Genomic DNA, 70,387 nt, shown 5'->3' with positions numbered 1-70,387 from the left:
TATTTTTTTAAATCGGCAAATCGGTGGCCAAAAATACCGATTACCGATTGTTATGAAAACTTGAAATCGGCCCTAATTAATCGGCCATTCCAATTAATCGATCGACCTCTATAATCTATACTTCCAATAAATGTTATACCCCTTGATTATCAAGACAGGACTTGGAAATATATAACTATAGATTAGCCAAATTGTTTTGCCTGAGCATGACCCCAAAACTAAGGACTTATTAGCCACCCCTCCGCGTTGTTTATGAATTTGTTGTCATGGAGGATTGGGCTCATTGATTCGCGTTGAAAAAGAAATGCTGCACTCATGGAATGGCATGCTTTGAGCACCACTGAAAAGTGCTATTTACATGTGAAAAATGTATGCCATATGCTGCATTTGCTATAGGCCTATTGTTTACCTTTTTGTTGGTGACACGTTGATATCTTGATAATATGCAGCTGTTTAATGGGCAAATCCGCAGATGAAACAATAACTAAACGGAATTCCCGCCTCTGTTTTGGTAAAAAACGGAGGGATGGGCCTGTAGAAATGTAACCACTCTCAGATTAACATACAGAGCTATGGTTGCAAGGACTGACCATCCATGATATACAATTATTGTTATAACCATTTTATGAGGCTATACAGTGTTTGTTTACATTTACAATGTGTACAAATATTGCAATAAAACAAGCTTATATTTTGAGTTCTGACAGAGTGTGACAGTTGATCCAAACTCATGAGGTATTTATAAATTATATTCTTCAAGAATTTATAAATCCAAAAATGAATGTTGAAACTACAGATTGCCCCTTTAAGTCTATCAAAAGAGTGCACGTTTGAGCGTGTGTCCATTAGGCCTATGGGCAAAAAAAATGTATCAGCATGAATTAAATTGAGCAATAAAAGCCCCACTTTTATTCCATAGGCTTGGAGCCGCACTAAGCAGCTGTTGCAGGAGCGCATTTTTCACTGGCTGACCACTGGTTTCAAAAACAATGATTGATAGGCACCTTAAACTTGAATTATTGAATTCAACCCTTATTGGGTTCAAATACACATTTGGAGTTGTGAACAGCCATCCACAACAACCACAATCCGTAAGGCGCAAATAGCTAAATGAGAGAGCAGCAGTGTGATTCGCAATGCGCTATGTAGATATCAATGATACGTGATATCCGTATCACCGTAGACGACACCACTACTGTCATCCTTACCTCCAAGAGTTTATTGAAATTGGATAATCTTTGGATGCCGACAGCAGTCGCACCATTGGAAGACATAGCTGGGACTGTAGCCTACAAAAGCCTATTCCTGCTCTTTTCCTGCGATCCATAAAACACATTTGGTGTGTCATCATAGTGGTCTCTGACATGTGGTCAGACTCGCTCAGGTGGAACAAATCTAAACCAGCGCCTTTTTTCAATGCTGATTTGAATTTCATTGAGAAAACAGAGAAGTGTCAAAACCTTTTTCGCAAGCATCCTTTCTGAATTTTAAAGTAATTATCGAAGTAACCATCTAGTTTTTCAAAAGTATCTGTAATCTGATTACAATATTTTTGCTGGTAATGTAACGGATTACAGTTACCGTTTTTTTTGTAATCCTTTACATGTAATCCGTTACTCCCCAGTCCCCAACCCTGCGTATTGGCCAACATTTCTGTTCTGCCAAATGAACGAGTCGTGCGTTCAGAAGCGTTTTTGCGCATCACATAACCTATCACCTAAACATTAAGAGTGGAAGCCTTTTCTGTTCACATAGTTGAACTCGTTCTGGGATGGTGCTTTTATGGCGATGTAGGTGTGTATTTGGTAACCCATTGATGGAAAATAAACCCACCTTGACTTCAACCTTTTGTGCGAAAGTGTATGTTAATGGTATCTTACAGTTCGTTTTTCTGATGATTCCATCCAAAACATTGGCTCATCAAGGGATGTTTGATGACGATCGGCAATCTCCCACTGAAAAGTGCCCGTTGCCAAAAACCCGAGGGTGGATAGCCCTTTGATGTGCACAGGAATGCTATGTATTTGCCTTTCTAAAGTGTGTCATAAACCCTCGAAGTATTTTTTAAAAAGTATAGTATTTAAACAATGGTTTCACTTTCACATGTGACTCTAATTTAACCAATTACTGTACTTTATATAGATTATTATCGTAACAAATGCACATTTGTGGGCAAATATAGCCTGGGTCAATATAGCATGCATGAATTCACAATGGAAATACAATTCAATATAAAAAATGTTTTATTATTAGGCCTACTATCACAATTTTACAGATTTTCAACATATACTGCTAAAAAAAATAAAGGGAACACTTAAACAACACATCCTAGATCTGAATGAAAGAAATAATCTTATTAAATACTTTTTTCTTTACATAGTTGAATGTGCTGACAACAAAATCACACAAAAATAATCAATGGAAATCCAATTTATCAACCCATGGAGGTCTGGATTTGGAGTCACACTCAAAAGTAATGTGGAAAACCACACTACAGGCTGATCCAACTTTGATGTAATGTCCTTAAAACAAGTCAAAATGAGGCTCAGTAGTGTGTGTGGCCTCCACGTGCCTGTATGACTTCCCGACAACGCCTGGGCATGCTCCTGATGAGGTGGCGGATGGTCTCCTGAGGGATCTCCTCCCAGACCTGGACTAAAGCATCCGCCAACTCCTGGACAGTTTGTGGTGCAACGTGGCGTTGGTGGATGGAGCGAGACATGATGTCCCAGATGTGCTCAATTGGATTCAGGTCTGGGGAACGGGCGGGCCAGTCCATAGCATCAATGCCTTCCTCTTGCAGGAACTGCTGACACACTCCAGCCACATGAGGTCTAGCATTGTCTTGCATTAGGAGGAACCCAGGGCCAACCGCACCAGCATATGGTCTCACAAGGGGTCTGAGGATCTCATCTCAGTACCCAATGGCAGTCAGGCTACCTCTGGCGAGAACATGGAGGGCTGTGCAGCCCCCCAAAGAAATGCCACCCCACACCATGACTGACCCACTGCCAAACCGGTCATGCTGGAGGATGTTGCAGGCAGCAGAACGTTCTCCACGGCATCTCCAGACTCTGTCACGTCTGTCACGTGCTCAGTGTGAACCTGCTTTCATCTGTGAAGAGCACAGGGCGCCAGTGGCGAATTTGCCAATCTTGGTGTTTGGCATTTGCCAGAGAACGTCCTGCACGGTGTTGGGCTGGAGGCACAACCCCCACCTGTGGACGTCGGGCCCTCATACCACCCTCATGGAGTCTGTTTCTGACCGTTTGAGCAGACCCATGCACATTTGTGGCCTGCTGGAGGTCATTTTGCAGGGCTCTGGCAGTGCTCCTCCTTGCACAAAGGCGGAGGTAGCGGTCCTGCTGCTGGGTTGTTGCCCTCCTACGGCCTCCTCCACGTCTCCTGATGTACTGGCCTGTCTCCTGGTAGCGCCTCCATGCTCAGGACACTACGCTGACAGACACAGCAAACCTTCTTGCCACAGCTCGCATTGATGTGCCATCCTGGATGAGCTGCACTACCTGAGCCACTTGTGTGGGTTGTAGACTCCGTCTCATGCTACCACTAGAGTGAAAGCACCGCCAGCATTCAAAAGTGACCAAAACATCAGCCAGGAAGCATAGGAACTGAGAAGTGGTCTGTGGTCCCCACCTGCAGAACCACTCCTTTATTGGGGGTGTCTTGCTAATTGCCTATAATTTCCACCTGTTGTCTATTCCATTTGCACAACAGCATGTGAAATTTATTGTCAATCAGTGTTGCTTCCTAAGTGGACAGTTTGATTTCACAGAAGTGTGATTGACTTGGAGTTACATTGTGTTGTTTAAGTGTTCCCTTTATTTTTTTGAGCAGTGTATATATTTCCCCATGCTACGCTTAACAAGCAGTTCCGTCATTTCACCGCTTGGCACATGTGCGTACGCATGGTGATGGCTTGCCTTAAATGTTCGAACTCTCAAGCAAACGTCCATATTGATACATCTCACACTGCACAGAAATCATCCTTTGCAAGGTTTAAGCACAGATTTTAAATCTACGGTAGAGCTCGAACATTCAAGCCCCTGGTGAGCTGCCATAGAGTTACATTAGAAGTGCCCATCCAAGAAGGTTCAAGGGCATTGGCCACAGATAAAATGAAGTCAAATCACGTTATATCTACAGTAGCTTTGATTGGACTGATGTCAACATCATACTTTCAAAATCTTAGCTAGCAAGCATCATCATAAATCAAGTCGACAATCTACTGGCAAATCCTTTTGAACCCTTGTGTTGGGTTGTGTCAATTCGAATCTGGTATCAGAACAAAATAGTCAGCACAGAGTAACTTCTGATTTCTTTGTACTTTAATTAATGCAAACACTTGAATGGTAAATATGATGTTCGTATATACGGCTCACTGAAACACAACGCAGGGCAAACAGAGAACTGCTTGACCCATCCTTTGTTCTCCCTTATATACTCTGACAGAGATAGTTCCCGCTCACTGCTGGCCTGTCAAGAGGGAGGATGAGCATGGTTTAAACTTACTCATCCTATCGCTGGCGTGCAGGCTGGTCCCAGCCTCGTGACGCACTTCCTGTACACTCTGAGCCCGTTTTTGTATTTCAGTATCAAGTGGTTTCTTATGTGACTCTAGTTTGAGAAACAGCCTTCTGCATGACTCAACAGTTTTACCCCCTATTTAGCCACACAAGCATGTAGCTTAACAAAACAATAGAACATATTGATACATGTGCTGATGTATAAAGATAATTATTCCTCACACTTGTCATATGAAGAGAAATAATGAAGAGAAGTTATAGATAAAACGAATCGGTGCTCATCGGCCATTGGACATAAACATTACACAACAAGTTGGAAATCGCAAATTCAACAATGAGTGGTTTGGAAGGAATCAGTGGCTAACTGCGAGCATTGCAAAGTAATCACTAGCCTGCTATTCAGTGGAGTGGATGTGTGGTCCAAGTGTCTATTTAAGGGTCTCTTTTGCAAGCTTAAAAGGATAAGCTTTAAACATTGACCATGCTGTCAATCCAGCATGACTTCTGCCGTGCTCAAAACAACTGGAAACTCGGAACTGGGAAATCTCAGACTTCAGTGAGTACAAAACAACTGGGAACTCAGATTTTTTGTTGTTGCTCCAACTGGGAAAATACTAACGGTGATCCAACTCGGAATTGCATGTTGGGAACTCGGGCCTCTTTCTAGAGCTCCAATCTGAAGATCACTGATGTCATCATAATTCGACCTTGTTTTTTTCAAAGTTCCTAATTGTCTTGAAAGCACCATAAATCTATAGAATGCCAGACTTTGATGACAAAGTTTGATGACAAAATTTGACCATGAAGGACCGCTGTGCCATCTTCCTGTTCAAGTGAGCACAGCACAACAAGGTGAGTCCAAAAATGTCTTGTATGCTGCTGCATGAATTATGTAATATGCCAGGGAGATATGTATACTGCAGCTAAGAAAGTAATACTCAGTGTATGTTGTGTAGTAAGCTATTAGTAGCCCATGTGCCTCACCCTAATAATTTGGTCCCTTTTCCCCTCATAATTTAGCCAACTGTTCTGACTTGGTGGTGCACATGTAGCCTATAGCCTGTTTTAGAGAAATATAATATAATATTGTAAGAGCTTTCATTGTCTGCTTATATGCCCACTTTATTTATCCTATCATTCTGACTTGGTGTACAGGGAGAATACTGTAAGAACGGCCCATGTTCTGAATTCTGTCGCTGTACATTTCAAAAGTGCTGAACAACAGGTTATATTGACTACGTCTGTCCTAGCTCGCTCATTAATGTCTTAATCGAAATTACGGAGTGCCTCTTATCCGCTTGACGTCCCCTTATGCCATAATTTGTACATCTCAATTGTCAGTAGAAACCACATTTGTTTATGCAAGTCAGCCATATCAGCTATGTTTTTTTTAAAGGCAGTAAATGAGGCTGAATGAACTCTTTCGCTGCCAGACAAGGCTTCACTGATAGCCAGGTGTAGCAGTGGTAAGGTGTTGGGACTGATATTGGGACTCTGCTGTTGGAACAGCTTTATGTAGGCCCTAACAGTTTGTGAGCACCGCTTGTCACCGTTACAGTGCAATTAATGTATTGTTTAGTGTTGTGTTGTGTAGTGATTTTGCTGGCATGCATCAGAATTTTTTGGGGGGGGATTGCACCACCAAGATTTACATGCTAAGATCGCTACTGTGTATATTTATATTAGGTTCAGTATGAGCTGACAGCACTACTAATGCTGTGTTAGGTGAGGCTGTGAGAGGGGGCATGGCATGGAATTATGGTTCTGGCTAAGGGCTAATGGGTTCAATGGGCGGCCACAACTTTGTGCTGTCATTTTATCACAGTTGAAGGATTCAGAATGGGAGAGAAGGAGTTGGTGGCCGTCAGGCAGGCAGGCAGGCAGGGGGGCGCTGCAGGGCACAGTGAAAAATCACCTCCTGTCTCCCACCTGTCATGACTGGACTAGCGAGTCAGGGAGAGCGGGCAATGGTTGAAGTGAGAATGAGACAATTGTCTGGAACGGGCATTTTTCTGCACTTTCCCCTGTGTAACTGCCACACTCCACAGCATTAATCAGGGCTGGGAGTGACAGTGACAAGGAGCCAGCCAGCACAACTGCTGATCTGTCACTGCAGAGAGGCAAATGACGGCAGTGACTTTGAGTGGGCTGCAGGAAGGACAGACACAGTCCGACACCACCAGTGTACTGTTAAAGTCAAGAAGCAGTATTGGCTGGGTTCTGTTTCGGAGGATGTATGGCTCTCGACCTTCGCCTCCCCCGAGGCCGCACGGGAGTTGCAGCGATGGGACAAGACTGTAACTCCCAACTGAATACCACGAAATTGGGGGAAAAAAGGGGTAAAAACCCCAAAATTGTGTTTCTCAGCCTGGAATTCACATCAAGCAACATTCGCATTTGACCAAAATGTGGAGTACTTCAAATGTAGTTAGTTTCGTTTTTAAATATTTCAGTTTGAAATCTTAAATGAAATATTTCCACCCCTTTTGTTTGCCTTTGTTTTCCTCAGGAGTGATAATAAACAATAGCACTATCTGTCCTTGTCTGAGTATCATCGTTGTCTGGGAAAAGCCAGTGTCACTCATTTGTCTGCTCAAGTACCTAATCCTGTGGTGACAAATGTATTATTTTAAAACTGACAGGAACGGCCTGAGGGTGTCTTGTCTTTGGTCCAGTCTTTGTTTTTACTAGACTCACCCATCTGTCTGATATGTTCTGGTCAGAGGGTTTTGTAGTTAGCTTTTCCCAAGATTGTCCATAGTCGTGAACTCCTCATTGCTTAAGCATGCATGCTGTCACAAGGTACAAGGAGGCACATGACTGACTCACAGGTGTTTACCATCTTAATCCACATTAAACACTTGGCCAGGTATTTTCCCTGTGGCACTGTTGTGTCTGGCTTCTAACCTGAGGTGCGTTCAACAATGGAAATAGTTCGCTAAAGTTAGCTAACATATTCCATTTGTTTTGTGTTAGCCGCAACCGTTCGCTAACAGTCTGAGAAGATAGTGTGCGGCGAAAGTAAGTGTCTGTTTCGGCTCTAAACTGCAGCTAAAAATAATCAAGTGGCCATGTACTTTAGAAGTTCTACTATTTTTAGTAGGAATAGCTAAGTCGTTTTCAGTCTGAATATTGTCGCTAAAAAGCCACAGTAATCCTTACAAAAAGTAGCTGTTAGATGTTTGACTGTAACATTTTGGAATGTTCATTCAAATCATTCAACTGAAATTGTTACTCTGGCAACATGTTTGCTGTAACGTCTGCTTCCAACTCACACTCTCAAACACGTCGATCCCCTGAATGCAGCTCACTTTCCAGCTCACACTCTCAAACACCTAGATCCCCTGAACGCAGCTCACTCTCCAGATACCAATTACCTGAATTCTGATCACCTGTTCACACACCTGTATGTCATTATCACACACTATTTAGTTCAGTTCTTTGCACACAATCATTGTAAGGTATTGTTTGTTTTGTGACACACTTCTATTCTGAGCTTCATTGAGATTCATTTGCTGCAAACAGAAGCCTTGTTGATCTTGACTCTGGTGTTTTTTTTGTTGCAAAATATCAGCAGGTATGAGTGTTTCTTTCAATTCTAATGGCAGAGAAGCCGGTGTTTGGAGGATATAATGGCACGGGTGTTTGTTAGGCCTGAGACAAAGTTTTACCCAATCAGCATTTAGGATTAGACCCACCCGTTGTATAAAGCCTTACAGGTATGGGGGTTTCTGGGGAAACAGTAGTCTTGCGAGCCACCCTTCCAAATCTTGTGGTGTTATGAGTGAAGCCTGGGTGGGTGGGTGGCTGAGGATGGGGCAACAGCAAGGCTGCACTGTTAATGTGAGTGAAGCCAGGGTGGGTGGCCGAGGATAGGGCAACAGCAATGCAGAACTATAAAAATAAACCAACCGACCAGATTACTCATAATCACCACTGTAATATTGAGACCTCACCCTCCATATCTGTATCTAACACTACACAACATTTTCAGGATTCAGACTTATACATACTGTACATGTGTCTTCCAAGTAGAAGGTATAAATGATGTGACTGCCCTCTGGAGGACACTAACAGTAAAAACGAAATGGTCGATAAGGTTTTTGAACTAGAGATGATGTAAGTATCTAATATGCTTGTCAAGTCATGTTATGGAGACATATTTAATTACAGCTCGTATGTAAAAGGGCACACAAGTTCAGTTTAGGTCTGTCTGTCTCTGTCTGGAAAATACTGTGTTTCACATCCATAGGAAACGGGGGGAACTACAGTAGTAAGGGAGAATGGTCCTTGACTCTAGTAGACTAAAGCCCTTCACCTCTGTTCCTCCTCCTTTATCAGCTTCCTGATCTGTCTTGCTTTTACTGGAATCAGTTTGTTATGATCCTGACTACGACCTACTCTATACCTGCCCTTGATCATATCTCTCCTGCGGCCCGTTTCGTCTGTTTGCACACGTCAGGCATTCATTCACCAGTGAGTTTTCTTGCTTTGTGACAAGAGAAGGCATGCTGCCAATTGCTCATCTACTCACAAGCACTTAGAGGTCAGAGACTTTATGGCACAGGCCTTCCTGAATCAGGGATGTAAAGGACCGGTATAGCTGTACCATAAACAACTCCCTCTAACCCCCCTCCACACACATTGTTTTCATATTCTGGTGAGAATCCGAAACGGCGTCATTTGATTTTCTCAAAACAGCTTAATTCAAGGTCAATTACATTGCAAGGATGTCTACATGCATAATTATTTCATTAACCTAAAGGCAATGAGGTTGGCAATGCTAATTACAGGATGAGAAACAGAGTGGAACATTCAGTGTCTAGGAGAAGAGGGGGAGGGGGGGGTGTTGTAAAGGAGAGACGCAGGGGTAAGAAACCATGCAAATAATTCTCAATAAAGCCCAACTGTATAAACAATCATCTTATGTTAGAAATATTCCAGACAGTAACAAAGCCTGTATTCATTTAGTTTTAAGTATGGGCAATGCATAATGTTCAGAGCATGTTCAATTCTCTTTATTATTACATCATTATTTTTCAATTCTTACAAAAATACAAATTGCATAGGCACAATTCTGACTAAGAATTACTACAAGTTGCTTTTCTGAGGTTTGTGCTGCAGGGGAAGGAAGCACTAGGGTTCTCATTGAGAAAACAGTCATCTTTCTCATGTAAACATACAAAGCTCAGGTAAACAAAAATGTAGATGTATATTGTGTTTAGTCCCTCATGCTCTGTTTTAAGACTAACAACTCATACAGCTCATTCAGTAGCTATATTTAGCACATTATATTCTGCCTTACGAGCACATGATAAAATGTTAAAACACATTCCTTTCGCTTTTAGGGACTATTGGAGGTAAAACATATACTGTACTCTGCTGTAACATTTAATTTCATCAACACTTTTGTCAATCTGTTTAAACAAGTGTAAGACATTACTAAGAAATCCCCTTGCGAAGCCAAATAGCCAAAGCCATCATTGCAATCCCATGCATACAGTACATACATAGACATATACACGTCAGCTTCCCTCTGTTTGACATCATTGTTGACTTTAACGTTGGTGCCCTCCACTAGAGCTCATGTCTTGCGTTCATTCAGTCAGTACATGGTAAGGAACTGTTGGTAGCCAGCTGAGCCTTGCAGGTAACCCAGCTGCCATGTGAAGGGCACAGCAGGAGAGGAGTCTGAGAAGCTGTCAGTGTGGTTCGGGCGACAGGTGGCCTTCACTCCAAACGGGTATCCTGACCCCCCACTCCACTCGCTGCTGATGTGGTACGGGGGGCTGCTCAACTCCTCGTGAGGGTGCGAGGGCGTGTAGAACTGGGTCTCAGTGGGGGAGAAGTGAGCATAGGATGGGGATGGCAGGCACGAAGGGCTGTGGTGTCCTCGTCCTGGGGTGTCTGTGTAGAGCTGGAGCTCTGGAGGCAGAATGATGGGAGCCTTGTGGGCATCGTGATCCTGCAGGGACTGCTGGTGGTGTTGACTCCAATGCAACGGCTTATGCTGCAGACAGGTCTCCACCGGGGTCTGGAAGCCCTTCTCTCTCTCCCTATCCTTCCCCAGGACCAGCATGGCCTCCTCAATCCCAGCCGAGGGCTGCCCTCTGAGGCACTCTGTGTGGGTGCAGGGTGGATGTCCTCCTGGCAGGGCACTGGGGCTGGGGTGGGAGCGCAGGAAGACGGTCAGTGAAGAGATGTGGTTGATGGCACGTCTCAGAGTGGCGATCTTGGACAGTCGCTTGCCGTTGAGGTCATGTTTGAGCACCATGCGCAGTGCATTGAAAGACTGGTTGTAGTCCAGGATACGTTTTCGCTCGCGAACGTTGGCGGCCACACGGCGGGATTTGGAGCGGACAGGACGACTGCGTCTCTTCACATCAGGGCAGCTGCCGGCCGTGCTGCCCTTGCACTCTGAAGACTTCTTTGAGCCAGCCTCACTGTCCTCGCTGCCACTGTCCTTCTCCTCCTCATCTAAACCCAGCAGAATCCCCTCTTGCTCCTCCTCAGAGAACTCTGACTTGGTGAGAATAGCGTGGCTGCTCATGGCTGGTCTGGTGCCCACACTCCTCCTGTGTACTGTACTCTGAGAAGACAGGCTCATGTCTGTCACTGGTGCCTCTTTCTGCAGACACGGTAGATGTTTACCTTCCAAGCTGAGGTAAAACTAGTAAAACTCCTCTTGGCTGGTAGTTCCAAGCTCCGGTTCTATCCTACGTGACTCCAATGCAACGGCAGACAGTGCTAGTGTTCAGCCATACCACCTTTCCAAATATTTATCCTTCTACTGTCTCTTAGCTCCTTCCAGTGAGTCAGTTCATACCTGTGGATGGCTCTGACAGGTGAGAGGTGCTTTTAAAGACTTGTCTTTTTGTATGTGTCACATTGTAGGAAGGCTTGCCTAAAAGCAAAGTTGTATTATGTGTTTACGAGGGCCCTGGGGGCAAACAGGAGAAGGATCAGTCAACTGCTCAGACACTCACACCCCTTCCTCTCGCCAGCCTCCCCAGTCATGCAGGATCTGCTCTACTTCTGAGATGCATTATTAGCATTATCAGTGTCACAATGGAACATGAACATGTGATGATATCCAGCAGCATTACAACAATGTGAAAAAAAACATGGTATGTTGTTGGAGGGAAGACATTTGTGAAATGTCTGGAATATTTCAGTAGAAATGTTATCTCAAAAATAATGAGTACCCTAAAAATAATGGTGCTTAGAAGACATTGTGAAATTTCTGTAGGCAAATGTTTGAGTATGAATGTCCTGACAGATAGAAATGCTATCTTAAAAACAATGAGTCACTTTTTACATCTCAGGAATAGTTTTTTTTAGGACTGAGAAAGCATTGCAGTAGTTGTGATTCACTAAGTCTCGCACACACAGTAGTTGAAAGAGATTAACATAAACTTGCTCTGGAAATACATATTATACATATTATAAAATGCTATCAGGATGTTATAACACTATCATCAAATGGCAATGTTAGAAATCAACCTTACAAAGAACCTTACAAAGAATCACTTCATCAAAGTTCACTTATTTCGCACCCACACTATTTTATTGTCACAGTTAAAGTATAATATCGTGGGTGTTCAGCGAAAATAATGACTAATTGTGGTTTCACGCTTGACATGTAGTGACTTCATCAGGTAAGCTACATCAATAAACTCCTCTTTACACCTTATAGCTGAGAAAATTGAGCAAAAACACTTATCATCATATGTGACATGAACATCAGATATCTCTACGGCAACAATTAGCCACGTTCTATTGAGTGATTCTTACCTTGCCATGGCTAGACAAAGGTACAGTGTAATTTGGATGTCTAGCGTGAAACTGTCATAAATCAAGCTTGAGTGGCCAACAGGACTTGAACAGACAAGGGCCAAGACTTCAAAGCTGGGGGAAAAGAACACAAAATATTTAACAATTATCACCTGTAATCACTGTTGGCTCAAGTGCTGCTTGGCCTCTATTTGCTACCCTGTTTCCCCCTTCTTCCTCCACGGCCTACCCACCTCCTCCACATCCCCGTCCCCCAACCCTTCCTCTGTTAGAGGTGAAAGACAGTTTTGATGTGAGCAGAGGAACCATTTGTCTAAATTAATGAATTACGATACTGTAATAGGAAACTTTCATGGTTTGATTTAGTGGCAGCAGCAATCTTCTTCCTCTCACCAAGGTGCCACTTACCTCTTTACGACATTCTCTGACACTCTTGTGCTGATAGCTTATTTTGTACAATGTTTTGCTCTACATATCCCATACAAGTAGAAGAACATAATCAACAAATAAATCAATATCCCTGCAGATGACGTTTGTAAGCAATGAATTTGACACGTGTAGACCTTACAGTGAAATGCTTACTTACAGGCTCTAACCAATAGTGTAAAAAAGGTGTTAGGTGAACAATAGGTAAGTAAAGAAATAAAACAACAGTAAAAAGACAGGTTATATACAGTAGCAAGGCTATAAAAGTAGCGAGGCTACATACAGACACCGGTTAGTCAGGCTGATTGAGGTAGTATGTACATGTAGATATGGTTAAAGTGACTATGCATATATGATGAACAGAGAGTAGCAGTAGCGTAAAAGAGGGGTTGGCAGGTGGTGGGGGGCGGGACACAATGCAGATAGCCCGGTTAGCCAATGTGTTGGAGCACTGGTTGGCTGGCCCAATTGAGGTAGTATGTACATGAATGTATAGTTAAAGTGACTATGCATATATGATAAACAAAGAGTAGCAGCTGCGGAAAAAGAGGGGTTGGGGGGGCCCACAATGCAAATAGTCCGGGTAGCCATTTGATTACCTGTTCAGGAGTCTTATGGCTTGGGGGTAAAAACTGTTGAGAAGCCTTTTTGTCCTAGACTTGGCACTCCGGTACCGCTTACCATGTGGTAGTAGAGAAGACAGTCTATGGCTGGGGTCTTTGACAATTTTTAGAGCCTTCCTCTGACACCGCCTGGTGTGGAGGTCCTGGATGGGAGGCAGCTTAGCCCCAGTGATGTACTGGGCCGTACGCACTACCCTCTGTAGTGCCTTGCGGTCAGAGGCCGTCAGGATGCTCTCGATGTTGCAGCTGTAGAACCTTTTAAGGATCTCATGACCCATGACAAATCTTTTTAGTTTCCTGAGGGGGAATAGGCTTTGTCGTGCCCTCTTCACGACTGTCTTGGTGTGTTTGGACCATTCCAGTTTGTTGTTGATGTGGACACGAAGGAACTTTAAGCTCTCAACCTGCTCCACTACAGCCCCGTCGATGAGAATGGGGGCATGCTCGGTCCTCCTTTTACTGTAATCCACAATCATCTCCTTAGTCTTGGTTACATTGAGGGATAGGTTGTTATTCTGGCACCACCCGGCCAGGTCTCTGACCTCCTCCCTATAGGCTGTCTCATCGTTGTCGGTGATCAGGCCTACCACTGTTGTGTCGTCTGCAAACTTAATGATGGTGTTGGAGTCGTGCCTGGCCATGCAGTCATGGGTGAACAGGGAGTACAGGAGGGGACTGAGCACGCACCCCTGTGGAGCTCCAGTGTTGAGGATCAGCGTGGCAGATGTGTTGCTACCTACCCTTACCACCTGGGGGTGGCCCGTCAGGAAGTCCAGGATCCAGTTGCAGAGGGAGTTGTTTAGTCCCAGGATCCTTAGCTTAGTGATGAGCTTTGAAGGTACTATGGTGTTGAACGCTGAGCTGTAGTCAATGAATAGCATTCTCACATAAGTGTTCCTGTTGTGGATCTGTTTGGGCGGTATGAAAATTGGAGTGGGTCTAGGGTTTCTGGGATAATGGTGTTGATGTGAGCCATTACCAACCTTTCAAAGCATTTCATGGCTACGGACGTGAGTGCTATGGGTCTGTAGTCTTTAGGCACATTGCCTTTGTGTTCTTCGGCACAGGGACTATGGTGGTCTGCTTGAAACATGTTGGTATTACAGAGTCAATCAGGGGCATGTTGAAAATGTCAGTGAAGACACCTGCCAGTTGGTCAGCACATGACCAGAGCACACGTCTTGGTAATCTGTCTGGCCCCGCAGCCTTGTGTATGTTGACCTGTTTAAAGGTCTTACTCACGTCGGTTATGGACAGCGTGATCACACAGTCGTCCGGAACAGCTAATGCTCTCATGCATGCCTCAGTGTTGCTTGCCTCAAAGCGAGCATAGAAGGGATTTAGCTCATCTGGTAGGCTCGTGTCACTGGGAAGCTGTGCTTCCCTTTGTAGTCTGTAATAGTTTGTAAGCCCTGCCACATAAGACGAGCGTCGGAGCCGGTGTAGTAGGATTCAGTCTTAGCCCTGTATTGATGCTTTGTCTGTTTGATGGTTCGTCGCAGGGCATAGCAGGATTTCTTGTAAACTTCCGGGTTAGAGTCCCGCACCTTGAAAGCGGCAGCTCTACCCTTTAACTCAGTGCGAATTTTGCCTGTAATCCATGGCTTCTGGTTGGGGTATGTACGTACAGTCACTGTGGGGACGACGTCCTCGATGCACTTATTGATAAAGCCAGTGACTGATGTGGCGTACTACTCAATGCCATCGGAAGAATCCCGGAACATGTTCCAGTCTGTGATAGGAAAACAGTCCTGTAGTTTAGCATCTGCTTCATCTGACCATTTTTTTATAGACCGAGTCACTGGTGCTTCCTGCTTTCATTTTTGCTTGTAAGCTGGAATCAGGACGATAGAGTTGTGGTCGGCTTTACCAAATGGAGGGCAAGGGAGAGCTTTGTATGCGTCGCTGTGTGTGGAGTACAGGTGATCTATAATTTTTTTTCCCTCTGGTTGCACATTTAACATGTTGATACAAATTTGGTAGAACTGATTTAAGTTTCCCTGCATTAAAGTCTCCGGCCACTAGGAGCGCCGCCTCTGGGTGAGTGGTTTCCTGTTTGCTTATTTCCTTATACAACTGACTGAGTGTGGTCTTAGTGCCAGCATCTGTCTGTGGTGGTAAATAAACAGCAATGAAATGTATAGCTGAAAACTCTCTAGGCAAGTAGTCTGGCCTGCAATTTATCACAACATACTCTACTTCAGGTGAGCAAAATCTAGAGACTTCCTTAGATTTCGTGCCCCAGCTGTTGTTTACAAATATGCACAGACCTCCCCCCCCTCGTGTGCTGTTCTATCCTGCCGGTGCAGCATATATCCCGCTAGCTGAATATCCATACTGCTACTAACTGTGTTGTATGTCTGTTACTGTGTGTACTGTATGTGTCATACCTCTAATAATTTACTGCGGCATGTACAGTATAGGCACATAATTGACCCATACATGTAGAAGCAACACATGGCCATATCAGTCTCCATTCCTGGAGGAAGGAGTAACCTGATTTTTTTTTTTTTTATCTTAACATGATACCGCATGAGAAACAGATCACAAGACAAACCTCAAGCAATACACATACCTACAAAATGAAACATACCCATTACAATGTTTGTTTTTTAGGTTCAAACGCACTGGCAAATGATATATATCTCCTCTAAAAGAACATTGACCTTCTTTTTCTTTAACTTCCAAGGCACTGTCATTACACTGCTTGAGTGCATGCTTTCAAAAACATTTTAAAAAATGTAGATTTACAACGTCACTTGTTCTCTAAGGCTCTGTAGCTTCACCTGTCAGACTGGACTCTGCTGATCATATCAGCCCAAATGCTGCTGGGGGTCATCACTCTTATCACACACTCATTGAGAGGTCATTGAAGACATTGTTTCCTTCCTGCCTGGGTTTATAGCGCGCTGCTTAAAAAGTCAATTAGGCCTACGAGGTACAAGGTGCTTGTTTTGAGCCTTCCCAACAGTTAACTGCTTTGGCTTAAGTGGTGTAAATGGCTATGCACACTACAGGAGGTTGGTGGCACCTTAATTGGGGAGGACGGCCTCGTGGTAATGGCTGGAGCGGAATAAGTGGAATGGTATCAAATTTAATTTGATCCAATCCAGACATTATTATGAGCTGTCCTCCACTCAGCAGCTGATGCACTCATTTAGCGATAGAATTTCCAACGTTTAACCTTTAAGCTGCTGTCATAGGCGTAGCTTGACTTTTCAGTTTGGGGATGCTAATTTGGATCGATTTTGTAGAGGCCTACAATGTAGAATGCCTTGTTGGTCAAATAAACAATTTGAAAGAGAAATGTCCATGTCCAGGTTTGTGTCATGCAAAGGTGTTTTTACGTTTGTTTCCTGCACTGACATGGTGAGAGCGATGTCATTGCAACGCTAAAGTAAAAGGCAGAGAGTTATTGTTGGTGGGGGAAAAAGTTGTTTAGGAGAGAATTACAACATTGTCCTTCCTTTTCTTGTTCTGCAATTAGGACGTAATTTCTAGGTTTCTTAAACACAGATCTGCACACTCTGACATGGTGTTCGCTCTATAATTTGAAATTAGTTGTAAAAGCCATAACCTTTCCATGCTAATCATAGGTTGGGTTTTGGAAAAGGTGGGTGGGTCACAACCAGACAATTCCAGTCAGAGCTTTCCCTAAAGAACAGTGAAGAGTAACTATTTTGCCCATGTCTTCATATCTTCTATCAATTCATCCCCGTAACAATATGAGCTTCTGAGTCACCATGACTTCAATGTTAGACTATACCCTCTCACATTTATTTCCCTTGTCCCTTGGTTTGATTGCAGACACGGCTCCTCTCAAGATGGTCCTCTAAGATCTGAGGGGAGGGATAAAAACATATGAAACGTTCAAAAATCATCCTTGTAAATGAAACTATATATCTGCTGCATATATACCATATTAGCTTTTTTTATCAACATCATTTTCATCCATAATTTCTCCCTAACTTTTAATGTCATCAGCCATCACTAGTTTGATGTCATCTTAGCAGAATGATCCCAGGAGAATCTGAAGCATCTACTTGGTTAGCCACATCCTGGACTGACTGAGTTATTGGATGAGAGGGAGGATGTACGATAAAAGGGAGGATGTACGACCTGTACAGGTAGAGTGTCTGATGAACAAGTCGGCGATAATGCAATACTAGCTGAGGACTTTGATCCTGGGAACTGAAGCTCAGTGTTTTGGCAGGACTGGCTCTCTGGAGTCTGAGAGAACATAGGCATCTTGCAGTAGCCTAACCTTGTGAAGTAAGTTGTGGTGCTATTTCAAGCTTGTCTAATTATACTAATTCTACATTCTACATCTCTTGTCTCTTCTTAGTGTACAACAACAACTGTTTATAAAAAAAATTAAAACGTGAAGCTTGTGTAGCCATAGTGCCCTTGGCTTTGACCAAAGCTTGCCTTTTGACCGTTAAAAAGAGGTACCCTTGAGCAAGACACTTCACCTTGATTGTTCCACCTAAAATCATGGCATTATATATGCCATCTAAACCAATTGAGATTGCCAATTCAAGTGGACTCCAATCAAATTATGGTCAATCAAGTGTTTTATTTTTCACAAGGGGTTAGAATGAGCATTGTCAGCATAGTCACCGGAGCTGCTGCCCCAAGCCATCTTAAATTCTAAGCAAACTAGCAGACAGAGCCAGTGTTTAATGCTCTGCACCCACATCTCCATTCCCTCCTCCACCTGTGGGGTGTTCATTTGCTCCATCAGAAATTGGAAGCATCTAATTCCCTCCGTCAGCACGTCACACCCTTCATCTGTAATTACAGCACCAGGTAGTCCAGCACTGTCTTTGATTAATTTGTAGCGGAAAGGATTTGGGGCTAGCACAGCACAGTGTGCTGCGTCATAGCCTATTGTCCTACAGATGTAGGATCTTAATTTGAGCCAGTTTGCTACAGCAGGAAAATAATCCTGCGTCAATAGGACATTTTATTTTTTATGTGGATTATAATTAATGGAATTTTTTCAGGGGTTGATTCATTTTTCGTAAGGAGAAATCATGTTGGAAATTTCAAAGTGGAAATTACAATTTTCAGAAGCCTTTTTAAACCTCAAATACACTACATGTTTTAAATGTCCTGCTTTGCAGAAACGTTATCATCCAACAGGGTGATCAATTTAAGATCCTACATCTGTATAGTGCACAAACAGGCTTCCTAAGAGGCCTGAGATTTACAGCAGAGCTTGACAGATTTATGGTCCGAACACAAAAAGCTTTGACTGTAGTTTGGAACATCCCTTGGCCCAGTGTTTCTGACAGATGACAAGACACCAGCAATTATCTGTCGCCATGAATAAATCAAGAACTTTACTTCACACCCATCCACATAACTATTTTGAAAGGCAGGCCGGCATGAGCAACCTGCTCAAGATTTCTTTCTGCTCTGAGATTTGTAAATTACAGATACACTATTTCTTCTTGGGTAATTCGAGATAATAAGTAAGCAGAGTGACTTGGTGTCCAGTTTTCTGACTGGGGAGTTGCAAGGGAGGTTGTTGAATCTTCACAATCCTATGAGAAGGTTTAGACTAATATTTGTAATCTAGCAATGATATAAAAACAGTTTTCAATTAAGACATTTAGTACTGCTACTATTGCTTTAATTAAAGAGGCAAACCAATGAAAACATAATTGTGCTCTTTAAAACGGAGTGCGACAGCAACGCTTATAATAATGTATCTGAAAAGTGAGATGTTATTTTTACTCTTTGTTATTCCATGGGCTTCACGTAAGATGTTGTTAAATAGGGGGAGTCCAACTGGGTGTGATGGAAATAAAGTCAGCATAGCAGCCAGGTAGTCTGGGGCCCCCTGGCCCTTTGTCCCTGCAGCTGTCAACCTGTAGAGGTGGAGGACCCTGTTGGTACACGCTCTCCCCCATCCAGCTCCAACCCTCTGTAACATACACGCTCTCCCCATCCAGCTCCAACCCTCTGTAACATACACGCTCTCCCCATCCAGCTCCAACCCTCTGCCTTCATACACTGGCAGAGCTGCTTGGCCTTTAGGAGGTCAGTGATGTCATATTTGGACAGGATCTTTACCCTGTGGAGGGAGCTGGTGGATCACCTCTTCTAACCCCCCTCCCTCCCTGTCCCGCCTCCTCAACCAGACTGACTCACCCACCAGGGGCTGTCTGTCTGCATGCAGGGCTCTACCTGTGGGAAGAGAGAGTAAGTCGATGGCACAGGGCTGAGTCACACACACACACACACACACACACACACACACACACACACACACACACACACACACACACACACACACACACACACACCAATAAAGGTCTCTGTGCTCCATAAAAAATTAAGTTATTCTATACAATACTATACATGAAATGATTGATGGTCCCAAAGGACTGAGTTTAGAACCTACTACTGTAAATGCAGTATCTACAATTCTTCAGCATCAATCCCCTGTCATCGTCAGTCATTCATTCATGTCAATGGGAGTATTGTGCGAACATTTGTAACGCTCGCAGATCTGAAGTTATGATTCGGCCGTCAGTGAGTGTCCGTTAAAACTGTCTGTCTGCCTATCATCAGGTTAGATGACACATCAGTCTGTGCACATACAGAGCCAAGTCGTCATCACTGTGAGCTGTATTGTTGTCTTTCTGTTGAATCTGTTTCCATGGTGAGAACATGCAGCAAACTCCCATCTGCCAAAAAAAGAACACAAACCAAGAAAGTTATAAAGATCTGAGAGATTAGATAAATAAGAGTATTGACAGGACCTTCTAATTACATGCAACATACAAAAAAGTGATACATGGCTGGCCAAAGCCTTCACATTCCAACAAATGACTTACCTTTACAGCCTACTGTTTTAGAGGTGGCCTCCTGTGCCAGGGCTTTCAATGAGACAGCCATGCATTCCAGCAGAGTGAAATATGAGCTGTTAATAACACAAACCTTCCACTGACATGAGAGTCTGTCATCAATACACAAGGAGAGTTAAATCACTAGTGTCCCACTGGTATTGTTATGAGTGAAGCACCACGCTCAAGGCAAACTGGCCTACAGTAGCTATGTTCCAGCATTGCACATCCCTCGTCTAGCATTATCCATTCAAGCGCTCTACAATTAAAACCCTGCAGCTTTTCACTGAAAGGACACTATAAGAACCCTGATGTGATTTATGCTTTCACTGATACCATGACAAAAGCTTGTCTTTGTCGGAACTACAGCAAGATGCTCTGACGACATGACATGCCCTGTAGTTTACCCCTGTAGTGGTGCAGGAATGTTGGCCCTCTCTGCCCCATCTACAGTGCTGTGAAAAAGTATTTGCCCCCCTGTCTGATTTTCTCAATTTTTCATACTGAATGTTATCAGATCTTCAACCAAAACCTACAATTAGATAAAGGGAACCTGAGGTTACAAATGACAACAAAAAAGTTAATTATTTTATTTATTTAACAAAGTTTTGCAACACCCAATTCCCCTGTGTGAAAAAGTAATTGCTCCCTTACACTCAATAACTGGTTGTGCCACCTTTAGCTGCAATGACGCCAACCAAATTAATCCTGTAGTTGTTGACCAGTCTCCCACATCACTGTGGAGGAATTTTGGCCCACTCTGCATACAGAAATGCTTTAAGTCAGCGATATTTGTTGGTTTTCAAGCATGAACTGCCATGGTTGACCATTGGTATAAAGTTTACTGTGGAATGCAGTGTTTGGTTTTCACCAGGCATAATGGGACCAATGTCATCCAAAAAGTTATACTTTTGACTCATCTGTCTATTGTCACGCCCTGACCATAGAGAGCCCTTGGTTCTCTATGGTGTAGTAGGTCAGGGCGTGACTAGGGGGTGATTTAGTATGTCTATTTCTATGTTGGTGCTGATATGGTTCCCAATTAGAGGTAGCTGTTTATCGTTGCCTCTGATTGGGGATCATATTTAGGTAGCTATTTCCCCAGCTGTGTTTTGTGGGATATTGATTGATTGTTAGTGTGTTTGGGCACTACGTCCTCACGGTCTTTGTAAATTTTGTTTTGTTAGTTTCACTTAAATAAATATGTGGAACTATACTCACGCTGCGCCTTGGTCCGCTCATTTCCAAGAACGTGACAGAATATCCCAACAAACCAGGACCAAGCAGTGTGTTCACCAGGTAAAGGAGTTTTGGACATGGGAAGAAGTGATGGGTGGATGCGAAACCCTTCCTTGGCGGCAGACGGAAGGTAATAATGGAGGACAGCGATGCCAGGGTTTGCGGCCACAGAAAGCCCAAGGACAACCCAAAGATTTTTTTTTTGGGGGGGGGGGGGGGCACAAGGGGTGGCCGGTCGAGCCGAGGAGAGTGCCAGAGCCCAAATGGCAAACTCTGGAGGAGCGTGTCGTCAGACCACGGCCACAGAAACCCCAAGATTGTTTGGGGGAGGGGGGGGGGGAGGCACATGGAGCTGGCGGCTGAGCCGCGGGAAGAGCCAGAGACTGTCAGGGAGGCAATGGAGAAGTTGGGAGAGATGAGAAAGATGTTGTGCAAGTGTGTTCTGCTCAACATTTGACCAGAAGATCCGGTTAGTAGTCTGGTGAAACCTGTGTCGGCTCCACGCATCTGGCATCCAGTGTGCCTCCCCAGTCCGGTATGTCCTGTGCCTGCTCCTCGCACTCGCCCTGAAGTGCGTGTCCCCAGTCCGGTACGTCCTGTGCCTGCTCCTCACACTCGTCCTGAAGTGCGTGTCACCAGTCCGGTGCCACCTGTACCAGCTCCACGCATCAGGCCTCCAGTGCCCCTCCCCAGTCTGGTACGTCCTGTGCCTATTCTCCGCACTCGCCCTGAAGTGCGTGTCACCAGTCCGGTGCCACCTGTACCGGCTCCACGCATCAGGCCTCCAGTGTGCCTCCCCAGTCTGGTACGTCTTGTGCCTATTCCCCGCACTCGCCCTGAAGTGCGTGTCACCAGTCCGGTGCCACCTGTACCGGCTCCACGCACTAAGCCTCCAGTGCGCATTCACAGTCCAGAGCTTCCGGCGATGGTTCCCGGTCCGGAGCTTCTGGCGACGGTCCACAGTCCGGAACCTCCGGCGACGGTCAACGGTCCGGAATTTCCAGGCACGGTGTCCAGTCCAGCTCCAAGGCCGGAGCCTTCCTCTGCGCCGATGCCCAGTCCAGGCACGGCGTCCAGTCCTGCTCCAAGGCCGGAGCCTTCCTCTGCGCCGATGTCCAGGCACAGCGTCCAGTCCAGCTCCAGGGCGGGAGCCTTCCTCTGCGCCGGTGCCCAGTCCAGGCACGGTGTCCAACCCAGCTCCAGGGCCAGAGTCCTCCTTTGTGCCAATGCCCAGTCCAGGCACGGTGTTCAGCCCGGCGCGATGGCCGGATCCGGGGTCTGGGTGGGGGATACGACCTGCACTGGAGCCGCCACCGACACTAATCACCCCCCCCCCCATATAGCCTTCCACAAGCTTCCCACAATAAGTTGCGTGAATTTTGGCCCATTCCTCCTGACAGAGCTGGTGTAACTGAGTCAGGTTTATAGGCCTCCTTGCTCGCACACGCTTTTTCGGTTCTGCTCACAAATTTTCTATAGGATTGAGGTCAGGGCTTTGTGATGGCCACTCCAATACCTTGACTTTGTTGTCCTTAAGCCATTTTGCCACAACTTTGGAAGTATGCTTGGGGTCATTGTCCATTTGGAAGACCCATTTGCGACGAAGCTTTAACTTCCTGACTGATGTCTTGAGATGTTGCTTCAATATATCCACATAATTTTCCTCCCTCATGATACCATCTATTTTGTGAAGTGCACCAGTCCCTCCTGCAGCAAAGCACCCCCACAACATGATGCTGCCACCCCCATGCTTCACGGTTGGGATGTTGTTCTTCAGCTTGCAAGCCTCCCCCTTTTTCCCTCCAAACATAACGATGGTCATTATGGCCAAATATTTCTAATTTTGTTTTATCAGACCAGAGGACCTTTCTCCAAAAAGCACAATCTTTGTCCCCATATGCAGTTGCGAACCGTAGTCTGGCTTTTTTATGGCAGTTTTGGAGCAGTGGCTTCTTCCTTGTTGAGTGGCCTTTCATGTTATGTTGATATAGGACTCGTTTTACTGTGGATATAGATACTTTTCTACCTGTTTCCTCCAGCGTCTTCACAAGGTCCTTTGCTGTTGTTCTGGGATTGAGTTGCACTTTTCGCACCAAAGTACGTTCATCTCTAGGAGAAAGAACGCGTCTCCTTCCTGAGCGGTATGACGGCTGCGTGGTCCCATGGTGTTTATACTTGTGTACTATTGTTTGTACAGATGAACGTGGTACCTTCAAACGTTTGGAATTTGCTCCCAAGGATGAACCAGACTTGTGGAGGTCTACAATTTTTTTCGGAGGTGTTGGCTGGTTTCTTTTGATTTTCCCATGATGTCAAGCAAAGAGGCACTGAGTTTGAAGGTAGGCCTTGAAATACAGTGGGGAGAACAAGTATTTGATAACCTGCAAAATCGGCAGTGTTTCCTACTTACAAAGCATGTAGAGGTCTGTCATTTTTATCATAGGTACATTTCAATTGTGAGAGACGGAATCTAAAACAAAAATCCAGAAAATCACATTGTATGATTTTTAAGTAATTCATTTGCATTTTATTGCATGACATAAGTATTTGATACATCAGAAAAGCAGAACTTAATGTTTGGTACAGAAACCTTTGTTTGCAATTACAGAGATCATACGTTTCCTGTAGTTCTTGACCAGGTTTGCACACACTGCAGCAGGGATTTTGGCCCACTCCTCCATACAGACATTCTCCAGATCCTTCAGGTTTCGGGGCTGTTGCTGGGCAATACAGACTTTCAGCTCCCTCCAAAGATTTTCTATTGGGTTCAGGTCTGGAGACTGGCTAGGCCACTCCAGGACCTTGAGATGCTTCTTACGGAGCCACTCCTTAGTTGCACTGGCTGTGTGTTTCGGGTCGTTGTCATGCTGGAAGACCCAGCCACGACCCATCTTCAATGCTCTTACTGAGGGAAGGAGATTGTTGGCCAAGATCTCGCGATACATGGCCCCATCCATCCTCCCCTCAATACGGTGCAGTCGTCCTGTCCCCTTTGCAGAACAGCATCCCCAAAGAATGATGTTTCCACCTCCATGCTTCACGGTTGGGATGGTGTTCTTGGGGTTGTACTCATCCTTCTTCTTCCTCCAAACACGGCGAGTGGAGTTTAGACCAAAAAGCTCTATTTGTGTCTCATCAGACCACATGACCTTCTCCCATTCCTCCTCTGGATCATCCAGATGGTCATTGGCAAACTTCAGACGGGCCTGGACATGCGCTGGCTTGAGCAGGGGGACCTTGTGTGCGCTGCAGGATTTTAATCCATGACGGCGTAGTGTGTTACTAATGGTTTTCTTTGAGACTGTGGTCCCAGATCTCTTCAGGTCATTGACCAGGTCCTGCCGTGTAGTTCTGGGCTGATCCCTCACCTTCCTCATGATCATTGATGCCCCACGAGGTGAGATCTTGCATGGAGCCCCAGACCGAGGGTGATTGACCGTCATCTTGAACGTCTTGCATTTTCTAATAATTGCGCCAACAGTTGTTGCCTTCTCACCAAGCTGCTTACCTATTGTCCTGTAGCCCATCCCAGCCTTGTGCAGGTCTACAATTTTATCCCTGATGTCCTTACACAGCTCTCTGGTCTTGGCCATTGTGGAGAGGTTGGAGTCTGTTTGATTGAGTGTGTGGACATGTGTCTTTTATACAGGTAACGAGTTCAAACAGGTGCAGTTAATACAGGTAATGAGTGGAGAACAGGAGGGCTTCTTAAAGAAAAACGAACAGATCTGTGAGAGCCGGAATTCTTACTGGTTGGTAGGTGATCAAATACTTATGTCATGCAATAAAATGCAAATGAATTACTTAAAAATCATACAATGTGATTTTCTGGATTTTTGTTTTAGATTCCGTCTCTCACAGTTGAAGTGTACCTATGATACAATTGACAGACCTCTATATGCTTTGTAAGTAGGAAAACCTGCAAAATCGGCAGTGTATCAAATACTTGTTCTCCCCACTGTACATCCACAGGTACACCTCCAATTGACTCAAATGATGTCAATTAGCCTATCAGAAGCTTCTAAAGCCATGACATAATTTTCTGGAAGTTTCCAAGCTGTTTAAAGGCACAGTCAAATTAGTGTATGTAAACTTCTGACCCACTGGAATTGTGATACAGTGAATTATAAGTGAAATAATCTGTCTGTGAACAATTCTTGGAAAAATGACTTGTGTCATGCACAAAGTAGATGTCCTAACCGACTTGCCAAAACTATAGTTTGTTAACAAGAAATTTGTGGAATGGTTGAAAAACGAGTTTTAATGACTCCAACCTAAGTGTATGTAAACTTCCGACTTCAACTGTAGGTATAGAATCTTTAATGTAATATAGGTATAGAATCTTTAATGTAATATAGGTATAGAATCTTTAATGTAATATAGACATAGAATCTTTAATGTAATATAGACATAGAATCTTTCATGTAATATAGGCATAGAGTCTTTAATGTAATATAGGTATAGAATCATTTAGCAATCTTGTGTTCAGGACTGAATCTATACATGCAGATACTGTAGCTATGTTAATGACAATGTTCTGAAGTACAGTGTCTTGCATAAGTATTCACCCCCTTGGTGTTTTTCCTATTTTGTTTCATTACAACCTGTAATTTAAATAGATTTATATTTGGATTTCATGTAATAGACATACACAAAATAGTCCAAATTGGTGAAGTGAAATTAAAAACTACTTGTTTAAAAGAATTCAAAAAAAAAAAAAAATGGAAAAGTGGTGCGTGCATATGTATTCACCCCCTTTGCTATGAAGCCCCTAAATAAGATATGGTGCAACCAATTACCTTCAGAAGTCACATAATTAGTTAGATTCACACAGATGGACTTCATTTAAGTGTCACATGATCTGGCCATGATCTCAGTATATATACACCTGTTCTGAAAGGCCTCAGAGTCTAAGCAAGGGGCACCACCAAGCAAGTGGCACTATGAAGACCAAGGAGCTCGCCACACAGGTCAGGGACAAAGTTGTGGAGAAGTACAGATCAGGGTTGGGTTACAAAAACATATCCAAAACTTTGAACATCCCACAGAGCACCATTAAATCCATTATTAAAAAATGGAAAGAATATGGCACCACAACAAACCTGCCAAGAGAGGGCCGCCCACCAAAACTCACGGACCAGGCAAGGAGGGCATTAATCAGAGAGGCAACAAAGAGACCAAAGATAATCCTGAATGAGCTGCAAAGCTCCACAGTGGAGATTGGAGTATCTGTCCATAGGACCACTTTAAGCCATACACTTCACAGAGCTGGGCTTTACGGAAGAGTTGCCAGAAAAAAGCCATTGCTTCAAGAAAAAAAAAAAGCAAACATGTTTGGTGTTTACCAAAAGGCATATGGGAGACTCCCCAAACATATGGAAGAAGGTACTCTGGTCAGATGAGACTAAAATGTAGCTTTTTGGCCATCAAGGAAAACGCAATGTCTGGTGCAAACCCAACACCTCTCATCACCCCGAGAACACCATCCCCACAGTGAAGCATGGTGGTGGCAGCATCATGTTGTGGGGATGTTTTTCATCGGCAGGGACTGGGAAACTGGTCAAAATTGAAGGAATGATGGATGGTGCTAAATACAGGGAAATTCTTGAGGGAAACCTGTTTCAGTCTTCCAGAGATTTGAGACTGGGACGGAGGTTCATCTCCAAGCAGGATAATAACCCTAAGCATACTGCTAAAGCAACACTCGATTGGTTTAAGGGGAAACATGTAAATGTCTTGAAATGGCCCAGTCAAAGCCCAGACCTCAATCCAATTGAAAAGCTGTGGTATGACTTAAAGATTGCTGTACACCAGGGGAACCCATCCAACTTGAAGGAGCTGGAGCAGATTTGCCTTGAAGAATGGGCAAAATTCCCAGTGGCTAGATGTGCCAAGCTTATAGAGGCATACCCCAAGAGACTTGCAGCTGTAAAAGGTGACTCTACAAAGTATTGACTTTGGGGGGGTGAATAGTTATGCACGCTCAAGTTCTGTTTTTTTGGTGTTATTTCTTGTTTGTTTCACAATAAAAATATTTTGCATCTTCAAACTGGTAGGCATGTTGTATAAATCAAATTATACAACCCCCCCCCAAAAAATATATTTTAATTCCAGGTGGTAAGGCAACAAAATAGGAAAAATACCAAGGGGGTGAATACTTTCGCAAGCCACTATAGTTGTGCTTTATGTCCTTCCAGATTCACTGGACAAATGTGCCTCTACATGCAGACCCGCCCATTGGAAAAAAAGACAACCTAAATAATAAAGAAATGTTAAAGAAATATTTTCCCAATTTCTCCACCCTCAACATGACAAGAGTAGGGCGACAGAGTAGGGCGACGCTTTGAAGTCACATTCCAGCCTGCCTCACACCATAATTACACACAGTAGTCATTATGGCCTCAAACACTTACATGGCGGTCAAGGTTAAGGGGCCAGGGGCTCCTTGTTCTCTTCTCACACAGAAACTTAGGAGACTGCTAACCTACAAAGCATTACATGGGCTTGCTCCTACCTATCTTTCCGATTTGGTCCTGCCGTACATACCTACACGTACGCTACGGTCACAAGACGCAGGCCTCCTAATTGTCCCTAGAATTTCTAAGCAAACGGCTGGAGGTAGGGCTTTCTCCTATAGAGCTCCATTTTTATGGAATGGTCTGCCTACCAATGTGAGAGATGCAGACTCAGTCTCAACCTTTAAGTCTTTACTGAAGACTTATCTCTTCAGTAGGTCCTATGATTAAGTATAGTCTGGCCCAGGAGTGTGAAGGTGAACGGAAAGGCTGGAGCAACGAACCGCCCTTGCTGTCTCTGCCTTGCCGGTTCCCCTCTTTCCACTGGGATTCTCTGCCTCTAACCCTTTTACAGGGGCTGAGTCACTGGCCTACTGGTGTTCTTCCATGCCGTCCATGGGAGGGGTGCGTCACTTGAGTGGGTTGAGTCACTGACGTGGTCTTCCTGTCTGGGTTGGCGCCCCCCCTTGGGTTGTGCCATGGCGGAGATCATTGTGGGCTATACTCGGCCTTGTCTTAGGACGGTAAGTTGGTGGTTGGAGACATCCCTCTAGTGGTGTGGGGGCTGTGCTTTGGCAAAGTGGGTGGGGTTATATCCTGCCTGTTTGGCCCTGTCCGGGGGTATCATCGGATGGGGCCACAGTGTCTTCTGATCCCTCCTGTCTCAGCCTCCAGTATTTATGCTGCAGTAGTTTATGTGTCGGGGGGCTAGGGTCAGTCTGTTACATCTGGAGTATTTCTCTTGTCTTATCCGGTGTCCTGTGTGTATTTAAATATGCTCTCTCTAATTCTCTCTTTCTCTCTTTCTGTCTTTCTCTCGGAGGACCTGAGCCCTAGGACCATGCCTCAGGACTACCTGGTATGATGACTCCTTGCTGTCCCCAGTCCACCTGGCCGTGCTGCTGCTCCAGTTTCAACTGTTCTGCCTGCGGCTATGGAACCCTGACCTGTTCACCGGACGTGCTTGTTGCACCCTCGACAACTACTATGATTATTATTATTTGACCATGCTGGTCATTTATGAACATTTTAACATTTTAACATTTTGACCATGTTCTGTTATAATATCCACCCTGCACAGCCAGAAGAGGACTGGCCACCCCTCATAGCCTGGTTCCTCTCTAGGTTTCTTCCTAGGTTTTTGGCCTTTCTAGGGAGTTTTTCCTAGGGAGTTTTTCCTAGCCACCGTGCTTCTTTCACATGCTTTGCTTGCTGTTTGGGGTTTTAGGCTGGGTTTCTGTACAGCACTTTGAGAATATCAGCTGATGTACGAAGGGCTATATAAAAATAAATTTGATTTGATTTTGATTTGTCTCTCTGAAGGGGGTTCTATGTAGACAACGGGACAACCCTGAGACAATATGCAGTTGACATCCTGCAATTAAACTACAAAAACATGTGACCTTTGAATAAACTAATCTCTAATCAAATTGCTAGAATTGCATGAAGCAAAAATACAATTCTCTCTAGAGAAATAAAGAGTTTATTGTTGAGATATTACTTTACAGATGATTTAATCCTAGCGATGCTCATTTCCCCCATTATGTAAATATTTTGGAGTGTTTCCTATCATGGCATAAGATAACTTGAAATTACAGATGACTTGAAATAATAAGTGTTGGAATTAATGTGGTTCTTGTACACAAAAAGTACACAAATCGTGTAAATCATTCCTTGTAAGGGAAGTGTGTCTTCAAGTACAAACTCTGCAAAACCTTGGCTGCCCTCCAGTGGTTACCTTGGAAAAAAACACATCTACCACTAACAGAGTTTAAGAGGTAGTCACAATGATTGAAGCAAGAAACATGAAACTATACATTTGTTTGCTATGATAATACTATATTATGCACAGACCTTTGTGGTATCTGTGTATTTCAAACACACAGTAGTTGCAAAGTTCCTTTCCTCATACACATGTAATACACAAAATACAGGAAGTCTTTTGACAGGAAATGACCCACAGCACAACACTGTAGCAGTCTGCTCTCGCTGCAATCTCTGTTTATTTGCCTGTTCTGATCAACTAAGGGCAAAGTACATGACACAGGAGCTATATTGCTTGTTAATATCAACATTTCAGAGGGTTACTGGAGGAGATGAGGACATCCTTTAGTTTATAGTATTTTGTAGCTGCTACAAAACAAGGGTGAGTCTTTAAAAGTGAAAGTAAACTGCTTCCTTAAGGCATTACAAAGGAGGGAGAGAAGTGTGACAGAGAAAATGGCCTCCAGATTGTCTCTCCCAGAAGAGGATCTTTCCTGTCCTGTATGCTTAAACACCTTCAGTGATCCTGTCATCTTATTATGTAGCCACAGCTTCTGTAAAGCCTGTCTGCAGGAGTGCTGTAGACAGAGAGGATTTCGGGAATGTCCAGTTGATAGGGAAGTATTTTCAATGGGTAATCCTTCCTGTAACCGGGCTCTAAAGAACCTGTGCTTGGCTGTCTTAAAGAAGTAAGAGAGCTTCAGGAGGGTCTGAGGTTCTTTGCAGTCTGCATAGTGAGAAATTCAAGCTCTTCTGTTTGGAGGATAAAGAGGATAAAGAGCTCATCTGTTTGGTGTGTCGTGATTCAAGGAAGCATAAAAAGCATGACTGCATCCCCATACAGGAAGCTGTACAGGAACATAAGGTTGGATAGATTGTTTTTCCGTTAGCTGTTTCTATGTGGATCATTTTGAACATTTAGCAACAGTTTGTGGTACTTTACAATAGTTGGTGGTAAGATAGGGCCTGTCTAATCTTTTTCTTTTTTTACTCGTAAACAAATCTTTCCTACACAGCAATCTCACACAGTAACATACAGGTGAATACCATGTTGCTTTCTTTTCAGGTTAAACTCAAGACTGCATTGAACCCTCTTAAGGATAAACTGAGGCTCTTTAATAATACAGCAAAACATATTAAGGTATGACATTTAAGTATTGATGCAACAACAATGTATGCATTTTGGCTAATTTGTGTTCTTTGTTGTCAACTCTGTTCTAATCTAAGGGAAGATCATGCCCTACAGGAAGACTGAGGTGAAGCAATTTTGATTGGATGCCATGAGGGAGGAAATAATATGAATAATGACAGAAAGAACCAGCAAGTTAAATTGGTGACAGAGAGAATTATAACAGGAGAGATACAGTATGTCTGAGGTATTCCTTGCACTCTCTCCAAATCCAAGCCCAGGATACAGAGAGGCAGATTAAGGAGCAGTTTAAAAAGCTGTACCTGTTTTTGCAAGAGGAAGATAGATGGATAGATGCAGTGAGAATGGAAGAGTCAGGTGATGAAACACAAGATAACAGAGATGAGCAGAGAGATATCATCACTTTCATACACAATCAAAGCCACCGAACAACAGCTGAGCATTGACAACATTTCATTCTTGCAGGTACAGTAAACAGCTGATCTTATGAGTAGATATTGTATATAGTGATGATTATTTACTGATTCTTTTGTTGATAAGACTGATTTTCACCTGCTTTATTGGTCCTCTTCAGAACTACAAGGCCACAGAGACAAGGTAAATGGTCTTCCTCCTTTCTCCCTCCTCTCTGTGGTTCTATACCCAAAACCACAGCAGCACAAACTTCTGAATGTTCTTCCAGAGCCAAGCAAACACTGCCAGATCCAAAGAGGGTTTCTGGAGCGCTGATAGACATGGCCAAACACCTGGGCAACCTGCAGTTAAGAGTCAGGGAGAAGATGAAAGGGATGGTCCAATACAGTAAATACGTTTCCATCCACAATTTGTTCGTTCGACATGATGGCATCTTTTTGTGTCTGTAAAATGTATTATGCGACACATTGCGGTGGAAACGATTTCTTGCGCAATTGTTGATAGAACAACCATCATGTGGAGGTAAATGTGTAGTCACGCGATGCTATGTTGTGTGGTCCTTCCAATGCGACTTGGAAAAGCATGCACAGTTTAGGCTACGGGATGATGAAAGTACACAGTGATGACCTTGATGCTGTTTTCCAATAAAAATGTAGGGTATTATTTGTATGCTAGTGACATAATGATCTTGCTTTTATCCATCTCATCATATAGCATATAACCTGTCCAGTGTACACTTTATCAGCGAACTGTTGTCTAGAGAGCATGTGCGAAAACCAGATTGGGCAAGTTTGCCATTTATCGCCACAGTTTGTGACAAAACTATCGGTAGAGTGGAAAATACAATGGTAACACATTAAACTCGTGTTTTTTATTCAGTATATGACGTAAGCACAAAAGTGTTTTTATGTGCAGGTCATAATGCACAGCCTTTTAACCGCAACAAAGTCAGGGGGCGTTCCTCTGCCCAGGTGTTGCTGATGGATGCCAAATCTTACAACAGCTGGATAGTTATTGTAAGTATCCGCTAACCATATCATATGTTATAGCAATCTGTCAGCCGATAAAACGGTCCATGACGTAGTACGCAACCATTGGTTTATGCATGAAACGTCTGAACGGGGGACGCGACCTTGGTCTGGTGCAGAGTATGGGAGAGGAGTGGAGCTTGGAGCAAGGAGTGATTTTTTTATGTGATTATAATATTTCCATGAAAATCTGTCGCAAATTGGATGGACACCTAGCTACTGAGTAATGTTTTGCAGCAAAAAACAGTAGGTTTCGTCTGCACCTTGTTCTTAGTCCTAGGACTGTATCAGTCAAATTCATATTAAATCTAGTAGTGACCCCCATACTGTTAAATTGCAGAATTTCACTATTGCAAAACAATGCTCATATGAATTTAGATATGAGTATCAATGAAACTTGTGGTGAATTTACAGAGTAAATGGTCAAGTTAAATTCTCTCTCCTTAGCTCCTGTAATCCTGGATCCCAACACTGCAGACACAGGTCTCATCCTGTCCGAGGACTTGACCAGCATGAGAAGCTGTGATAAAGCACTACAGCTCCCTGACAACCCAGAGAGGCTTCGTGGATGTGTCCTAGTGTTACGTTCGTCGTAAGAAGGAGACCAAGGTGCAGCATGGTAAGCGTACATCATATTTATTCGATGAACACCAAAACAAACAACCCAAAATAAATACAAAACAAAAACGTAACGTTCAGTAGGGCATAAGCTCAGTACCAAAACAAGATCCCACAAAAACCCAGTGGGTAAAGGCTGCCTAAATATGATCCCCAATCAGAGACAACGAAAGCCAGCTGCCTCTGATTGGGAACCATATCAGGCCAACATAGAAATACAAAACATAGATATACATAATCTAGAATGCCCACCCAAATCACACCCTGACCTAACCAAATAGAGAAATAAAAAGGCTCTCTACGGTCAGGGCGTCACACCGAGGTTCTGAGGGTTATAACTCAGGAACACAGAGCTGGGACGTAGAGAATTCTGATGGTTCCTATTGGGCTGTAGGTGGGGCCACAAATAATCCCAAAATATCTAGTTGGTCTAGATCTAGCAGTATTCCATATAAATCCTAGGGTATTTGGACTACTTGTGTTAGTCACTTCCTAGAATTTTCCCCGAAGGATGATGTACATCATCTTGAAGTGAATCACTTTCCCCGAATGATGAGAGTGCATCTGGACTGGGACAAGGGAAAGCTGTCTTTCTTTGACCTTGATGAAAACACACACATACACACAATCACACACACTTTCACAAAGACAGTCTTCCCTATATTTCGTCATGATAACACTTTGAGGATCTTACCAGTGAAGACCACTGTGACAGTGTGAAAACCAGTGGTGACCCGTCCTTCACAGTGTTTTGAGCCCCACCTGTTATTTTTGCGTTAATACGTGTAACATATCAGTTTGCAAACAATGTAAAAAAATAATAATTATTGAGTTAATGAAGCCGCATACAAACAGGGTCTCTTTTTTGCTTTCTTGAGTAAGGCAGCTCCAAAATTTACATTTACATTTAAGTCATTTAGCAGACGCTCTTATCCAGAGCGACTTACAAATTGGTGGATTCACCTTATGATATCCAGTGGAACAACCACTTTACAATAGTGCATCTAAATCTTTTAAGGGGGGGGGGGGGGGGGGGGGGTTAGAATGATTACTTTATCCTATCCTAGGTATTCCTTAAAGAGGTGGGGTTTCAGGTGTCCCCGGAAGGTTGTGATTGACTCCGCTGTCCTGGCGTCGTGAGGGAGCTTGTTCCACCATTGGGGTGCCAGCGCAGCGAACAGTTTTGACTGGGCTGAGCGGGAACTGTGCTTCCTCAGAGGTAGGGAGGCGAGCAGGCCAGAGGTGGATGAACGTAGTGCCCTTGTTTGGGTGTAGGGCCTGATCAGAGCCTGAAGGTACGGAGGTGCCGTTCCCCTCACAGCTCTGAAGGCAAGCACCATGGTCTTGTAGTGGATGCGAGCTTCAACAGGAAGCCAGTGGAGAGAGCGGAGGAGCGGGGTGACGTGAGAGAACTTGGGAAGGTTGAACACCAGACGGGCTGCGGCGTTCTGGATGAGTTGTAGGGGTTTAATGGCACAGGCAGGGAGCCCAGCCAACAGCGAGTTGCAGTAATCCAGACGGGAGATGACAAGTGCCTGGATTAGGACCTGCGCCGCTTCCTGTGTGAGGCAGGGTCGTACTCTGCGAATGTTGTAGAGCATGAACCTACAGGATCGGGTCACTGCCTTGATGTTAGTAGAGAACGACAGGGTGTTGTCCAGGGTCACGCCAAGGTTCTTAGCACTCTGGGAGGAGGACACAATGGAGTTGTCAACCGTGATGGCGAGATCATGGAACGGGCAGTACTTCCCCGGGAGGAAGAGCAGCTCCGTCTTGCCGAGGTTCAGCTTGAGGTGGTGATCCGTCATCCACACTGATATGTCTGCCAGACATGCAGAGATGCGATTCGCCACCTGGTTATCAGAAGGGGGAAAGGAGAAGATTAATTGTGTGTCGTCTGCATAGCAATGATAGGAGAGACCATGTGAGGATATGACAGAGCCAAGTGACTTGGTGTATAGCGAGAATAGGAGAGGGCCTAGAACAGAGCCCTGGGGGACACCAGTGGTGAGAGCACGTGGTGCGGAGACAGATTCTCGCCACGCCACCTGGTAGGAGCGACCTGTCAGGTAGGACGCAATCCAAGCGTGGGCAGCGCCGGAGATGCCCAACTCGGAGAGGGTGGAGAGGAGGATCTGATGGTTCACCGTATCAAAGGCAGCAGATAGGTCTAGGAGGATGAGAGCAGAGGAGAGAGAGTTAGCTTTAGCAGTGCGGAGAGCCTCCGTGACACAGAGAAGAGCAGTCTCAGAATGCAGGTGTTTGCAGGTGTTTCAGCCTAGCTCAGTGCTTTCTGTGGTGGTGGGGCAGCCAGCAGAAAATACAGAGCGTAGTGGTTGGTAATCTACCTCTAGTTGCGCCGTGATTGGCTCAGGATTCTGTCACTCATGGGGATACTACGTCACCACAAAATCTACAGGGAGAGCTAGAAAGTTCAAGCCCCCTTACAGTGGGGGAAAAATGATTTGATTGTACGTTTGCCCACTGACAAAGAATTGATCAGTCTATAATTTTAATGGTAGGTTTATTTGAACATTGATTGTGATTGCAGTGATTGCCAACAAGGGTTTTGCCACCAAGTCCAAAATCATGTTTTGCAGAGGGGTCAAATACTTATTTCCCTCATTAAAATGCAAATCAATTTATAACATTTTTGACATGCGTTTTTCTGGATATTTTTGTTGTTATTCTGTCTCTCACTGTTCAAATAAACCTACCATTAAAATTATAGACTGATCAATTCTTTGTCAGTGGGCAAACGTACAGCATCAGCAGGGGATCAAATACTTTTTCCCCTCACTGTATGTGCTGCCATAGATTTACATTAGAAGTGCCCATCCAAGCAGGCTAAAGGTCACTGGCTACAGATAAAATGATGTCAAATCACGTAATATCTACCGTAGCTTTGGTTGGACTGATCATGTCAACATCATACCTTCAAAATCAAGCTAGACAAGCAGTCATCATCATGAATCACGTCGACAATCTACTAGCAAATCCTTTTCAATCCTTGTCATATGAAGAGAAATTATAGATAAAACATATCGGTGCTCATCGGCCATTGGAAATAAACATTACACAACAAGTTGGAAATCACAAATTCAACAATGAGTGTTTTGAAAGAATCAGTGGCTAACCGCAAGTGTTGCAAAGCAATCACTATTTTGCTTCCCCTGCTATACGGTGGAAAGGGTGTGTGGTCCAAGTCTGGGTTTAAGGGTCTCTTTTCCAAGCTTAAAAGGATAAACATTCACACACAACACCGTAGGCCAGAATATATTGAATACATTGGCCATGTTGTCAATCCAGCATGACTTCTGCCATGTCCAAAACAACTGGAAACTCGGAACTGGGAAATCTCAGACTCTGGGAACTCTGAAAAAAACTAGCTCCGACTTGATTTTGTTCACTCACACCAGAAGCGATCAGGACACGCAGGTTGAAATATCAAAACAAACTCTGAACCAATTATATTAGTTTGGGGACAGGTCAAAAAGTATTAAACATTTATGGCAATTTAGCTAGCTAGCTTACTGTTGCTAGCTAATTTGTCCTGGCATATAAACATTGGGTTGTTATTTTACCTGAAATGCACAAGGTCCTCAACTCCAACAATTAATCCACAGATAAAACGGTAAACCGAATGTGTTGCTTGTCATCTCTCCTCCTTCCATAAAAACCTCTTAACTTCTTAGGTATAGGCCCCTTTTTCTCCATTTCCTGTCTGAATGATGTGCCCAAAGTAAACTGCCTGTAGCTCAGGCCCTGAAGCCAGGATATGCATATGATTGGTACCACTGGAAAGAAAACACTTTGAAGTTTGTAGAAATGTTTAAAAAATTTAGGAGAATATAACACAATTGATATGGTAGGAGAAAATCCAAAGAAAAACCAACCGGAATTTTTGTTTGTTGAGAGACCATCCTCTTACAAATGCAAGAGAAAGGTCATATTGTAAATTAGCTCCCTGAATGTAGTTCCTATGGCTTCCACAGGGTGTCAGCAGTCTATGTTCAAGGTTTCAGGCTTGTAACTTCAAAATGAATAAGAAATAACAGTTTAAGTAGAAGGACACAGTCTTGGAAATTTGTGTTTGAGCGCGCCTTGAAGAAATTATGCGCCTGCTAAAATCGGTTTCCTATTGAACTTTCTGAAAGAAGTATTATAGTTTGATTACATTTTAGGGTATCTGAGGAGTAAATAGAAAAGTATTATGACTTGTTGAAACAAAGTTTAGGGGTATATTTATGGATTCCTTTCTCTGCAAGTTGAACGAGTGGATTACTCAAATCGATGGCGCCAACTAAACTGACTTTTTGGGATATAAAGAAGGATTTATCTAACAAAATGACACTACATGTTATAGCTGGGACCCTTTGGATGACAAATCAGAGGAAGATTTTCAAAAAGTAAGTGAATATTTCATCATTATATGTGAATGTATGAAACCTGTGCCGGTGGAAAACTATTTTGATGTGGGGCGCCGTCCTCAAACAATCGCATGGCATGTTTTCGCTGTAATAGCTACTGTAAATCAGACAGTGCAGGTAGATTAACAAGAATAAAAGCTTTCAGCCAATATAAGACACTTATATGTACCTAAATGTTTAAAATCCATAATATTTATGATTATTTATTTGAATTGTGTGCCCTCCAGTTTCACCGGGACAAGGTCAGTCAATAAAGAAAATGTCAAGAACTTTGAAAGTTTCTTCAAGTGCAGTTGCAAAAACCATCAAGCGCAATGATGAAACTGGCTCTCATGAAAGACCACAGGAATGGAAGACCCTGAGTTACCTCTGCTGCAGAGGATAAGTTACCAGCCTCAGATATAAGGGAACGATGATCGGAACAATGAGCGGATGGGAGGCAATCCGTAAGACATTAATGAGCGAGCTAGGACGGAAGTAGTCAATATGACTATTTGCTCAGCACTTTTGAAATGTACAGCTACAGAATTCAGAACATGGTCCGTTCTTACAATATTCTCCCTGTACACCAAGTCAGAACCGTAGGATAAATAAACGGGGAAAATAAGCAGACAATGAAAGCTCTCACAATATTCGATGAACACATTTCTCTAAAACAGGATATAATGAGGACTACATGAAATATGTTTAGCATGTACTAGAAAGAGGCATGGGTTCCCGACTTGCAATTCCGGAGTTGGATGACCGTTCAAAATGTATTTTCCCAGTCAGAGCTAATTTTTTTCAGAGTTCCCAGTTGTCTTGAACTCCCTGTAGTCAGATTTCCCAACTCCGAGCTTCCAGTTGTTTTGAGTGCGGCTTGACAGCATGGCCAATGTTTAATGTTTATCCTTTTAAGCTTGGAAAAGAGACCCTTGAACCCAGACTTGGGACCACACACCCACTCCACTGAATAGCAGGCTAGTGATTGCTTTGCAGTACTTGCAGTTAGCCACTGATTCCTTCCAAACCACTCATTGTTGAATTTGCATTTTCCAACTTGTTGTGTAAAGGATACAGGTCCATTGGCCAATGAGCACCGATACGTTTTATCTATAATTTATCTTTAATTATTTCTCTTCATATGAAAAGGATTTACCAGTAGATTGTCGACTTGATTCATGATGATGACTGCTAGCTTGCTAGCTAAGATTTTGAAAGTATGATGCTGACATGATCAGTCCAATCAAAGCTACTGTAGATATAATGTGATCTGACGTCATTTTATCTGTGGCAAGTGACCTTGAGCCTTCATGGATGGGCACGTCTAATGTAACTCTATAACAGCTCCCGGAGCCTTGAATTTTCGAGCTCTACCCTTAGATTTTGCGGTGACGTAGTGTCCCCATGAGTGACAGAACACTGGAGTCAATCACGGCGCAACTAGAGAACATTACCAACTACTACGCTCCGTATTTTCCGCTGGCTGCCCCACCACCACAGAAAGCACTGAGCTAGGCTAAAACATCTGCATTTTGGAGCTGCCTTACTCAAGAAAGCAAAAAAGAGATTGTTTGCTGCTGTATTAACTCAATGATTGTATTATTTATTTTATCATTGTTTGTGAACTTATATGTGACACGTATAAATACCAAATAACATGCAAAACAGGTGGGGCTCGGCCCCTGAATGACAGGTTGCCACTGCATGTTTCACATCTCACTATTTTATGTAGCCTGTTTGACTACTATATTGATTGTTTTTATTTCTTTGTTTTCTGTTATTGATCGACCAGTAAAAAAAAACATTTTGAATGCTGTGGATATATTTTTCTATTGTCAGATATGTAATGTTGTGTATAGCATAATAAAATCGGTCTATTTTTGTCTGGTCATTGTCGCATCTCTGATGTTGATCTGATATTTCACTTCCTTACCAAAAGAATGTCTGACTGCATACAAATAATTTCCACAAGGTTTTATTAATACAAATGTGGAACAAATTATTTCCCTTGTTTTCATCTCCTGTTAAGTTCTACAATTTCCAGCATGTTAGTCTCCAGGAGACAGGAGACACCGACAGCAAGAGGAAACAAGAAAATAAAGCATCACATTTTGCATTCAAGTGACAGGTTAAAGAGGTAGTACCTCATCTCTATATTGAGTCAACATACTGCACACATCTCTCTTTTCAGACATGTCTGTCCTCTTTCTGCTCAGATACACTCATTATATTGGTAAAGGGGGGTGTTGAGCAATGACTCAAAACACATATACCACCTCCTTGTCTAGCAACTGTAGGCGCGCACTCACAGCATGTGTAGAATCTATTAGGTCCACTAGTATTATTCTATACATTTCTGGCTGTGTATGTCTCTTGATCCATTCAAACCTCAGACTTGACAAACAACCACTAATATATGGAAATGAATGATTCGGACTGATTTAATTTAAGGGACAGTTAAAGATTTAATTGAGTGTGCTGCTGTAAGTCATTTAAATAACATAAGGATACAGGTACTTTCAGCAAATGAGCTGTAATTTTTAATAGATTGTTAAAATTCTTACCATAACTACAGCAGGAAAAGAAAAGTGAGGAACAAACTAACATAACTTAATACAAGACAGCATGAACAGTTGAGACATGGCACAACTTGCAGGCAGAGACATACTTGACTAAGCAGATGCAATTCCAATGTTCTTGTTATAAAAAGCACCCTGTATTTTGTGTTGACCCTTGACCGTGTTTGTGAAGATACACATCATGCATGCATGCGCACACACGCACACACATACATACACACAGGCTATTTGTCTGTCATAACAGAAGACAGCGGTCCTTGAACTGGGTTTTTCAGTATGTTCTAATATGCCGGTCGCTGATGTCTTTTAAATACACTGTAGTATTATTTTAGTGCCCAATGCAACTGTTAGAGATATTTGATTGTTTTCCAATATTTTAATTGCAATTAAGAGGGACAAAAAAAAGGAATTAAGGTGCCATAAATTAGCCATTATCAAAATAAAGACTTATTTTCTCATTAACCCTGACAAACAGAATGTTCAAAAGATGTCCCCTGGCTTAGTTTGGCCACGTTAATGATCAATATTGCCAAACAACTTTCGGCAATAACTATATTAGGTCATAAACAGACTGTCCTACTTAAAAATTGCAGTGATTGTTAGGAGCCAAAGAGTTAGCTGGGATAAATAGACACTTAAATTTTGTTACTCAATACATTTTATGCTTTAATTCTATAGATTTAAAGTGCTGATCAGTCAATGTAAGCTAATTAAATTCACGTATGGGGTCTCGGGAGAGAAAAAAAATCTTCTAACAGTCTCAGAAAGGAGCAGCCTAACCTGGTCAAAGAGGCCAAGAATTCCTTTCCTTATGAATTGAACAATACTCCTCTGGAGGTGAAACAGGCTTGAGATGTCAGTCCTAAGTTTCAGCTAAATCCTGCATTGATGTCAATAGGAGACTTGTAACATGAACATTTGCATATTTCTGTATAAAATACTGCCCTGCATGAATCTCTCATTCTAAAGCATTACTACAGTAAAAAAGTGAACACGGCCTAAGTGCCTATTCTGTGCAAAAACCAATGAGAGAAAAGACTTCCCAGAACTTTTAAAAACAAAATCTTAAAAGAAAAAGGTATGCAAATATAGGGCATTCATTTGAGCATTGAGATGGTAAGTAGAGGTAGCATGTAAAGCATCAACTGTAATTATAAACTGGTTGATTAACAGAACATGAAAAGATAAGGGAAAAGGGTATAGCCTCTGTGCAGTGTTGGTAAAAAAAGAAAAAAAGAGTCTGGTATTAACCGAGCCTAAAGACTTGAGACTGTACCTTGAGACACAACAAAAACACCAAACAGACTAGGCCTCGATGGGAGAGGGATGCATGTTCTCATGATTTGAACCTTGAACACAAATAAGTTCCATCCATCTGTCCACCCAATGACCTGGGATTTCTAATTAGTGTAATTCAGTTAACATGGAAACCAACCCCTCCATAATCCAAAATTAAAACATTTGTTTTATATGGGCTTACAAAAGCCTCTCCATGATATTTGGTTTCATCTAAACTACAATTTGAGCAGAAAACCCCATCTTTCCACACTGTTTTCACATCTAGAAGGCAACCATTCTAAAATGTTCCAAGTCTTTCCCATTTGTTTCGGTCTGAATACAAAATTAGGCATCTGTGATACCTTACAGTTCAAATGTGAACATTCTGAATTCCTGTCTTCCATGACAGGCTAAGAGAGGAGGGGCCATCTCTCTCCAGTATCCTGTGATTCCAAAGATGGGGCGGGAATGCAGAGATGGTGACTGATTATCCCACATTATGTCCTCTACAAGCCTGTCTCTGAACATGGAAATTGAGGGAGAAATGTAGGAGTCACTCGTGTGGACACGTTTCCCGTCAAAAAGCTTGTTCCCCTATTGTTCAACCATCCCGTAATCTCCCGAATGACAGCATCCCTGTAAGAGGCTCAGTGTGGTCTGTCTGTGGTGCTGCTGTACTGTGTCCCTTCTACGGCACAAGCCGCTCACATCAAAGGAGTCCTGCAACATGAATCTAAGATAGGAGAGGGAGCAGTTCCTCCAGGGCACCGTTTCATGAGGCAGCAGCCAGGAGAGGGTGTAGCGCTCAGTCATGACTTAACTGAACAGGCCCATCCTTGGACTGATCATAGAACACAACTCCTTTTGAATCTAGAGGGAGGGAAGTAGGACACGTCAGATTTGCTTAGCCAAGACATACTATACCAATATAAAAGATGAGGCTTTTCGGGTTCTCTACAATCTAACTTACCTTGTTTTTGTAAATTCTGAATATATTCAATTTCTGTAAAAATATAAAAACGCGTTTAGTAGTGTGAGATTCATAATACAGTAGTATTACATGCACCATTCTCTTTCTGTTCTAAAGACCAGCCATAGCAGGTCAATTATTTAACTTTGTGAATGAACGTTGAATGGAACAGCTACCTACCTTTAGTGTGATAAATAACAGCAGCTTTTAGATCAAACGCCCCCCAGCAAGATCCTGGGTCGCAACCCTTGGGGTGGCTGGGCTCCTTGGCCAGAACAGACACAGGTTGAGCAGGGGAGGCAAGAGGCAGCTCAGTACCAGGGTGCTTAAAAGAGGACATTATGGCACCTCTACTCCCAGCCTCACCCCTCAGAGGGTCTGGGCCAGGGGCTTGGCCTCCCAGCCCAGCATCAGGGCCAGGAGCCAAGGGAGGGCCTGATTTCCCAACACTGCTAGGGGCTTGGGAGATAGTCAGTCTGTCCTGCTCGTACGCCTTTGGGAAGAGGGGTTTGTCGGTTCTCAGAGTGGAGGTAGCAGAGACTTGTAGAGGCAAAGCTGCAGGGCCGCCTCCCTGAAAGGTGATCTCCACGATCTGGCCTTTCCGGGCTGGCTGACCCACTACTGCCGGCCCCACCCCAGGCCCTCCACTGGGCTCGTTGATGAACGACAGTCCCCACTGGTTCTGGAAAATGTCCACCAGAGCTTTGGGATTTGTCTTAGCGGCAAGTGAGTCCACATGGCATGCGCTGGAGAGGGCGGGTTGCATATTTGAAGTGCCCAGGGGATAAACAAGAAGACTGGCCTTTCTCAGTTCTCTAGTAGTCATGGAGGGGGTGCCTGACATATCAGTGCCGTTGCTGGACAAGGATGCTTCACTCTCCCACTTGCGGGCAAGGGAGACAGGCATTGGGGCAGTGAAAACAGTAGAGGTAAAAAGGGGCGCAGGGAGGGGGCAGCTATTCCCCTCTCCAGATAGGGGTCCATTGGTGAAGCTAGGGGAGGTGATGGTTTTGACAGCAGACATGGGGACTTGGGAGAGTCTGGTGGGCACCTGGGACTGGGGAGGTAAGGAGTCACCTGCAGCTTGGACTGCTGCTTTGTTTAGATTCTCTTTCACTTTACTTGCATAACTAATCTTGGGCACTGTCTTGGCACTACTATTGTCCACAGGAAAGACAGGGGGTGGTTTAAAGAGGGTCCATGAGTCCTCTTTATTGGAGGTAAGCTTGGCTTTGCCCAGCCTGTCTTCAAGCTTTTTAACAGAGCCTGCTGCAGCCTTTTCCTCAGAGGTCCTACACTGTAGTTCAACAACCTGATCCACAGGGGCCTGTGCCACAGGTGAGACACCTTTGATGGAGGTGGGAGACAGAGAGCCTGCAGCTGTTTTGGCAGCCTCTGGAGTGTGAGGCTCCGTCTCATGTTTGTTAGGGACCATAACTGCCTGTAGAACAGCCTTCTCCTGCCCAGCAGTCACACTCTCCTCAGCCATTGCACTCCGTTGAGCCCAGCGTTTCTTGGGAGTGATGTATCCACTCTCAGAACCACTGCCACCACTGTCTGGTCCAGGCTTGCTGGGGTAGCCGTTAGCATACAGACCAGGGTTGAGGAGCACAACGCCATTTGGTAAAGTAATGGACTTGCTCTTGCTATCACGTGTTTTCAACTCTGAAGGCGTGTCATTTTTGCAGTTCATTCTGTTCTTAAAATGGCTATTGCTACTGCCTTTTATGTGAATGGCGAGGAGCTTCCCAGGAGGTTTTGGTTTCAAGTTAGAAGTTTCAAGTTGCCTGCTGCTCGAGTAATGAAGGGCAGCCACAGGAATAGGGGCAGAAGGGGTGTCCTCTCGCTCCACTGGGGTTTCATTTATTTTTCCATTACCTGATGACATGACAAGAAAACTACAATCACACACAGTGTATTGCATAGAGTAGGCCTAGATTTGTTTAACTAGCATCACGCAACTGAATACACGCCTGTTTCTTCTGTCCATAACGATACAGGCTATCCAATGAAGTCATATGGATAAACTCTGATGCGCCTGCCATATTTCCTGCAGACAATGCAAAATCTGATATCGAAATGGTGTTCATTTTAAACTTTAAACGTGAATACATTCGAAAGAGACAGTAAGGCCCTCTCACATAACTAGATACATGTCATTGCCAATGCTAGCCAGCAGATCCGACCCACTTGCTTACAGCTGTACTAAGGTCGGACAACATTTCTGTGTATAATTAGACACCAAGGAGCCGGCACAAGATATGGCTCAGAAAACGTACCTCAATTCAGGATGAAAAATGCCTTGTACGCCAAATTGTCCCATTATCCCAACTGTTACTCCAACAAGATTAAATGACTGCAAAAAACTAGCAGCCGTTCAACCTTCTCTGTGTAATTTTAGGGATAATGGGACAACTATGTAAAACGTATTTCTCATCCCTGGTTTGAGGTACGTTTTCTGAGCCATATCTTTTGCCGGCTCCTTGGTGTCTTAATATACAGAGGAATCCTTTCTGACCCTAGTACAGCTGTAAGCAGGTGGGTCAAATCTGCTGGCTATGCCAAAGTAGACTCGAGTTAGTGACACGAGCAACAGGCCCAAAAATAACGATAGCTTTTCGCTAGCTAACGATTACTATTTATGTCAACACTCAGACCATAACTATTACAATTACAGAAATAAACCATTTCTGGCGGACCGGGAAAAAAAGTATACGTTGTGTACCGTAACTAGTTAATAGTTAACTAGCAAACGTTTAGCGGAACATTCCAGAGAAGCCGGTACGTGTTGAGATAGCTACATTCACAAAGGATAACGTTTGCAAAAGTGCCACTCAGCTGACTAACGTTAGTTTCACGTAATTACATCGTACTTGTTGGCTGGTACATATCCTAAAGGAATTTCTGGCTGGCACTGCTGCTAACTGAGTAGCTAGTTAACTAGCTGGCTGGTTATTAGCCAGTGAACAAGGTCAATGTCCCGCGAATCATGTCGCGTTAGCTAGCTAACGACTAGCCAACGTTCACTAACCTTACCAATCTTTAGCTACTGTTAGCTAACTAAGCACGAACAAGACACTCCCTAACAACGTTCTCAAAAAAGCCCATAATTGGCCAACGAGCTAGTTCATGTTTGATATAATAGCTAGCTAGTCACCTAGCAGCAAGATGGCTAGTGAATGCTCAAAAGTTTGTTGCTAATAGATTATGGAGGGACATTCGGACCCGTTTTCTCCGTCTGCGCGTCCTCGTACTGGTGTTGATCATCTTCTACCCATGTGTTCGGTGGACCGGGCCGACTCTCGTCTACATGCTTCAAACATCCCTCAGACACCCGTCCATCGTGCCGGTCATCCATTGAAGTGTAATGCAAATCCACGAAGGCTGCCTCCCCTAGTAAGCTAACTAGCTAGCCAGTGGCATAGAGGAAACATTCGGCCTGCCCAATCAACGCCCATGACTTCATTTCGTGAATGCCGTTGGGCTTGTTCGAGTCGATCAATTTTCTCAAGTCAGTCACTAGCATAGGTCACCGTCTTTCAGTGTGTTGCATTAGGTTGAACAATTATACGACTTGCGCCTACATGTTTTTACAAAAATCATGTGATCAAATGTCATGAAGTTCTGGCTGCGTTTTAAACACATAAAATACATAACCTCCCCACTTACCCTTGCCTTTTTTGGTAGGGTTTAAGTGTTCAATTATGTTCCCTCCAGGGCCTGAAACACCCAATTTTTATTTAAGTAGGCAAGTCAGTTAAGAACAAATTCATATTTATAATGGCGGCCTACACCAGCCTAACCCAGACGACACTGGGCCAATTGTGCGCCACCCTATGGGACTCCCAATCACAGCTGGAAACGAACCAGGGTCTGTAGGGATGCCTCTAGCACTGAGATGCAGTGCCTTAGACCGCTGCGCCACAATTCAATTCGCAATGATTGTACATCCACTAAGAAAAGTCCACAAAAACTTAAAATAAACATTGATATGGAGAAGTCAACATACAAGTGTAAGTAAAAACAAATGTAAATAAGTAAAAACAATGGTGCTACCAATGCACATGACGGCTCAAACACATCTCATAAAAGTAATTATGTTTTTGTTTGGTTTGCCTTTGAAAATATTAGCTTGCGCTTACAACTTTCCCTGACATCACACTTATACATCGTAATTTTTGATTTACCTGATATGGTCGGATAGCTAATATTCGATGTCTGCGGATGCGTTGTCTTCTAGCCAAGATATGAAATGCAATCATAATTGACTGTAAGCACATATAAAGCACACACAACAACTAATGGTGGTTCCATTATGACTGAAAACACAACCATGGGACGGACAACTGACACATTTCCGGGCAAGAGCGGCCCATTTTAAAAATAATTAATTCTTCCCTCTCCCTGCAAGTGTCAACTTGTCAGACGTCATCAGAAGTGTCCACTTAATTTGAGGGCTGAGGGGAGAGGGTGTGTCTTTTGAAATTTTTGGAAGCCCTTGACTGCAAGTTTCTCTATCCCAACTTCATCCTATCATAAGGATGTTTTTGTTTGACCCACGCGAACGTGACCAAAGACATGACAAACAAGAACCAACTTTTTCCTGCGATTCATTTATATGTTGGATACATACAAATGTATGTGATATTTGATGCTCTCTTTCACTGATTGATTGTACAATCTACACAAGTATGATTTCAGTTTGTGAGTGTGTGCTATGGGGTTTGGAACACGTTTATTTCAACATGATAAAGAACAACTTTTTTTAAACAATGGCAAAACTGCCATATTGATCTAGCCTTGCTGTTGGAAAACCATATACTGTAAGTGTCCGACTTTCGGGTGTGCTAGATGCACCTCCTTCGATTACACTCGACTTTCGTCTAGTTGTTGCTTTGCAGCACGAGCTGCCCAAGTGAGGTTGCAAGTTGTGGTTTGAAGCATAGAAGAAAACAAATGATCTATGTAAAAACCAATCATTATTCACATAACATTACTGGAAGTGCATGCTCCAATGTGTAGCAACTCAATATTAGGGAGGTGTTCCTGATGTTTGGTATGCTATTACAAGATATCTGATTGGTAATCTGTTCACTCTCCCCTGAGCTACATCATATAATTTTTTTTATTTTTTATTTACCATCATTAAAGTCAAAGATGATTTGAAAATTATGTGGTGAAGTCTTCGCCTCTTCCTCTTTGGTGAAGTGAATTGAGCTAGAGGACGACAGTAAATATATGTCCTTAAATATAGGGGTTGCTGTTGAGACTATAGTAGTAGACCATTGCAAACTTTCCGGATATACAGTGCATTCAGAAAGTACACTGCTCAAAAAAATAAAGGGAACACTTAAACAACACATCCTAGATCTGAATGAAAGAAATAATCTTATTAAATACTTTTTTCTTTACATAGTTGAATGTGCTGACAACAAAATCACACAAAAATAATCAATGGAAATCCAATTTATCAACCCATGGAGGTCTGGATTTGGAGTCACACTCAAAATTAATGTGGAAAACCACACTACAGGCTGATCCAACTTTGATGTAATGTCCTTAAAACAAGTCAAAATGAGGCTCAGTAGTGTGTGTGGCCTCCACGTGCCTGTATGACCTCCCTACAACGCCTGGGCATGCTCCTGATGAGGTGGCTGATGGTCTCCTGAGGGATCTCCTTCCAGACCTGGACTAAAGCATCCGCCAACTCCTGGACAGTCTGTGGTGTGCAACGTGGCGTTGGTGGATGGAGCGAGACATGATGTCCCAGATGTGCTCAATTGGATTCAGGTCTGGGGAACGGGCAGGCCAGTCCATAGCATCAATGCCTTCCTCTTGCAGGAACTGCTGACACACTCCAGCCACATGAGGTCTAGCATTGTCTTGCATTAGGAGGAACCCAGGGCCAACCGCACCAGCATATGGTCTCACAAGGGGTCTGAGGATCTCATCTCGGTACCTAATGGCAGTCAGGCTACCTCTGGCGAGCACATGGAGGGCTGTGCGGCCCCCCAAAGAAATGCCACCCCACACCATGACTGACCCACCACCAAACCGGTCATGCTGGAGGATGTTGCAGGCAGCAGAACGTTCTCCACGGCGTCTCCAGACTCTGTCACGTCTGTCACGTGCTCAGTGTGAACCTGCTTTCATCTGTGAAGAGCATAGGGCGCCAGTGACGAATTTGCCAATCTTGGTGTTCTCTGGCAAATGCCAAACGTCCTGCACGGTGTTGGGCTGTAAGCACAACCCCCACCTGTGGACGTCGGGCCCTCATACCACCCTCATGGAGTCTGTTTCTGACCGTTTGAGCAGACACATGCACATTTGTGGCCTGCTGGAGGTCATTTTGCAGGGATCTGGCAGTGCTTCTCCTGCTCCTCCTTGCACAAAGGCGGAGGTAGCGGTCCTGCTGCTGGGTTGTTGCCCTCCTACGGCCTCCTCCACGTCTCCTGATGTACTGGCCTGTCTCCTGGTAGCGCCTCCATGCTCTGGACACTACGCTGACAGACACAGCAAACCTTCTTGACACAGCTCGCATTGATGTGCCATCCTGGATGAGCTGCACTACCTGAGCCACTTGTGTGGGTTGTAGACTCCGTCTCATTCTACCACTAGAGTGAAAGCACCGCCAGCATTCAAAAGTGACCAAAACATCAGCCAGGAAGTATAGGAACTGAGAAGTGGTCTGTGGTCCCCACCTGTAGAACCACTCCTTTATTGGGGGTGTCTTGCTAATTGCCTATAATTTCCATCTGTTGTCTATTCCATTTGCACAACAGCATGTGAAATGTATTGTCAATCAGTGTTGCTTCCTAAGTGGACAGTTTGATTTCACAGAAGTGTGATTGACTTGGAGTTACATTGTGTTGTTTAAGTGTTCCCTTAATTTTTTTGAGCAGTGTATTTCAGAGCCCTTCACTTGTTCCACATTTTGTTACCTTACAACCTTATTCTAAAATTGATTTAATAAAAATACCCCATTAATGACAAAGCAAAACAGGTTTTTAGAAATGTTTGCAAATGTACAGCACCAGTCAAAGGTTTGGACACCTACTCATTCGACGGTTTTTCTTTATTTTACTATTTTCTACACATACGGTATCATGTAGTAACCAAAAAAGTGTTAAACAAATCAAAATATATTCTTCAAAGTAGCCACCCTTGGCCTTGATGACAGCTTTGCACACTCTTGGCATTCTCTCAACCAGCTTCACCTGGAATGTTTTCCCAACAGTCTTGAAGGAGTTCCCAGTACTTGTTGGCTGCTTTTCCTTCACTCTGCAGTCCAACTCATCCCAAACCATCTCAATTGGGTTGAGGTCGGTTGATTGTTGAGGCCAGGTCATCTGATGCAGCACTCCATCACTCTCCTTCTTGGTCAAATAGCCCTTACACAGACTGGAGGTGTGTTGGGTCATTGTCCAGTTGAAAAACAAATGATAGTCCCACTAAATGCAAACCAGATGGGAGGGCGTATCACTGCGGAATGCTGTGGTAGCCATACTGGTTAAGTGTGCCTTGAATTCTAAATAAATCATTGACAGTGTCTCCAGCAAAGCACCATCACACCTCCTCCTCCATGCTTCACGGTGGGAACCACACCTGTGGAGATCATCCATTCACCTACTCTGCGTCTCATAAAGACACGTCAGTTGGAGCCAAAAATCTCAAATTTGGACTCATCAGACCAAAGGACAGATTTCCACTCGTCTAATGTCCATTGTTTATGTTTCTTGGCCCAGGCAAGTCTCTTCTTCTTACTGGTGTCCCTTTAGTAGTGATTTCTTTGCAGCAATTTGACCATGAAGGCCTGATTCACACAGTCTCCTCTGAACAGTTGATGTTGATGTGTCTGTTACTTGAACTCTGTGAAGCATTTATTTGGGCTGCAATTTCTGAGGCTGGTAACTAATGAACTTATCCTCTGCAGCAGAGGTAACTCTCGGTCTTCCTTTCCTGTGGCAGTTCTCATGAGAGCCAGCTTGATGGTTTTCCAGATTGATTGGGCTTCATTGACTGGCCTTCATGGACTGTCATTTCTCTTTGCTTATTTGAGTTGTTCTTGCCATAATATGGACTTGGTCTTTTACCAAATAGGGTTATCTTCTGTATACCACCCCTACCTTGTCACAACACAACTGATTGGCTAAAACACACAAGAAGGAAAGAAATTCTACAAATTAACTTTTAACAAGGCACACATGTTCATTGAAATGCATTCCAGATTACTACCTAATGAAGCTGGTTGAGAGAATGCCAAGAGTGTGCAGATTTGTCATCAAGGCAAAGGTTGGCTACTTTGAAGAATCTCAAATATAAAATATATTTTGATTTATTTAACACTTTTGTTTACTACATGGTTTAATATGTGTTATTTAATATTTTCGATGTCTTCACTATTATTCTACAATGAAGAAAATAGTAAAATGAAATAAAAACCCTTGAATGAGTAGGTGTGTCCAAACTTTTGACTGGTACTGTATATAAAAAAACAAAAACAGAAATACCTTATTTACATAACTTTTCAGATACTTCGCTATGAGACTTGAAATTGAGCTCAAGTGCATCCTGTTGCCATTTATCATCCTTGAGATGTTTCTACAACTTGATTGTAGTCCACCTGTGGTAACTTTTGATTGAACATGATTTGGAAAGGTCCCACAGTTGACAGTGCATGTCAGAGCAAAAACCAAGCCATGAGATTGAAGGAATTGTCCGTAAAGCTCTGAGACAGGATTCTGTCGAGGCACAGATCTGGGGAAGGGTACCAAAAAATGTCTGCAGCATTGAAGGTCCAAGAACCCAATGGTCACTCTGACAGCTTCAGAGTTCCTCTGTGGAGATGGGAGAACCTTCCAGAAGGACAACCATCACTGCAGCACTCCACCAATCAGGCCTTTATGGTAGAGTGGCCAGACTGAAGCCACTCCAGTAAAAGGCACATGACAGCCTGCTTGGAGTTTGCCAAAATGCACCTAAAGGACTCTCAGACCGTGAAACAAGATTCTCTGGACTGATGAAACCAAGATTGAACTCTTTGGCCTGAATGCCAAGCATCACATCTGAAAAAAAACAGGCACTGCTCATCACCTGGCCAATACCATCTCTACGGTGAAGCATGGTGGTGGCAGCATCATGCAGTGGGGATGTTTTTCAGCGGCAGGGACTGGGAGACTAGTGAGGAGCGAGGGAAAGATGAACAGAGCAAAGTACAGAGAGATCCTTGATGAAAACCTGCTCCAGGACACTCATCTTCCAACAGGACAATGACCCTAAGCACACTGCCAAGACAACACAGGAGTGGCTTTGGGACAAGTCTTTAAATGTCCTTGAGATGCCCAGCCAGAGGCTGGACTTAAACCCGATCGAACATCTCTGGAGAGACCTGAAAATAGCTGTGCAGCGACGCTCCCCATCCAACCTGACAGAGCTTGGATCTGCAGAGAGGAATGGGAGAAACTCAAATACAGGTGTGCCAAGCTTGTAGTGTTATACCCAAGAAGACTCAAAGCTTTTAGAACAAATCTGTAACGCAATAAAATGTGGAAAAAGTTAAGGGCTCTGAAATACATTCAGAATGCACTGTATATCCAGACTGTTTGCACTGGTCTGCTACTGTAGTCTCAACAGCAACCCCTATATTTAAGGACATATATTTACCATCATCCTCTAGAAAGCATAGAGTTAGGGGACTTATCTTTGTTTCTGTGCCATTATGGTGTCTGTGACAGCATTGGTAGCCCCGTTGAGGTTATCTTAATTTTATCATATTTGTTTTACCCCCTTTTTCTCCCCAATTTCGTGATGTCCAATTACAAACTTGTCTCATCGCTGCAACTCCCCAACGGGCTCGGGAAAGGTGAAGGTTGAGTCATGCGTCCTCCAAAATCTGCTCAATAACACCCATCTGCTTAACCGGAGGAGGAAACACTGATCAGCTGACGACCGAAGTCAGCCTGTCCAGTACCCGGCCCGCCACAAGGAGTCGCTAGAGCGCGATGAGCCAAGTAAAGCCTGGGATCAAACCCAGGTCTGTAGTGACGACTCAAGCACTGAAATGCAGTGCCTTAGACCACTGTGCCACTCGGGGGGGCCTTTTCTAAAGTATTTCATCCATTCTCTTCAACTGCAGAAGTCTAATACCGCCACTGGGTTTTGCTTGGTGTTGTTCTTATCCCAAGGACTCCATTCAGAACAAATAGGCACTATAGATACCTGTAGGTACTTTAGATCTACCTAAATGTTGTCCCAGGAGGCATCTAATGGAACAATGGCATCACTGACACGCCATCCATCCCACTTTTGACACAAATGTATTGAATTGGGACTCGAACTCGGGTCCCTGTTACTGTCCTCCCCACAAAGTTTCAAGGTGTTAAACACCTAAAGTCACTACTGCTAATACATGGAGCATTCCACCGGTCACTTATACCATAGTTTCCGAGGTTCAATCTCACAAGTCCTACTTGCTTTCCAGGACACACGTTTGACGGCCTCAGCTACTATGCCTCTTCTGACCTCAGTATTGCAAAGAGTGGAGGAGAGTAAATGTGGTAAGTGGATTGTCTGGATATTACGTACCCAGAATAATGTAATAAATCTAACCTACCAGTAGGTGGGGGAAAAGACACTGAAACAACGCAATAGTGTAAAGCTGCCGCCATCTTTCAAAAACAGGGAGTTATAGCAAAGATTTTTTATAACTAAACCAAGATAGATCACAGCCTGTCATTTTAAATGGGAACAAATGAGTCATAGTGGGAAGAACAAGCAAGTAGGTGGGCAGAGGCAAGCACGAGCTAACGAGATCCTTTTGTCAGGTTCTAGCCGACATTTGCATATTTCCGTTAGGGAACGCCCACTCTGAAGTGCGCGTGTGTAATAACTAAATTCGCCTTTGCACTCCTTTTAAACAAAGCAAAGGGTAAAGTCTACAAAACTTAGTTCATTCTGTTCATGACATATTGTAGTTTTGGGAACAGAAAACTGTATTGAGATAAAATGCTTAATCGATGAGAATTTTTGCAGAATCTCGGCCAAAATCAATCTCGTTCCATCTTCTCCTTCTGCCGGACACTGGGATTCCTCTCACTACCATAATTGGTTTTGAGTGGAAACGCCAAGCGAATGCTTCACATTCATACATCTGGTGAAATATCTGTCTCATTGTTCTATCTGGGGTTATAGGGTGACAAGAAAGTGGGAGATTAACCTATACACTACCCATAGCTCAACATGATTTTCCTGATTTAAAAAATGGAGACTGAGGCAGAAACCGGGGCACGGACTGGCAAGCTGTTCCATGATGAAGGGGCTCTGAACAGGAAAAGACCCTGCCCTCCAGCTGTGCTTTTAGAAATTCTCAGGATGACTTAGGTCAAAGTGTGGTGATTAAAGTGTGCATGTTGGTTTATATTGTTTGAGCATGTCCTTGAGTACTGTTAAGTGGGAGCTTATTAATGTAGGTTATGCAGCTTGCCAATCCCACTTTTATGAGAATTAGTATAAATCATGTTTTTTAAAGACTGATATTTTAGAATGCGCTCAGTGTTGTTATATTAGTTATTTTTATATCCACAAAGAAAATATTTTGCATAAGTCTAGGGCAATGAACTGATTTGTGTGTCTGCTTTGGAGAACATGTTGATTTCAATATAAAATAATGTCTGCCGCTGATTTGTTAGTAAAATTGTAAGGACCAACGCTGGAGATGAGAAGCAGTTACAGGGAGTTGAACATTTAATGAACGGACATGGAACAGCGTCAGAACAGGGGAAACAAAACGACATGAAGACAATATGCTGAAGCGGGGAGCAGAGCTGGTGAACAAACAGATATAGGGGAGGTAATGATGGCAGGTGATTGAGTCCAGGTGAGTCCAAATGATCGCTGATGCGCGTGACGAGGGAAGCAGATGTGCGTAATGATGGTGGCAGGAGTGCGAAGTGCTGGACAGCCTGGCAGGTGTGACACAAATGAGGTTAGTGATTTTATGCAAACCATTCACACCCATAATCTGCATTTTATATGTAAATCCTTTGAAGTTTAATTTTGCAAGAAATTCCATCCTTTTTCTTTTCACAGGTGTCTGTTTTAATAACTTTGAATTCCTTTTAAATGCATACAAAATGTGAATTCTCTCTGAATTCAACACTCACCCAAATTATTGTTAAGACTGCCCCTTTAAAGTTCCTTAGCTGATGACTCTTCATATTGTAAATGTTAATATTTACTTGATGTACATTGCACAAATGATGGATGTTTTTCTTCACATTTATCTAGGAAGCTCATGCTATAGATAGCCAATAGTCTACCGTGGCCTTACAATTTTTGAATCTCAAAAGTATAGCATGCTATCCTACTATAAAACATTCAGTGGCCGATGCTTCTGCTCATACTAGTACTCCATGCATCAGGAGAGAGTGCTCTGAAATGTATTAGTGATGAATGGATCAATGTCGCAGACTCCCAGAGCTTGCGGCCGAGATACTCTTCTCTTCTGAGAACCTTTAAATGATAAAGAGTTGAGCAGTACAGATATGGACTGTAGTCAGACGTCAGCAAAGCTTGCCCACATACAGATATGGAGTCACACCTCAGGAAATCTAGTCCACATACAGATATGGAGTCACACCTCAGGAAATCTAGTCCACATACAGATATGGAGTCACACCTCAGGAAAGCTAGTCCACATACAGATATGGAGTCACACCTCAGAAAATCTAGTCCACATACAGATATGGAGTCACACCTCAGGAAATCTAGTCCACATACAGATATGGAGTCACACCTCAGGAAAGCTAGTCCACATACAGATATGGAGTCACACCTCAGCAAATCTTTTCCACATACAGATATGGAGTCACACCTCAGCAAATATTTTCCACATACAGCCTGCTATTAATGAGCATCCACCATTTCCCCACTTTCCATAAAAATTCACTTTCAGTGTGGCACTGTGACTGACTTGTCTAATAAATGAAATGGGCGACAGGGGAGCTTCTGATTTTCCACGGTGATAGATTTTGTCATAATTTGGACGTGTTTTATATCTAATTTCCTCTCCTGTGAATTCTCTTAAGAAAGCAAGCTTCTAAAAACAGACTCGGACGGAAATGACCTGCTGCTTTAAATAGACCTGCCTTCCACAGAGAGAGACAGAGAGAAGACAGGGGAACGGTGAAACTCTGCCAATGTACCCCATTAACTCTGAAAGTAATGTTGGTACTAGTCTTCATAGCAATGCACATATTTTACTTTGTAGTATATAGGATTTTATAATGTCATATCTTGTTTATTGATATACAGGTCTGCGATCGGCGAGTAGCCTAGTGGTTAACAAGAGCATTGGCCCAGTAAGCGAAAGGTCACTGGTTTGAATCCCCTGACTGACTAGGTGAACAATATGCTAGTGTGTCCTAGAGCAAGGCACTTAACCCTCATTGCTCCTGTAAGTCGCTAAATGTAAGTTCTAAATTACGTAAATGTTTCTTAATTTGACCAGTTTCGTTGCAGGAGTAAAAAAATGAGAATTTCTAATGGGAAATTAGTTTTGGTAGGCTACAGGAAGCTATAGTGTAGCCTACGTCTGCATTTCGGATACACTTGTATGTCATAGCGGAGACCAATATATTTTCTGTGTTATTAAGCTACAGTTGAAGTCGGAAGTTTACATACACCTTAGCCAAATACATTAAACTCAGTATTTCACAATTCCTGACATTTAATCCTAATAAAATTTCCCTGTCTTAGTTCAGTTAGGATCACCACTTTATTTTAGGAATGTGAAATGTCAGAATAATATTAGAGAGAATGATTTGTTTCAGCTTTAATTTCTTTCATCACATTCCCAGCGGGTCAGAAGTTTACATCAGTATACACTCAATCAGTATACGGAAGCATTGCCTTGAAATTGTTTAACTTGGGTCAAACGTTTCGTGTAGCCTTCCACAATAAGTTGGGTGCATTTTGGCCCATTCCTCCTGACAGAGCTGGTGTAACTGACTCAGGTTTGTAGGCCTCCTTGCTCGCACACGCTTTGTCAGTTCTGCCCACAAATCTTCTGTAGGCTTGAGGTCAGGGCTTTGTGATGGCCACTCCAATACCTTTTCTGTCCTTAAGCCATTTTGCCACAACTTTGGAAGTATGCTTGGGGTCATTGTCCATTTGGAAGACCCATTTGTGACCAAGCTTTAACTTCCTGACTGATGTCTTGAGATGTTGCTTCAATATATCCACATAATTTTCCTACCACATGATGCCATCTATTTTGTGAAGTGCACCAGTCCCTCCTGCAGCAAAGCACCCCCACAACATGATGCTGCCACCCCCGTGCTTCACGGTTGGTATGGTGTTCTTCGGCTTGGTGTTCTTCCCCTTTTTCCTTCAAACATAACGATGGTCATTATGGCCAAACAGTTCTATTTTTGTTTCATCAGACCAGAGGACATTTCTCCAAAAAGTACGATCTTTGTCCCCATGTGCAGTTGCAAACCGTAGTCTGGCTTTTTTATGGCAGTTTTGGAGTAGTGGCTTCTTCCTTGCTGAGCGGCCTTTTAGGTTATGTCGATATAGGATTTGTTTTACTGTGGATATAGATACTTTGCTACCCGTTTCCTCCAGCATCTTCACAAGGTCCTTTGCTTTTGTTCTGGGATTGATTTGCACTTTTCGCACCAAAGTACGTTCATCTCTAGGAGACGGAACACGTCTCCTTCATTTTACATTTACATTTTAGTCATTTAGCAGACGCTCTTATCCAGAGCGACTTACAGTAGAGTGCATACATTTTATTACATTTTTAAAGACTAGTACCAACATTCCTTCCTGAGCGGTATGGCGGCTGCGTGGTCCCATGGTATTTATACTTGTGTATTATTGTTTGTACAGATGAACGTGGTACCTTCAGGCGTTTGGAAATTGCTCCCAAGGATGAACCAGACTTGAAGAGGTCTAAAAAAAAAAAAAAATCTGAGGTCTTGGCTGATTTTTGATTTTCCAATGATGTCAAGCAAAGATGCACTGAGTTTGAAGGTAGGCCTTGAAATACATCCACAGGTACACCTCCAATTGACTCAAATGATGTCAATTAGCCTATCAGAAGCTTCTAAAGCCATGACATCATTTTCTGGAATTTTCCAAGATGTTTAAAGGCACAGTCAACTTAGTTTTAAAGGCACAGTCAACTTAGTGTATGTCAACTTCTGACCCACTGGAATTGTGATACAGTGAATTATAAGTGAAAGAATCTGTCTGTAAACAATTGTTGGAAAAATTACTTGTGTCATGCACAAAGTAGATGTCCTAACCGACTTGCCAAAACTATAGTTTGTTAACAAGAAATTTGTGGGGTGGTTGAAAAATGAGTTTTAATGACTCCAACCTAAGTGTATGTAAACTTCCGACTTCAACTGTGTATAAAACGATGGTTGTTGATGTGTATTGCGGCATTTCAGATACATTTTTGTACATTTGAATGTCGCAGTAATAGGACCTACAGTAGTGGGACATTTAGTCTGTCTGGTGCTTTCGCATTTGAGCGAGTGAGAAAATGTATGTAAATCGTATGTAAATCAAGAGGCTCATTTGAATTTCAGCACAGGAAAATTCTTAACAGCTGAGTGATCAAATTAAGATATGGCATCTGTACAGTTCCTTTTTTTATAAAGTACAGTATATCAATTTTCACAATTGTAACTTTTTATCAGAGCTGTGTGTGGTAAGTCTAAATTAGAGCAGCATTACCTAATGCCGAAAGACAGCACTAATATAACTGAAAGTTGATTTATTGGAGTGGTCAACAATGAGGCATATTTGTGTCTCCTTTTGCCATCTTCTCCAATATTTCATTTTTATCATGATGTGTGTGCTGCTGACCATCTGTTTTCTGCTCCAATTACAAACTCTCCAAGGCACATTCCCCCCAGCATTCCTGTGCTGTGAACCCCAACCTCTCCACTCCTGTGCCTCCAGCAGCACTGTCTGTCCATGTTGAAAACTAATTGGGTGGTTGCTCCCCATTAGAGTCATCATAGCTGGGTCATTCTGCTCTGTTGTAGAGGACAGAGGACATCCCCACCATAAAAATATAGCTGGAGACTGATTTCAATAATTATGTAATACTTTTGTCATGTGAGTTCAGGTTTAGAAAATCTAAGAAATCTATTTCTTAATTGGGCCCAGCCAGACATAGAGACCCTGCATTGAGGTGAGAGATACTGAACGACTGAGCGTCATTTGCAATAGGCCTATTGACACTCTAGCCACGTAAACAAACCTAAATCTTCAGTTGCTAACTCTCCGGTTGCTATCTTCATGGATCTTTGATTATTTTCCCGGTGTCAATAAAATGAAGTTAATGAATAATCTGGGTGGAACATCCTTGTAGGGTATTTTTCTGTCAGAGGGATTATCCAGTCTTGAGAAGGAGCCTATAGTAAGCCTACACCACAGACAAAGAGAGACTATAGTAAGCCTACTCCCCAGACACAGAGAGAGAGAAAGACTATTGTAAGCCTACTCCCCAGACACAGAGAGAGAGAGACTAAAGTAAACCTACTCCCCAGACACAGAGAGAGAGAAAGACTAAAGTAAACCTACTCCCCAGACACACAGAGAGAGAGAGAGAGAGAGAGACTATAGTAAACCAACTCCCCAGACACAGAGAGAGAGAGAGAGACTATAGTAAACCTACTCCCCAGACACAGAGAGAGAGAGAGTGAGAGAGAGACTATAGTAAACCTACTCCCCAGACACAGAGAGAGAGAGACTATAGTAAACCTACTCCCCAGACACAGAGAGAGAGAGAGAGAGAGACTATAGTAAACCTACTCCCCAGACAAGGAGAGAGAGACTATAGTAAACCTACTCCCCAGACACAGAGAGAGAGACTATAGTAAACCTACTCCCCAGACACAGAGAGAGAGAGAGAGAGACTATAGTAAACCTACTCCCCAGACAAGGAGAGAGAGACTATAGTAAACCTACTCCCCAGACACAAAGAGAGAGAGAACATAGTAAACCTACTCCCCAGACACAGAGAGAGAGAGAACATAGTAAACCTACTCCCCAGACACAGAGAGAGAGAGAGACTATAGTAAACCTACTCCCCAGACACAGAGAGAGAGAGAGACTATAGTAAACCTACTCCCCAGACACAGAGAGAGAGAGAGACTATAGTAAACCTACTCCCCAGACACAGAGAGAGAGAGAGAGAGAGACTATAGTAAACCTACTCTCCAGACACAGAGAGAGAGAGAACATAGTAAACCTACTCCCCAGACACAGAGAGAGAGAGAGACTAAAGTAAACCTACTCCCCAGACACAGAGAGAGAGAGAGACTATAGTAAACCTACTCTCCAGACACAAAGAGAGAGAGAACATAGTAAACCTACTCCCCAGACACAGAGAGAGAGAGAACATAGTAAACCTACTCCCCAGACACAGAGAGAGAGAGAGACTAAAGTAAACCTACTCCCCAGACACAGAGAGAGAGAGAGACTATAGTAAACCTACTCCCCAGACACAGAGAGAGAGAGAGAGAGAGAGAGACTATGGTAAACCTACTCTCCAGACACAGAGAGAGAGACTATAGTAAACCTACTCCCCAGACACAGAGAGAGAGAGAATATAGTAAACCTACTCCCCAGACACAGAGAGAGAGAGACTAAAAACCTACTCCCCAAGAGAGAGAGAGACTATAGTAAACCTACTCCCCAGACACAGAGAGAGAGAGAGACTATAGTAAACCTACTCCCCAGACACAGAGAGAGAATATAGTAAACCTACTCCAAAGACAGAGAGAGAGAGAATATAGTAAACCTACTCCCCGGACACAGAGAGAGAATATAGTAAACCTACTCCCCAGACACAGAGAGAGAATATAGTAAACCTACTCCAAAGACACAGAGAGAGAATATAGTAAACCTACTCCAAAGACAGAGAGAGAGAGAATATAGTAAACCTACTCCCCGGACACAGAGAGAGAATATAGTAAACCTACTCCCCAGACACAGAGAGAGAATATAGTAAACCTACTCCAAAGACACAGAGAGAGAATATAGTAAACCTACTCCAAAGACAGAGAGAGAGAGAATATAGTAAACCTACTCCCCAGACACAGAGAGAGAATATAGTAAACCTACTCCAAAGACAGAGAGAGAGAGAATATAGTAAACCTACTCCCCGGACACAGAGAGAGAGAATATAGTAAACCTACTCCCCAGACACAGAGAGAGAGAATATAGTAAACCTACTCCCCAGACACACAGAGAGAGAGAATATAGTAAACCTACTCCCCGGACACAGAGAGAGAGAGAGAATATAGTAAACCTACTCCCCAGACACACAGAGAGAGAGAGAATATAGGAAACCTACTCCCCAGACACACAGAGAGAAAGAGAGAGAGAGAGAGAGAGAGAGAGAGAATATAGTAAACCTACTCCCCAGACACAGAGAGAGAATATAGTAAACCTACTCCCCAGACACAGAGAGAGAGAATATAGTAAACCTACTCCCCAGACACAGAGAGAGAGAATATAGTAAACGTACTCCCCAGACACAGAGAGAGAGAATATAGTAAACCTACTCCCCAGACACAGAGAGTGAGAATATAGTAAACCTACTCCCCAGACACAGAGAGAGAGAGAGAGAGAATATAGTAAACCTAATCCCCAGACACAGAGAGAGAGAGAATATAGTAAACCTACTCCCCAGACACAGAGAGAGAGAGACTATAGTAAACCTACTCCACAGACACAGAGAGAGAGAATATAGTAAACCTACTCCCCAGACACAGAGAGAGAGAATATAGTAAACCTACTCCCCAGACACAGAGAGAGAGAGAATATAGTAAACCTACTCCCCAGACACACAGAGAGAGAGAATATAGTAAACCTACTCCCCAGACACACAGAGAGAGAGAGAATATATTAAACCTACTCCCCAGACACATAGAGAGAGAATATAGTAAACCTACTCCCCAGACACAGAGAGTGAGATAAAAAAGTAAACCTACTCCCCAGACACAGAGAGAGAGAATATAGTAAACCTACTCCCCAGACACAGAGAGAGAGAATATAGTAAACCTACAAGAAAAACACAGAGTGAGAGAGAATATAGTAAACCTACTCCCCAGACACAGAGAGAGAGAGAATATAGTAAACCTACTCCCCAGACACAGAGAGAGAGAATATAGTAAACCTACTCCCCAGACACAGAGAGAGAGAGAATATAGTAAACCTACTCCCCGGACACAGAGAGAGAGAGAGAATATAGTAAACCTACTCCCCAGACACAGAGAGAGAGAGAAAAAAGTAAACCTACTCCCCAGACACAGAGAGAGAGAATATAGTAAACCTACTCCCCAGACACAGAGAGAGAGACTATAGTAAACCTACAAGAAAAACACAGAGAGAGAGAGAATATAGTAAACCTACTCCCCAGACACAGAGAGAGAGACTATAGTAAACCTACTCCCCAGACACACAGAGAGAGAGAGAATATAGTAAACCTACTCCCCAGACACACAGAGAGAGAGAATATAGTAAACCTACTCCCCAGACACACAGAGAGAGAGAGAATATAGTAAACCTACTCCCCAGACACACAGAGAGATAGAGAATATAGTAAACCTACTCCCCAGACACACAGAGAGAGAGAGAATATAGTAAACCTACTCCCCAGACACACAGAGAGAGAGAGAATATAGTAAACCTACTCCCCAGACACACAGAGAGAGAGAGAATATAGTAAACCTACTCCCCAGACACACAGAGAGAGAGAGAATATAGGAATCCTACTCCCCAGACACACAGAGAGAAAGAGAGAGAGAGAGAGAGGACATAGTAAACCTGCTCCCCAGACACAGAGAGAGAGAATATAGTAAACCTACTCCCCAGACACAGAGAGAGAGACTATAGTAAACCTACTCCCCAGACACAGAGAGAGAGAATATAGTAAACCTACTCCCCAGACACAGAGAGAGAGAATATAGTAAACCTACTCCCCAGACACAGAGAGAGAGAGAGAATATAGTAAACCTACTCCCCAGACACACAGAGAGAGAGAGAATATAGTAAACCTACTCCCCAGACACACAGAGAGAGAGAGAATATAGGAAACCTACTCCCCAGACACACAGAGAGAAAGAGAGAGAGAGAGAGAGGATATAGTATACCTGCTCCCCAGACACAGAGAGAGAGAGAATATAGTAAACCTACTCCCCAGACACAGAGAGAGAGAGAGAATATAGTAAACCTACAAGAAAAACACACAGAGAGAGAGAATATAGTAAACCTACTCCCCAGACACAGAGTGAGAGAATATAGTAAACCTACTCCCCAGACACAGAGAGAGAGAGAGAATATAGTAAACCTACTCCCCAGACACACAGAGAGAGAGAGAATATAGTAAACCTACTCCCCAGACACACAGAGAGAGAGAGAATATAGGAAACCTACTCCCCAGACACACAGAGAGAAAGAGAGAGAGAGAGAGAGGATATAGTATACCTGCTCCCCAGACACAGAGAGAGAGAGAATATAGTAAACCTACTCCCCAGACACAGAGAGTGAGAATATAGTAAACCTACTCCCCAGACACAGAGAGAGAGAATATAGTAAACCTACTCCCCAGACACAGAGAGAGAGAATATAGTAAACCTACTCCCCAGACAGAGAGAGAGAGAAAATATAGTCAACCTACTCCCCAGACACAGAGAGAGAGAGAATATAGTAAACCTACTCCCCAGACACAGAGAGAGAGAATATAGTAAACCTACTCCCCAGACACAGAGAGAGAGAGAATATAGTTAACCTACTCCCCAGACACAGAGAGAGAGAATATAGTAAACCTACTCCCCAGACACAGAGAGAGAGAATATAGTAAACCTACTCCCCAGACACAGAGAGAGAGATAAAAAAAGTAAACCTACTCCCCAAACACAGAGAGAGAGAATATAGTAAACCTACTCCCCAGACACAGAGAGAGAGACTATAGTAAACCTACTCCCAGACACACAGAGAGAGAGAATATAGTAAACCTACTCCCCAGACACAGAGAGAGAGAATATAGTAAACCTACTCCCCAGACACAGAGAGAGAGAATATAGTAAACCTACTCCCCAGACACAGAGAGAGAGAATATAGTAAACCTACTCCCCAGACACAGAGAGAGAGAGAATATAGTAAACCTACTCCCCGGACACAGAGAGAGAGAGAATATAGGAAACCTACTCCCCAGACACACAGAGAGAGAATATAGTAAACCTACTCCCCAGACACAGAGAGAGAGACTATAGTAAACCTACAAGAAAAACACAGAGAGAGAGAGAATATAGTAAACCTACTCCCCAGACACAGAGAGAGAGACAATAGTAAACCTACTCCCCAGACACACAGAGAGAGAGAGAATATAGTAAACCTACTCCCCAGACACACAGAGAGAGAGAATATAGTAAACCTACTCCCCAGACACAGAGAGAGAGAGAGACTATAGTAAACCTACTCCCAGACACAAGAGAGAGAGAGAATATAGTAAACCTACTCCCCAGACACAAGAGAGAGAGAGATATAGTAAACCTACTCCCCAGACACACAGAGAGAGAGAGAATATAGTAAACCTACTCCCCAGACACACAGAGAGAGAGAGAATATAGTAAACCTACTCCCCAGACACACAGAGAGAGAGAGAATATAGGAATCCTACTCCCCAGACACACAGAGAGAAAGAGAGAGAGAGAGAGAGAGAGAGGACATAGTAAACCTGCTCCCCAGACACAGAGAGAGAGAATATAGTAAACCTACTCCCCAGACACAGAGAGAGAGACTATAGTAAACCTACTCCCCAGACACAGAGAGAGAGAATATAGTAAACCTACTACCCAGACACAGAGAGAGAGACTATAGTAAACCTACAAGAAAAACACACAGAGAGAGAGAATATAGTAAACCTACTCCCCAGACACAGAGAGTGAGAGAATATAGTAAACCTACTCCCCAGACACAGAGAGAGAGAGAGAATATAGTAAACCTACTCCCCAGACACACAGAGAGAGAGAGAATATAGTAAACCTACTCCCCAGACACAGAGAGAGAGAGAGAATATAGTAAACCTACTCCCCAGACACACAGAGAGAGAGAGAATATAGTAAACCTACTCCCCAGACACAGAGAGAGAGAGAATATAGTAAACCTACTCCCCAGACACACAGAGAGAGAGAGAATATAGTAAACCTACTCCCCAGACACACAGAGAGAGAGAGAATATAGTAAACCTACTCCCCAGACACACAGAGAGAGAGAGAATATAGTAAACCTACTCCCCAGACACACAGAGAGAGAGAGAATATAGTAAACCTACTCCCCAGACACACAGAGAGAGAGAGAATATAGTAAACCTACTCCCCAGACACACAGAGAGAGAGAGAATATAGTAAACCTGCTCCCCAGACACAGAGAGAGAGAATATAGTAAACCTACTCCCCAGACACAGAGAGAGAGACTATAGTAAACCTACTCCCCAGACACAGAGAGAGAGAATATAGTAAACCTACTCCCCAGACACAGAGAGAGAGACTATAGTAAACCTACTCCCCAGACACAGAGAGAGAGAATATAGTAAACCTACTCCCCAGACACAGAGAGTGAGAGAATATAGTAAACCTACTCCCCAGACACAGAGAGAGAGAGAGAATATAGTAAACCTACTCCCCAGACACACAGAGAGAGAGAGAATATAGTAAACCTACTCCCCAGACACACAGAGAGAGAGAGAATATAGGAAACCTACTCCCCAGACACACAGAGAGAAAGAGAGAGAGAGAGAGAGGATATAGTATACCTGCTCCCCAGACACAGAGAGAGAGAATATAGTAAACCTACTCCCCAGACACAGAGAGAGAGAGAATATAGTAAACCTACTCCCCAGACACAGAGAGAGAGAATATAGTAAACCTACTCCCCAGACACAGAGAGAGAGAATATAGTAAACCTACTCCCCAGACACAGAGAGAGAGAATATAGTAAACCTACTCCCCAGACACAGAGAGAGAGAATATAGTAAACCTACTCCCCAGACACAGAGAGAGAGAATATAGTAAACCTACTCCCCAGACACAGAGAGAGAGAATATAGTAAACCTACTCCCCAGACACAGAGAGAGAGAGAATATAGTAAACCTACTCCCCAGACACAGAGAGAGAGAGAATATAGTAAACCTACTCCCCAGACACAGAGAGAGAGAGAATATAGTAAACCTACTCCCCAGACACAGAGAGAGAGAGATATAGTAAACCTACTCCCCAGACACAGAGAGAGAGAGAAAAAAGTAAACCTACTCCCCAGACACAGAGAGAGAGAATATAGTAAACCTACTCCCCAGACACAGAGAGAGAGAATATAGTAAACCTACTCCCCAGACACAGAGAGAGAGAATATAGTAAACCTACTCCCCAGACACAGAGAGAGAGAGAATATAGTAAACCTACTCCCCAGACACAGAGAGAGAGAGAATATAGTAAACCTACTCCCCAGACACACAGAGAGAGAGAATATAGTAAACCTACTCCCCAGACACACAGAGAGAGAGAATATAGGAAACCTACTCCCCAGACACACAGAGAGAAAGAGAGAGAGAGAGAGAGAGAGAATATAGTAAACCTACTCCCCAGACACAGAGAGAGAATATAGTAAACCTACTCCCCAGACACAGAGAGAGACAGAATATATTAAACCTACTCCCCAGACACAGAGAGAGAGAATATAGTAAACCTACTCCCCAGACACAGAGAGAGAGATATAGTAAACCTACTCCCCAGACACAGAGAGAGAGAATATAGTAAACCTACTCCCCAGACACAGAGAGAGAGAATATAGTAAACCTACTCCCCAGACACAGAGAGAGAGAATATAGTAAACCTACTCCCCAGACACAGAGAGAGAGAATATAGTAAACCTACTCCCCAGACACAGAGAGAGAGAATATAGTAAACCTACTCCCCAGACAGAGAGAGAGAGAGAATATAGTAAACCTACTCCCCAGACACAGAGAGAGAGAATATAGTAAACCTACTCCCCAGACAGAGAGAGAGAGAAAATTGTAAACCTACTCCCCAGACACAGAGAGAGAGAATATTTTAAACCTACTCCCCAGACACAGAGAGAGAGACTATAGTAAACCTACTCCCAGACACAGAGAGAGAGAGAATATAGTAAACCTACTCCCCAGACACAGAGAGAGAGAGAATATAGTAAACCTACTCCCCAGACACAGAGAGAGAGAGAGAATATAGTAAACCTACTCCCCAGACACACAGAGAGAGAGAGAATATAGGAAACCTACTCCCCAGACACACAGAGAGAAAGAGAGAGAGAGAGAGAGACGAGAGAGAGAGAATATAGTAAACCTACTCCCCAGACACAGAGAGAGAATATAGTAAACCTACTCCCCAGACACAGAGAGAGAGAATATAGTAAACCTACTCCCCAGACACAGAGAGAGAGAATATAGTAAACCTACTCCCCGGACACAGAGAGAGAGAATATAGTAAACCTACTCCCCAGACACAGAGAGAGAGAATATAGTAAACCCACTCCCCAGACACAGAGAGAGAGAGAGAATATAGTAAACCTACTCCCCAGACACAGAGAGAGACAGAATATATTAAACCTACTCCCCAGACACAGAGAGAGAGAATATAGTAAACCTACTCCCCAGACACAGGGAGAGAGAATATAGTAAACCTACTCCCCAGACACAGAGAGAGAGAATATAGTAAACCTACTCCCCAGACACAGAGAGAGAGAATATAGTAAACCTACTCCCCAGACACACAGAGAGAGAGAGAATATAGTAAACCTACTCCCCAGACACAGAGAGAGAGAGAATATAGTAAACCTACTCCCCAGACACAGAGAGAGAGAGACTATAGTAAACCTAGTCCCCAGACACAGAGAGAGAGAATATAGTAAACCTACTCCCCAGACACAGAGAGAGAGAATATAGTAAACCTACTCCCCAGACACAGAGAGAGAGAGAATATAGTAAACCTACTCCCCAGACACACAGAGAGAGAGAATATAGTAAACCTACTCCCCAGACACACAGAGAGAGAGAGAATATATTAAACCTACTCCCCAGACACATAGAGAGAGAATATAGTAAACCTACTCCCCAGACACAGAGAGGAGAGAATATAGTAAACCTACTCCCCAGACACAGAGAGAGAGAATATAGTAAACCTACTCCCCAGACACAGAGAGAGAGACTATAGTAAACCTACTCCCCAAACACAGAGAGAGAGAGAATATAGTAAACCTACTCCCCAGACACAGAGAGAGAGAATATAGTAAACCTACTCCCCAGACACAGAGAGAGAGAATATAGTAAACCTACTCCCCAGACAAAGAGAGAGAGAATATAGTAAACCTACTCCCCAGACACAGAGAGAGAGAGAATATAGTAAACCTACTCCCCAGACACAGAGAGAGAGAGAGAATATAGTAAACCTACTCCCCAGACACAGAGAGAGAGAGAAAAAAGTAAACCTACTCCCCAGACACAGAGAGAGAGAATATAGTAAACCTACTCCCCAGACACAGAGAGAGAGACTATAGTAAACCTACTCCCAGACACAGAGAGAGAGAGAATATAGTAAACCTACTCCTCAGACACAGAGAGAGAGAATATAGTAAACCTACTCCCCAGACACAGAGAGAGAGAGAATATAGTAAACCTACTCCCCGGACACAGAGAGAGAGAGAATATAGTAAACCTACTCCCCAGACACACAGAGAGAGAGAGAATATAGGAAACCTACTCCCCAGACACACAGAGAGAGAGAGAGAGAGAGAGAGAGAGAGAGAGAGAGAGAATATAGTAAACCTACTCCCCAGACACAGAGAGAGAGAATATAGTAAACCTACTCCCCAGACACAGAGAGAGAGAGAATATAGTAAACCTACTCCCCAGACACAGAGAGAGAGAATATATTAAACCTACTCCCCAGACACAGAGAGAGAGAATATAGTAAACCTACTCCCCAGACACAGAGAGAGAGAATATAGTAAACCTACTCCCCAGACACAGAGAGAGAGAATATAGTAAACCTACTCCCCAGACACAGAGAGAGAGAGAATATAGTAAACCTACTCCCCAGACACAGAGAGAGAGAATATAGTAAACCTACTCCCCAGACAGAGAGAGAGAGAAAATTTTAAACCTACTCCCCAGACACAGAGAGAGAGAATATTTTAAACCTACTCCCCAGACACAGAGAGAGAGACTATAGTAAACCTACTCCCAGACACAGAGAGAGAGAGAATATAGTAAACCTACTCCCCAGACACAGAGAGAGAGAGAATATAGTAAACCTACTCCCCAGACACACAGAGAGAGAGAGAATATAGTAAACCTACTCCCCAGACACACAGAGAGAGAGAGAATATAGGAAACCTACTCCCCAGACACAGAGAGAGAAATATAGTAAACCTACTCCCCAGACACAGAGAGAGAGAGAATATAGTAAACCTACTCCCCAGACACAGAGAGAGAATATAGTAAACCTACTCCCCAGACACAGAGAGAGAGAATATAGTAAACCTACTCCCCAGACACAGAGAGAGAGAATATAGTAAACCTACTCCCCAGACACAGAGAGAGAGAATATAGTAAACCTACTCCCCAGACACAGAGAGAGAGAATATAGTAAACCTACTCCCCAGACACAGAGAGAGAGAGAGAATATAGTAAACCTACTCCCCAGACACAGAGAGAGAGAGAATATAGTAAACCTACTCCCCAGACACAGAGAGAGAGAATATAGTAAACCTACTCCCCAGACACAGGGAGAGAGAATATAGTAAACCTACTCCCCAGACACAGAGAGAGAGAATATAGTAAACCTACTCCCCAGACACAGAGAGTGAGAATATAGTAAACCTACTCCCCAGACACACGAGAGAGAGAGAATATAGTAAACCTACTCCCCAGACACAGAGAGAGAGAGAATATAGTAAACCTACTCCCCAGACACAGAGAGAGAGAGACTATAGTAAACCTACTCCCCAGACACAGAGAGAGAGAATATAGTAAACCTACTCCCCAGACACAGAGAGAGAGAATATAGTAAACCTACTCCCCAGACACAGAGAGAGAGAGAATATAGTAAACCTACTCCCCAGACACACAGAGAGAGAGAATATAGTAAACCTACTCCCCAGACACACAGAGAGAGAGAGAATATATTAAACCTACTCCCCAGACACATAGAGAGAGAATATAGTAAACCTACTCCCCAGACACAGAGAGAGAGACTATAGTAAACCTACTCCCCAGACACAGAGAGAGAGAATATAGTAAACCTACTCCCCAGACACAGAGAGAGAGACTATAGTAAACCTACTCCCCAGACACAGAGAGAGAGAGAATATAGTAAACCTACTCCCCAGACACAGAGAGAGAGAATATAGTAAACCTACTCCCCAGACACAGAGAGAGAGAATATAGTAAACCTACTCCCCAGACACAGAGAGAGAGAATATAGTAAACCTACTCCCCAGACACAGAGAGAGAGAGAATATAGTAAACCTACTCCCCAGACACAGAGAGAGAGAATATAGTAAACCTACTCCCAGACACAGAGAGAGAGACTATAGTAAACCTACTCCCCAGACACAGAGAGAGAGAGAGAATATAGTAAACCTACTCCCCAGACACAGAGAGAGAGAGAAAAAAGTAAACCTACTCCCCAGACACAGAGAGAGAGAATATAGTAAACCTACTCCCCAGACACAGAGAGAGAGACTATAGTAAACCTACAAGAAAAACACAGAGAGAGAGAGAATATAGTAAACCTACTCCCCAGACACACAGAGAGAGAGAGAGAATATAGTAAACCTACTCCCCAGACACACAGAGAGAGAGAATTTAGTAAACCTTCTCCCCAGACACACAGAGAGAGAGAGAATATAGTAAACCTACTCCCCAGACACACAGAGCGATAGAGAATATAGTAAACCTACTCCCCAGACACACAGAGAGATAGAGAATATAGTAAACCTACTCCCCAGACACACAGAGAGAGAGAGAGAATATAGTAAACCTACTCCCCAGACACACAGAGAGAGAGAGAATATAGTAAACCTACTCCCCAGACACAGAGAGAGAGAGAATAT

The 70,387-nt window shown here is 43.4% G+C and overlaps 2 protein-coding genes across 3 annotated transcripts; both read right to left on the bottom strand.

Annotated features, from left to right (window-relative positions):
* Nucleotides 1-9,540: 9,540 nt before the first annotated feature.
* LOC106613054 (class A basic helix-loop-helix protein 9) lies at nt 9,541-11,367 on the bottom strand. Its single transcript, XM_014214938.3, has one exon. The coding sequence runs from the start codon at nt 11,149-11,151 to the stop codon at nt 10,150-10,152; it is 1,002 nt and encodes a 333-aa protein (XP_014070413.1). The 5' UTR covers nt 11,152-11,367; the 3' UTR covers nt 9,541-10,149.
* A 28,531-nt stretch (nt 11,368-39,898) lies between these two features.
* On the bottom strand, nt 39,899-45,700 carry nufip2 (nuclear FMR1 interacting protein 2). Of its 2 annotated transcripts, none has more exons than XM_014214969.3 (4): nt 45,437-45,700; nt 42,392-44,089; nt 42,212-42,244; nt 39,899-42,111 (listed from the first exon to the last, which is right to left on the bottom strand). In XM_014214969.3, exons 1-4 carry the CDS (start codon nt 45,567-45,569, stop codon nt 42,047-42,049), a joined length of 1,929 nt encoding a protein of 642 aa, XP_014070444.1. In that variant the 5' UTR covers nt 45,570-45,700; the 3' UTR covers nt 39,899-42,046. The 2 variants fall into 2 exon arrangements, with proteins under 2 accessions (XP_014070444.1, XP_014070445.1); XM_014214970.3 differs by having other exon boundaries at nt 45,369-45,696.
* Between the last annotated feature and the right edge of the window lie 24,687 nt (nt 45,701-70,387).

This window comes from Salmo salar, chromosome 09, assembly GCF_965601325.2.
Source record: "Salmo salar chromosome 09, fSalSal1, whole genome shotgun sequence".
In the NCBI taxonomy this organism is placed as follows: domain Eukaryota; kingdom Metazoa; phylum Chordata; class Actinopteri; order Salmoniformes; family Salmonidae; genus Salmo; species Salmo salar.
This window is presented reverse-complemented; position numbering and strand designations above follow the sequence as displayed.

Excerpts from the sequence above, each read along its gene's own strand:
- nufip2 (XM_014214969.3), bottom strand. The coding sequence starts at position 45,569 with ATGGATGACCGGCACGATGGACGGGTGTCTGAGGGATGTTTGAAGCAT. Across the intron at positions 44,090-45,436 it reads CGCGCAGACGGAGAAAACGG|GTAATGGAAAAATAAATGAA; the intron begins GTCCGAATGTCC and ends TCATGTCATCAG. Across the intron at positions 42,245-42,391 it reads TGTTATTTATCACACTAAAG|AAATTGAATATATTCAGAAT; the intron begins GTAGGTAGCTGT and ends ATATTTTTACAG.
- LOC106613054 (XM_014214938.3), bottom strand. The coding sequence starts at position 11,151 with ATGAGCCTGTCTTCTCAGAGTACAGTACACAGGAGGAGTGTGGGCACC.